Below are 72089 nucleotides of genomic sequence, written 5' to 3' on the forward strand. Positions count from 1 at the left end.
TTCCAAAAGTATGCATGTCTGTATCAATATCTCACAAAAACAAATGGATAACAGCAAGTATTAAGAAAGAAGTGCTCCCAAACACTTAAACACCTCAGTTCCATGGAAAAGATTCTCAAATTTATATCATAGATACAAAAAGATCTATAAGAATGGACTGATTGCTGCAGAAAAGTCATTTAATGATAAAATAATATATAATGTAGAGAATAAAAGCAAAGCAGTCTGGGATGTTATAAAAATAGGAATGCAGAATAACATACTGCTAAGGGAGGGGGATAAAGTAATAAATGATTGACAGCACTTAGCAAACTATGTAAACTAGCATATTTGAAGTATTGCAGAGACAAAAATTCCCCCAAATAAACATAACACCTGTAAATAATGTTGCACTAAACATGGCGATGTTACTTCCAACCACAGAGAATGAAGTCAGTAAAACAATTCAGAAACTAAAAAATAAAAAGTCAGTAGGTTTAGATGAAGTACCAATGTGTGTACTGAAACAATGGATAGGGATTATACAAGGCCCCTTAACAAATATAATGAATGAATCCTTCACATCAGGGGCATTTCCCGAGCAGTTAAAACAGGCAAGAGTTGTACCTTTGCTTAAGAAAGGTAATGCAGAAGACATAGAAAATCACCAGCCCATTTCCCTGCTGTCGGCATTCTCAAAAATAATAGAAGCAATTATGAAAGACAGATTAATGAATTACCTGAATAATTACAATCTTTTCAGTTTGGTTTCCGAAGTGGCAAAAATACGGAGTCAGCCACATTAGAATTCACAAAATAGATCGAAACATTTAGTAAAACACTCATCAGAACCAAAATACATTTATATAGGGGTTCCGCAAGGTAGCATATTAGGACCAATATTGTTCCTGATATACATCAATGACTTTTCCAGTAGCGTTACTCATGGTGAAGAAATCCTCTTCCCTGATTCTTTTTTTAATTTTTTGTAGGGTTTTAGGGCGCTCAACTACTGAGGTCATTAGTGCCGAGTCAAAAATGTAAGTGCACACATAATTCGGTACAACTCAAGGGGGGAAGGGGGGGGGACATAAGAAAGTTCTTACAAAGACAGAGATAAAATAATTAAAAGAGTTAGATGTCTTTGGATAAGTCCGTCAAAGTAATAAAACAAAGAACACGAGCAGCTGCTCGAGCGTCATCAACTAAAATTTTCTGTAGGGTAGAGGGCAGAGACAGGACAACACGAGATTGAGTAAAATGGGGACACAACAATAAAACATGGCGCACTGTCAATGCATTACCACAAGGGCACTGCAGGGCGGGGTCACCAGATAGCAGGTAGCGATGGCTAAACCGGCAATGCCCAATCTGCAACCTGGCCAAAATGACTTCCTCTCGCCGAGATGGTCGGGAGGAGGTTGTCCAAGCTGTTGGGAACGGTTTTATGGCCCAGAGCTTATTTTCTTGAAGTGACTACCAAGTATCCCACCATAATGACACAAACCTCTTACTAACAACCCCACTAATGTCAGATGATTGGACACAAAGGGAGGATGGCCGAGGCAGGAGGACTGCATCCTTGGCCACAGCATCAGCAGCCTCATTCCCAGGCACTCCTACATGGCTTGGAACCCACATAAAGGTAACTGGAGAGCCATCATCAGCAAGAGAATGGAGGGATTGCTGGATCCATTGCACCAAGGGATGGACCGGATATGGAGCTCCATGGCTCTGAAGAGCACTGAGTGAATCAGAGCAGAGTACATATGGAGAATGGCGGTGGCGGCGGACATACTGAATGGCCTGAGAGAGAGCAAAAAGCTTAGCCGTGAAGCTGGAACACTGGTCGAAGAGCCGGTATGTAAAGGTGATGTCCCCGACGACAAAGGCACAGCCGACAGCATCATCAGTTTTGGAGCCATCAGTGTAAATAAAAGTGTTACTGGTGAGTCGCGCACGAAGTTCGACAAACCGCGAGCAATACACTGCATCCGGAGTACCCTCCTTCAGGAGCGAGCTGCGGTCAAAATGAATGTGAACCGGAGCCTGGAGCCAAGGTGGTGTTGGGCTCTCACCCACTCCGAAGGTGGTAGGGAGGGCAAAATCCAATTGTCGAAGCAGGCGATGAAAGCGGACTCCAGGAGGCAGTAGGGCAGACACATGCAACCCACACTGACGGTCGAGAGTATCGACGAAGAAGGACTGATAAGAGGGGTGGTCGGGCATTGACAACAGCTGGCAGGCATACCGACAAAGCAGTATGTCGTGCAGGTAGGTCAATGGTAATTCGGCAGCTTCAGCATAAAGACTCTCAACGGGACTGGTATAGAGAGCTCCGGTTGCAAGACGTAATCCCCAATGAGGGATGGAGTTGAGACGGTGTAAGAGGTATGGCCGAGCAGACGAGTAGATGAGGCTCTCATAATCCAGCTTTGATCGGACTATGGACCGATATAAGCGAAGCAGGACAGTGTGAACCACTCCCCAAGATGAACCACTAAGAACACGTAGGACAGTCAGAGAACGTGTCCAACGGGCAGCCAAATAAGAGACATGTGGAGACCAACAAAGTTCCCTGTCTAGTGTGAGACCTAAAACCTTTGTTGACTCCATGAAGGGGAGAACAACAGGACTGAGTTGTAAGGATGGTGGAAGGAATGCTTTATATCACCAAAAGTTGATGCAAACCATCTTCTCTTCAGAGAACCGGAAGCTATTAGCTGCACTCCATGAATATAGGCTGTCAAGACAACGCTGAAGGCAGCGCTCCAGGAGGCATGTTCTCTGGGCACTGCAGTAGATCGCGAAGTCATCGATGAATAGAGAGCCGGAGATGATAGGTGTAATGCAATCCATAATGGGAATGATCGCTATGGCAAAAAGGGCTACGCTCAAAACGGAGCCCTGAGGCACTCCGTTCTCCTGGAGGAAGACGGAAAATATGGAACCCACACGTAGCCTAAACATTCGATCTGTTAAAAATGAATCAATAAAAAGGGGCAGGTGACCACGTAGGCCCCACCTGTGCATAGTGCGGAGGATACCTCCTCTCCAACAGGTATCGTAAGCCTTCTCCAAATCGAAGAACACAGCTACCGTTTGGCGCTTTCGCAAAAAGTTGTTCATGATGAATGTCGACAAGGTGACAAGGTGGTCAACAGCGGAGCGGCGTTGACGAAAGCTGCATTGAACATTAGTAAGTAGTTGTCGAGATTCAAGAATCCAAACCAACCGAGCGTTAACCATGCGCTCCATCACCTTACAGACACAGCTTGTAAGAGAAATGGGGCAGTAACTAGAAGGAAGGTGTCTATCCTTCCCGGGTTTGGGTATGGGAATGACGGCCTCACGCCAATGCGTGGGGACCTGACCTTTGGTCCAGATGTGGTTATAGGTACGAAGAAGAAAGCATTTGCCTGCCTGAGAAAGGTGTGTCGGCATCTGAACGTGAATGGCACCTAGTCCTGGAGCAGAGGACCGGGACAGTGCAAGTGCACGTTCGAGTTACCGCATGGTAAAGGGGGTACTATAATCTTCCAGATTCAACGAGTGGAAGGAAGGTCGCCGAGCCTCTTCTGCCTCTTTTCTGGGAAGGAAGGCAGGGTGGTAATGGGTGGAGCTTGAAACCTCCACAAAAAAACGGCCGAAGGCGTTGGAGACATCCACAGGGTCTACAAGTACCTCATTACCTGAAGTCAGGCCAGGTATCGAGGAGTGGGCCTTAATGCTCCACAGCCGGCGCTGGCCACTCCAGACGACAGAAGAGGGAGTGAAACTGTTAAAGGAGCTTGTGAAAGAGGCCCAACAAGCTTTTTTGCCGTCTTTGATGACTCGACGACATTGCACTCAGAGTTGTTTGTAATTAATACAATTCGCCAGTGTAGGATGGCGGCAAAAAGTGTGTAAAGCAGGTCGTCGAGCACAGATAGCATCTCTGCAAGCCTCATTCCACCAGGGGACTGAAACGTGATGTGAAGAAGAGGTAGTACGAGGAATGGAACGTTTGGCAGCGTTGATGATAACAGCCGTGAGGTATTCGACCTGACTGGCACAGCTGAGAAAATCTTGGTCTGGAAAGGTCGCCAGGAAGGAGTAAAGTCCCTAGTCAGCTTTTGGTATGTTCGAGCTCGAGGGAAGTAGGGATGGGGTGTGGTGCAGGAGACGAACAACACAGGGGAAATGGTCGCTCGAATAGTTGTCAGAAAGGACATACCACTCGAACCAATGGGCAAGATTGGTAGAACAGATCGAGAGGTCCAAGTGGGAGTAGGTATGAGTAGAGTCCGAGAGGAAAGTCGGAGCGCCAGTATTGAGGCAGACAAGATTGAGATGGTTGAAAACATCCACCAAGAGGGAGCCTCTCTGACAGAATGCAGGAGAACCCCAAAGGGGATGATGGGCATTGAAGTCACCAAACGATAAAAACGGCGGAGGAAGCTGAGCAAACAGGTGCATCATGTCAGCCCGACTAACTGCGGATGCCGATGGAGTGTAGACAGTACAAACAGAAAAAGTAAAGGCACAAAGAGTAATACGGACAGCTATTGCTTGGAGTGGGTTGGTCAATGGGATGGGATGGTAATAGACATCGTCCCAAACGAGCAACATGACCCCACCATGAGCTGGAATACCGTCCACAGGGGTTAGGTCAGATCGCTCAGAGGTATAGTGGGTAAAAGCAATACGGTCAGTTGGGCGTAACTTCATTTCCTGGAGACCAATGACGAGTGGACAGTGCAGGCAGAGGAGCAGTTTTAATTCCTCCCAATTAGATCGAATACCTCTTATGTTCCAATGTAACAGAGCCACCGCGAGTCAGAGAAAGGGGGAACGAAACGGGGGAGAGCCGGTCACCTCGATGGCCGCAGAGGGCCAGGTTTCGAGGGAACATCACTACAACCGTCGGGAGGCAGATCCTGTTCCATCGAGTCGTCGCCAGCTGCACCCACATTATTGGGTTGCACAGGATGGGCAGCATTGTCTGCTGGCAACAGGCCTGCTAAGTGCCTGGCAGCCGAGCGTCCCGGCGAAACTGAAGACGGCTGGGAGCAGCGACTGTCAGATAGAGCATCAGACGAAATGTGCCGGGGTGGAGAGGGGGATAAAGACTTCTTCTTGGAGGCCTTCTTGGAAGACTGATGAGTCACAGGGATGGTGAGCTGTGGGGGCTGGACCTGAAGAAAGTCCTCACGCTCGGGGTCCTTTTTTGAATGCCGCACCTCGGAAGCTGGGGTCCGTAATGTTTCCCCGATGGACGCCTGAGAAGAGGATCGCTGCTCAGGATGACGACGACGACGACGACGACGACGAGGATGAGGATGAGGAGGAGGATGAGGATGAGGATGAGGATGAGGATGAGGAGGAAGAGTGGCCCCTGGGGCAGAGGGGGCAGGGGCCGCGAGGGAGGAGGATTTGGAAGGGAGGGATGTGGGAGGCGGAGTCATAGACCCCGGATGGGGTGAGGAGGTGGAGGGGGGACAGGATAGGGGTGAGGATACTGCAGAAGGAGTGGACACAACTGAAGCAAATGACGTTGTCAACATCACGGGATGGAGGCGGTCATATTTCTTCCTGGCCTCAGAGTAAGACAGACGGTCCAAGGTTTTCAATTCTTGTATCTTCTTCTCCTTCTGATAGGTGGGGCAGTTGAAAGATCTAGGCGAGTGGAGGCCAGGACAATTGACGCACTGAGGTGGTGGGGTGCATGTATGTCCCTCGCGAAGACGATGTCCACAATCGCCACAAAGGGGCTCAGCTTCACACTGGGACAACATGTGCCTGAAGCGCAAACATCGAAAGCATCGCATAGGAGGTGGGACGTAAGGTCGAACATCGCACTGGTAGCACATCACCTTTACCTTCTCCGGGACAACATCTCCCTCGAAGGTGAGAATAAAGGCCCCAGTGTCGACGCAATGATCTTTGGGGCCGAGCTAGACTCGCCAGATGAAATGCATGCCACAGCGCTCCAGGTTGGCCCTGAGCTCCTCATCAGATTGCAGCAGGAGGTCCCGATGGAAAATAATCCCCTGCGTCCTATTGAGCTCCAGATGTGGGACAATGGACACTGGGATGTCCCATAGTTGGTCGCATGCCTGGAGCGCCACTGACTGTGTAGCGGAGGTGGTCTTTATGAGAATGGACCCCGAACGCATTTTACTAAGAGCATCAATTTCTCCAAAGATATCCTTGATATGCTGTACAAAGAACATGGGGTTGGAGGTGGCGAACATCCCCCATTGGTCCGAGAACAGACTAAATAGCGGGGGAAGTATTTAGCCCCAAGCCGGCGGGCCTGTCCTTCCCAGGGAGTGGCCAAGGAAGGAAAGGCAAAAGGACCAGAACCAGAGACAGAACCTTTCCTCTTAGAAGACGCGGCCACAGAGTGCCCCGATTCATGTTGACGTTTCATCTGCGAAACGTCTGCCCCAGTACCATCCACTCCCACCAGGGGCTCTCCCCACAGGCACCACCCAGCCTCAGCAAGGGTTACCTGGCAGGATGACCATTGCCAGGAGTCCTGATGCCCCAGGTAGACGGGCATCTACTCCTTGTCTTACGTGGGGAGGGTGCAGCTCAGGTACCGGCAGTACGATCCCTGTGTTGTCAGGGGGCTACAACCTAGAGGGTACATGACGACCCCACCACAATGGGCTAGCTACTGTGCTGGATTTCGGGTGCCACGGAAAGTCCATCATGATTGAAGGTGCAGATGGGGACACACTACGGGTGTAACCTGTGCAACCCATCAGGTGTTTAGGCCCAAATTGATGAACAGTGGGTGCAGTTACGATGCCGTTATGATGATGAGTGTCAAGGTCTTACTGCACTGAAGACCGGTGATACACCACATAAGGTGTCCTTCCCCAAAAGGCTCGTACTTCTGTAGAATTTTGAAAAATGGAGGTCAAACCCCAATGGGGACCATTACGTTGAAGGCCGAAATGGTTGAGACTCCGTTTGGTCGCCTCTTACAACAGGTAGGAATACCTCGGGCCTATTCTTACCCCGGACCCGCAGGGGGGCTCTTCCCTGATGACAGCAATATTGTAGTCACTGAGAAAGCAAAAGAACTCCTTGCTGAGAAAGCAAATGAAACTCTCAAGGAAGTTTATGATTGGTCAATAAGCAATAAGGTGACATTGAACATGAAGAAAACTAATGTCATGAATTTCAGTTTGGAGAGGAAAAAAGACCATGTTAAATTAAATGTAGATTTTACTATAGGCTGTGTAACAAGTGCAAAATTTTTAGGAATGGTTATTTATTCTCAGTTGTAGTGGTGTGAACACACAAAGGTACTTGCAAGCAAAATGTCATCAGCATGTTATGCCCTTAGAATCCTATCATCACTGTGTAACATGCAGTGTCTTTTAGTTACATATTATTCATATGTACACTCAATTCTTAGCTATGACATTCTTTATTGGGAAACAAATGCATAAAATATGAACACAATTTTCAAACCCCAGAAAAGAACCATAAGAATAATAACCAAAAATAGTAGTCAAGCACATTGTGAAGATCTTTTCAGAACATTGGGGATTTTAACTGCTCCATGTGAATACATTTAGCAGTCAGTTGTACACATCAAAAATAACATTGGTAATTACTGCACAAACAGCTCTGTCCATGACCATCCAACAAGAGATAGACTCAACTTACATTTACCAAGAAAAAATAAACATAAAACTCAAAACAGCACTTTCTACCCAAGAATAAAACTGTACAATAAATTACCAAAAGACATTAAAGAATTTGCAAAAATACAGCTGAAAAGTACCTGTTATGCAATACATTTTATACATTCAAGGATTACTTAGCTAAAACAGGGTATGGGTTTGATAAAAAATGTTATACAAATAAATAATAATAATAATAAAGAACAAAAACGCTGTTACAAAGGAGTACGAGGATGTAAAGAGCAACTGACAATAGATGCAGAGGTGACATATCAAGCTGAAACTAAACAAAGGTCATTACACTACGCATACATTGATTACCAAAAAGCTTTTGATAGTGCACCCCACTCATGGTTACTACAAATATTGGAAATATACAAAGTAGATCCTAAATTGATACAGTTCCCAAACATAGAAATGAAAAATTGGAAAACCACACTTAATATCCAAACAAATTCAAATAATGTCACATCACAGCCAATACAGATTAAGTGTGGAATATACCAAGGAGATTCATTAAGTCCTTTCTGGTTCTGCCTTGCTCTGGACCCACTATCCAACATGCTAAATAATACGAGTTATGGATACAATATTACTGGAACATACCAACACAAAATCACACATTTGCTGTACATGGATGATCTAAAACTACTGGCAGCAACAAATCAACAACTCAACCAACTACCAAAGATAACAGACGTATTCAGCAATGATATAAATATGGCTTTTGGAACAGACAAATGTAAGAAAAAATAGCATAGTCAAGGGAAAACACACTAAACAAGAAGATTACATACTGGATAACCACAGCGACTGCATAGAAGAAATGGAAAAAACAGATGCCTATAAATATCTAGGATACAGACAAAAAATAGGAATAGATAATACAAAGATTAAAGAAGAACTAAAAGAAAAATATAGACAAAGACTAACAAAAATACTGAAAACAGAATTGACAGCAAGAAACAAGACAAAAGCTATAAATACTTATGCTATACCAATATTGACCTACTCATTTGGAATAGTGAAATGTAGTAACACAGACCTAGAAGCACTCAATACACTTACACGATCACAATGCCACAAATATAGAATACATCACATACATCCAGCAACAGAAAGATTGACATTAAGCAGAAAGGAAGGAGGAAGCAAATTTATTGACATAAAAAACTAACATTATGGATAGGTAGATAATTTAAGAAAATTCTTTATAGAATGAGCAGAAACTAGCAAAATACACAAAGCAGTCAGTCATATGAATACATCGGCTACACCACTGCAATTTCATAACCACTTCTACAACCCTTTAGATCACATATCAACAGATAAAAAGAAAGTAAATTGGAAAAAGAAAACACTACATGGCAAGCACCCGTATCATCTAACACAGCCACACATTGATCAAGACGCATCCAACACATGGCTAAGAAAAGGCAATATACACAGTGAGACGGAACGATTCATGATTGCGATACAGAATCAAACAATAAACACCAGGTATTACAGCAAGCATATTATTAAAGATCCCAATACCACAACGGATAAATTCAGACTTCACAAACAACAAATAGAAACAGTAGATCACATCACAAGTGGATGTACAATACTAGCAAATACAGAATACCCTAGAAGACACGACAATGTAGCAAAAATGATACATCAACAACTTGCCATACAACTTAAACTAATAAAACAACACATTCCCACATACAAGTATGCACCACAAAATGTACTGGAGTTCCATTAAATTTTTGGTGTTTGATAATGCTGGTGTTGAGAACTTGTTCAGGATGGACATATTTCAAGCATTTAAATTTTCTATCACTGGCACAGTTCACCTTATATCCAATCAGGTACAGTGTTCTCTATTGGAAAAACTGTGTGAGGAGTTTTTAGGCTTGTTTTTGGAAGGTGTAGCATGTGCTGAGAATTTTTCTGCTCATATTTTGTTAAAATTCACGTATCTGCCTCATTTTTGTCATGCGTGTCCTATTCCTGTTGCCCTGAAAGATCAAGCGAAAGCAGAATTGGATAGAGTTCAATCTCTTGGGTTGGTGCAATGTGTTATAGATAGTGAATGATCATCTCTGCTGACTGTAGTTCAGAAGCTGTCAGGGAAACTTCACCTCTGTGTCGACTTCAGTACTACTGTCAATACACAGTCGATTGTGGATACATATGCTCTCCCATGCAAGGAGGAACCGTTGTCAAAAATATTGGGTGACCAGTACTTTTCAAAAATTGATTTGTCTAAAGCATATCTGCTGGTTACTGTGGACAAAGTGTCTTGGTGAGTTCTGGTTTTGAATACTCCTTTTGGTTTATATCAATATTTGCACCCTCTTATTGGTGTGGCTAGCATTCCTGCTATTTTCCAAGAATTTTCAGAGGAATTGACTAAGCTTGTCCCAGTTTGCATTAATTATCTGGATGATGATGTCATGAGCTGCTCTGCAGCGCTGCCTGGTTTGGCCGAGTGGTTCTAGGCACTTCAGTCTGGAACCGCGCGACCGCTACGGTCGCAGGTTCGAATCCTTCCTTGGGCATGGATGTGTGTGATGTCCTTAGGTTGGTTAGGTTCAAGTAGTTCTAAGTTCTAGGGTACTGATGACCTCAGATATTAAGTTCCATAGTGCTCAGAGCCATTTGAAGCATTTTTTTGTTCTGCAGCAGATCACTTGAAAAATTTGCACATTTAGTTTTACCTCTTATGGTGTAACCTCACGAAATCTGAGTTTCTTTCAACTTTCTGTTTATCTGTGGTTCGAGATCTCCCTGTTTGGTGTTCACCCTTTGCTGGACCTCATCTCCACTGTTACATCTATCATCTATGCCTCACTCCACATCTATCACAGCTGAAATCATGGTGGATTAGAAACAGGTTGATACCTAACACCTGACTTGCCGCATTTTTGTGGAGGTCGTGTCCATTTATCTGGGAGGATGGTTGGTTGGTTGATTGGGGTTGAAGGGACCAAACAGCAAGGTCATCAGTCCCTTGTTTCAAATGTAGTCCATTCCGATAGTGTGACATCTCAGAAAAGTCAGAACGATAAAAGGGAAAAGCTAAAAATTGTAAAAGTGCAGTCACGTCGTCAATGGTAAAAACAGCAATTCAGCAAGAGAGCAAACCCAAAGCTATGCTAGAGGCAGGAAATATCCCACCTCTGAAGCAGTAGAGGCAAGACCACCTGCGACTTAAAAGTGTGCAACTGCTAGAATGTAGAAGTGCGTGTGGGAAAAGGAGACTAACCAATCCTAAACAGTGATAAAAACAGAGTAAAAGGGGAAGAAAAGAGGATGTCGACCAGGGAGGGGAGTCGGGAATCTCCAAACACGGCTTACAGTGGGAGATACCCCAACTCACCGCCCTGCCCCAACACCAGAGAGAGATTAAAAACCTTAAAACTGAGAATAAAAACCACTTTCCCAGAGGAAACCGAGAACCAGTTCGACCATCCAGGAATCGTCAGCAAACATCATAGGTAAAGTGCAGAGGAGTCTGTACTTAGCATGCATAGCCAGAAGAAGGGGGCATTCAACCAAAATGTGGGCTACTGACTGGAAGGCTCCACAACCACAAAATGGGGGTGGCTCATCACGCAAAAGAAAACCATGGGTCAGCCTTGTATGGCCAATGCGGAGATGACACAGTGTGGTCGAGTCCTTTCGGGAGAGGCGAAAGGAAGAATGCCATAGGCCTGGTGTCACCTCAATCGCATGAAGTTTATTAGACAGGGATGTAGCCTCCCAAGAATTGCCCCTTATCGTGCGAAGTGGGATTTGATTTGAAGCCGTAAATCCGCTACAGGAGGGGTTACAGAAAAGTGAGGGTAAGTGATTGCTCCCCCAGCCAAACGATCAGCAAGCTCATTACCTGGGACACCCACATGGCCAGGGACCCAAAGGAAGTCAACGGAACAAGCAGCACGGTGAATATCAGCGAGATGGTCATGGATGGCAGAGACCAAGGGATGGCTCGAAAGTCACGGGTCAATAGCCAGAAGGGCATTCATTGAGTCCATACATAACAAAATGCGGTTGTGTTGGGACTGTTTGTTGGCACTGTTTAAGAAAGGTAAGGGCCTGGGAAATTGCCATCAATTCCGCAGTAAACACCCCACATGTAGGTGGCAGCAGATGATTTTCCATTCCAACAGAGGACGTGAAGGCATATCCGACATGATCAGCAGATTTAGAGCCATCGGTGTAAAAAACAGCAGCATCCCGAAACTCCCATAAAATGGAATCTTTCGGACCTTGGCGGAGATCCATCTGAATTCGGGGCTGAGGAACTAACCAAGCAGGGGTGGAGGTGGGTGGAGGGAGCGTGGAAGACAGGACAAAGAAGGAAGCTGAATATCACAGTGAAGAGACACAAAGCAGAGCCCAACCGGTAAACCTGTCTAAGGGCAGGAATCAGGTGGGTGGCGTCCATGGTTTTGGAACAGGACAGAATAGGAAGTATGGGAGAGGAACGGACAGCGATTGCATAAGACACCAGAAGCTGGGACCGCCAAACAGAAAGGGTGGGTATCCCTGCTTCAACCAGGAGACTATCAACAGGACTACTAGGGAAGGCACCGGTTGCCAAATGGATACCATGATGGTGGACTGGATCCAGCACATGCAGTGTGGAAGGAGCAGCCGAGCCATAAACTTGACAACCATAGTCCAAGCAAGACAGAACTGAAGAACAATAAAGGCAAAGAAGGAGGGAGCGGTCCACACCCCAAGAGGTGTGGGCAAGGAAGCGAAGAACATTGAGTTTACGGAAACATCCTACCTTCAGAAGTCTGATATGGGGCAGCCAAGTGAGCTTGTTGTCGAAAAGAAGACCCAGGAAACGAAACTGTGGGACCACAGGCAATCGTTGTGCATCAAGATAGAGCTCTGGATCAGGTTGGATCGTAGTATGGTGACAGAAGTGGACCACCCACGATTTTAAAGGAGAGAATTGAAACCCGTGTGAGAGGGACCATGCAGACGCACACCGTATAGCTCCCTGGAGCTGCCGCTCTGCAGAGGCCATCAAAAAGGAACTAACCCAGATGCAGAAATCATCCACATACAGAGCAGGGGTGACCAAAGGACCGACAAAGGCCACAAGTCCATCGATAGCAATGAGGAAAAGAAGTACACTCAATACAGAACCTTGTGGGATGCCCATCTCCTGGGTCCATGGAGAACTAAAAACAGTACCAACCCGAACCCTGAATGACCGATGGAACAGGAACTGGCAGATAAAAATTGGGAGTTGGCCCCGAAGACCCCACTGATGAAGTGTAAGTAAGATGTGATGGCGCCAAGCTGTGTCATAGGCCTAGCGATGGTCAAAAACTACTGCAACTAAATAGGGAGCTGGGAATAAGCCTGCCGAACTGCGGATTCCAAGTGAAGTAAATGATCGGAGATCGTCCCTCTTGGAAGCCACACTGGTAAGGGGACAATAGATCCTGAGATTCGAGGACCCAATTGAGCCTACAGGCTAGCATCCGTTCAAGTAACTTGCAAACAACATTTGTCAGACTAATTGGACGACAGCTTTCAACAAATAGGGGGTTCTTACCAGGCTTTAGGCCAGGAACCACGATGCTATCCCTCCACTGAGAAGGGAAGTCACCCTGGAGCCAAATACTGTTAAACACCCGGAGAAGATGATGCCGTTGTGGAGCACTGAGATGTTGAAGCAGTTGGTCATGAATGGAGTCTGGGCCAGGGGCCGTATAATGAGAAGAAGAAAGTGTGGAAAGAAATTCCCATTCAGTAAGAGGTTTGTTTTAAGATTCTGACTGACAAGGGGTAAAACATAAGGCGGAAGATTCAGCCAGCTGTTTCCGGTGAAGGAAAGATGCTGGATAGGAGGCTGATGCTGATGCAAAATGGGTCGCAAGATGTTCTGCAAGAATCAACAGGTCCATACAAAGGTGAAGGCCTGGGAGGGTCGACTGCTGATGGCAACCTTGGAGAGAGTGAAGTGTAGCCCATACCCGTGACATACGGACAGTAGAACCGAGGGAAGAAACAAAGCGCTCCCAACATATCCATTTGCTCCGTTTGATTAAATAACGGGCTTTACTGCGAAGGCGTTTAAAGGTAATATGGTTGGCAATGGATGGGTGTCTCTTAAGGTGTTGCAAAGCTCGACAGCAATCACGGATGGCAACGGCAATGGCCGTACTCCACCATTGGACTTACAGGCGACGAAATGGTCCAGATGAGCGCAATACAGCAACGCTAGCAGACGTCATCAATACAACCCCTACAAAGAGGGAGAAAACATGACCTGTGCAGTATATAGAGGCCAATCGGTGCATTGGAAAGACCAACGAGGTAATCTGTCCATTAGGGAGCAGGAAGTGAGCGAGAGAATCAATGGGAAATGGTCATTATCACAAAGGTCGTCGTGTGGCGACCAGTGTAATGAAGGGAGGAGGGAGGGAGAAGAAAGAGAAAGATCAATGGCAGAAAAGTTACCATGACCAGCAAGAAATGAGTAGGGGAGTCATCATTAAGAAGGCAGAAGTCGAGGTCTGTAATAAACTGGTCTATGAGAAGACCTCGTCTAGATGGAAAAGCACTGCCCCACAAGGAATGATGAGCATTAAAATCCCTGGGAAGGAGGAAGGGAGGAGGAAGCTGCTGAAGAAGGGTAGTTACGGCAGCAGGTGTAAGAGTCCTGTCAGGAGGGAGATAAAGATCGTGAACCGTGACCTCAGAGTCCATGTGGAACCTAACAGCAACTGCTTCCAATGTTGTTTGAAGAGGAAGTCACGTGCAAGCAACATCTGTACGGACCAACGTACAAACGCCACCAGAAGCCCGCAGGTGTCACACCCGATTTCGACAGAAAACACTGAACCCACAGAGGGTCGGTGAATGATTATCAGTAAAATGAGATTCCTGTAGAACTACACAAGCTGCACAGTACGACGAAATAACTGATTTCAACTCTGTAAGGTGACGGTAATAACCATTAGAATTCCACTGGATAACCACAGAACGATGATTCAAATGGGGGTTGAACAGGCTAAAGCCAGTCATACCACCGGGTCACCACCCATCACCGACAAGAAGGGGGCGACATCCATGAACAGCAGGTCAGAATCTGGTTGTGAAGCTGGGGATGGGAATTCTGGTGACACAAGAGGCTCCTTGTCCCAGGACTTATGTTTCTTCTTCTTTTCTGTTTGAGATCGAGGAGGGCTGTGCGGCATAATGGAGCCAGCTGCAATAAGATTGGGAACATAAAGAGATCGGGTGACCTGGGGCCCAACAGACCACGGTTCTCACGGTCGTCGCATGGCAGTAGACCTTTGGCTTGGAAGGTGCCAGGAAGGGGCACCCTGGCAGACGCTGCCCATGACTGGCAGACGCTGAAGAAGTGGCTTGGGTGGGGGAGCAGCGCCTGGAGGAGAAGGTGTGGGAGCCGCAGGGGAGGGGGGAGAAGAGCCGTCCGGGACTGGGGTAAGGAAGGGGGAGGAAGGGGTGAAAATGTAACTAAAGCATAACTAGACGTCATGGACACAGGGGAAGACATGCATACCTCTTACGAGCCTCAGTGTAGGTTAAACAATCAAGGGACTTATACTCCTGTGTCTTCTTTTCCTTTTTATAAACTGGGCAATCTGGTGAACGTGGAGAGTGATTGGCATGACAATTAACACACACGGGAGGGGGAACACAGGAACTCCTCTCATGGAGTAGACGTGCACAGTCACCACAGAGAGGGGCCCGTGAACAGCGGGAAGACTTAAAACACCTCATAGAAGGTCGGATATACGGCATCACATCACATCGATAAAACATAATCTTTACTTTCTCTGGGAGGGAATCCCCCTTCAAAAGCCAGGATAAAGACATCAGGATCAATGCGATTGTACTTCAGACCCTTCTGAACACGCCGAACAAAGTGAACACCCCACCATCCGAGATTGTCCCGATGCTCCTCATCAGTTTGAAGGATGAGGTCCCTGTGAAAAATCACACCTTTAACCATATTTAGAGACCGGGGGGGGGGGGGGGGGTAATTGACACAGGAATCAGGAATTGTGCCAAGATGGTTACAAGCACGAAGGGCCACAGACCGGGCAGCTGAAGCAGTTTTGATCAACAACGAACCCCTTCGCATCTTTCTCAGGGAGTCCACTTCACCAAACTTGTCTTCAATGTGTTCTGCAAAGAATAAAGGTTTGGTATTCGTGAAAGTATCCCCATCAGTCATGGTGCAAACCAGCATTACCGATGGAGGGCGCTGCAAACTTGCAAGTGATTTTCAGCCAGCTGTCCAAATACTTTTGATCACATAGTGTACATGGATGCTAAATCAGCAATGCTCACACCACATTTGCGTTTCTCAATGATTTTATGTTTCATTTCTAAGGCCACTTTCTCTCTCTTATTGTCGTCTCCTAATGGCTTTATCTAAGGGACATTTGTATGAAAGTTATTAACGTTTGCACACAGAAAAACACTATGTGAACACAAATTTAGAAAAATGTATGATCATTATCTGCACTAAGATGGTAGCTGTAGACAATGAAAGGTGTTTATGTTGTTGAATGTTTCTCCTGCTATGCACAAAAGGCTGGTGACATCACACTAGCCATCGTCACTCATTATGTATAACATTGCTCGTTAATCGAGTCATTTTTTACCATTTGTTTTGCTCGTTATGCGAATTGCACGTTATCAGCAGTGCTCGTTAAGTGAGGTTCCACGGTATAGCATTTGTATCCACCTGATTCCGACGAGAAAGAGATGTCCCCTGGCAAGTCCCACATCCCAGTTCATTCTCTCGAAATGCCATTACGTCCTGACCGCACCATTCTATTAGTTAGAAGACTGTCTATTCCTCCACCCATCACTGATTGGGCAGAGAGATATCGCAACGAGAAAAATAGAACACTAACATGCAGAAGGAAATTCTCAACTATGCAGGGTATACATGGAAGGTACAAAGAAATTCGGAAGCACTACACCTACAATTCATCGATATCGAATGACTGTCTATAAATATCCCCCTGTACATGTCCTAATCTTTATCATATTCCTATGATTACTACGCTAGATATACAACAGCGTAATAGTGTCAGATCGTCAGATCCTTTGTTAATGGCAAAGTCTCTCTTCTTCTCCCGCGTCCGGCCATCCTGATTTAGGTTTTCCGTGATTTCCCTAAATCACTCCAGGCAAACGCCGGGATGGTTCCTCTGAAAGGGCGTGGCCGACTTCCTTCCCCATCCTTCCCTAATCCGATAAGACCGATGACCACGCTGCCTGGTCTCCTTCCCCAAACAACCAACCAACCACTCTCTCTTCTTCTTCTTTTTCTTATTCTTCTCTCTCTCTCTCTCTCTCTCTCTCTCTCTCTCTCTCTCACACACACACACACACACACACACACACACACACACAATTTGCTTTTATAATATCCAATGAACTATTAAAACTTCACCAACGCCACCTGGCAGAGAATGGTGGTAAGGTTTTAACATGCCTCTCATTTCCAATATGTCGAAAACAAATACTTTCTGCTTGCTGACATATCTGGCGATCCTATTAAATATGTAGGTATTGGCACACTGAAGCAGGTGGCCAGTGGTTAAAGTTGCTTGCACAGAGCAGTGCAAAGTTTTTTCGTCTGTGCTGGAGGAAGGACCATATCCTACAGACCATCAGTCACAATAGAGGGTTCCTGTGTTGATGTTTCATAAGCAGTTTGATACATTGATTTTTTTTAATGCATCAAAACAGTGTGTGGCTACAGCTTTGTACACCACCATACATTTTGGTTTTCTACCTTGACTTTGAGGTCTGTGTCAGGTGCTAAACTGACATTAACACTTTTCGATCCTTGAGCTCTCACAGAAACTTGGACATCCCATGGCGTAAACTAAGCTGCTCCCAAAACACACAGGATGGTTGAAATAAAAGACAGAGGTGGTGTTTCTTATTGACGAAAATGTGGATGAGACTGCAACATATGGAAACTGGTAAATTTTGCAGTAATGTAGAGCATTTCCAAACAGATATCTAAAGGTGATGATGTCTGCATTTAAACTCATGTTCCACAGTGATGTGGTAGCAGATGTGTCAGTGTTCCATTTTTTAAGAGTCCAAAAGCATTGATTCCTCATACTGGTGGTGCTTATTGCACTCTCATGTGGGGTTACTGTTTTGGTGGCCTAGGTAGTCGTCATCATGATCTCTGAATCTTTGGACACTGCGTCTTTCATTTTTATGGCTTACAATGCATAACCACATGTGGAACATGGGGGTATTCTGTAGGACTTAAACCCATAGAGCATGGATAGTATGCAGAATCAGTTGTCAATTACACTGGTGGAGGAATGGAATGATTTTTGTACACCCAGGCGATCATGTGAGCACCCTTATTCCTTCACATTTCTGTCGCATTTAATTCAGTTTTACGTATGTTCCATTAATTTTTGCAAGTTTGCCAGGTTTCCCATAAGGCAATTTTCCCAACTACTCGAGTTCCAGACCACCACTCTCAACGACCTGTCAATACAACAAAGAGTTTCATTGTGTCAATCTCGTCATGCTATCAGCCAATGGCACTGCAGCATGAGTCTCATTTTCTGTATCACTGCTAAACCATACCCTCCATTACTTTGCGAGTGCTATATGCATGTGGACATATCGCAAACCCTGTTAAACTTCCTACATGACATGAGACAAATACTGTTCTTTAATGTGGGAAATAGTCATTAGCAGAGAGAATGTGCAAAAGCTACTTTCCTTAGCCAAAATACTGCATACATTCTGTAAGATTTTATTGCAATTGCCTATGTCCCTTGCATTCATAGAATAAAGTCTGAGATTGAAAGATCACCTTTAATAACTACCATCCCAACAAAAGAATCATATTCATAGCAGCACTCTGCCCTCTATATCGAAATGAGCTGCCCCTTGATTGAACCTGTCGACTAATGATCCTGAGAAAAAACTCTAGATGCTCTCTCTATGCATCTTGTAACTGTCCCTTGGCCTTTAACCAACCTTCCCTGTGCACATTGTCGCCGACTTAATTTGGAACTGACCTGAAGTATGAGCGCACTATACCCACTACATTCGATACCTTGTTAAAGGACGGGATGAACTGAGTTCCATGTAATCAATATATTTCGATATTGTGTTTTCAGAAAGAGCATAACACGACTTCCAAACTTGCACAACCGACTGATACTAGCGATACAGACCAGCATGCACATTCCACTACTGTAGCTGCTGTTCTGTGACGACTGTTTGATACCAATCTTACATCACTCACCCAATTACACACGATCTCTCTAGATGCATCCATGCTGAGGAGGTTAGCATCCTTTACTCGTGTGTAGCGAATACGAGCCTGATACATTTGAGACTGTTGCGGTGATATAACAGATGATTAAGAAGAAGAAACGTATGGTTTATGCATGATGGAACTTCAGGAGGAAGGAGTTTAAAAAATTGTACATAAATCACTTGTGCTAGCAATTCTGTAGTATTGGAAAAAGATAAATTGTCGCAGAACATGAACATACACTCGTAAGACTACACGATTCAACACTTAAACATGCTATAATGTAAAAGCAGTGTGGTTTCCAATATGTTAGTCACATGGAATGCGATGCTATTAATACTCCAATGGAGTAAATATATGTCCAACACCTGACATATATTCACCCTCTAAGATTTCTATCCTACGAACTATGGTGAGAAGCTTTATGATGATAAAACTACTACCTTCTACACCTAGAGGAAAAAATAGATCCTTTGTGAAACATGCACTATATAGCTTTCTGGAGGTGTACAGCACACACTGTTCATGTCCAAATATGGTTCAAAAATTATTCTACGCTCGCATCAGTCATATAAAATGACTGTCAGCAATGGAAAATTCATGAAACTACCACATCTTATGAGGAAAAAGACAAACGCATAGCAGTGGTGTTTGACATGTCAGACTACACCAATGCTGCACTATCTATGAGAACAGAACACAATCTCTTCCAAACACAATAACTGTGAAGCAAATGTATACGCAGGGATTACAGTACCTCACAAACCCCTGCCTCAATTTATGTTCAAGATGTGGCAGGTGAATGGAGTACTTTGCATACATCTTCATTTGTTTAGAGGAGGATGCTGAAATAGGTTTTCCATCGGTTTGGTAGACATGGTTCATCACACATGCGTTGGAAGTGCTCCGCTGGCTGTGGTATGGAGGGGTTTCCTGTTAATGATCGCAGGTACATAGCTCTCTAAATCACACGTAGAACATACAATTATATGTGAGTTGAATGAAAGTTATATCACACAACTGATACACTATGAGAAAACATCAGAAAAAAATGGTTGAAAGTGCAATACATGACCTGCCACAACTTCTCGCTGTCTCTAGAATGCATCATCAGTCTACCATTAAATCATAACTCATTACAGCCCCTCTCAGCTGATTAATCCACCTACTTTTTATCATCTTTTAGCATAGATCGATGTCAATTTAGATGCTGAGGGTTTTCTTTTCTAGTAGTGCAGTGAACTTGCATATATCTCTATTATATCAGTAGACATACTGCAGAATGTCGTTAAAAAGCATTCTGGAAATGTTCTGAAAGGTATCTGTTAGCTGACACCACATGATTGTCAGTGGTAACTGCCATCTGCTACACATCTCCTGTGCAGCAAGCAAGGTAAATTTAAGTATTAACCGTGTTTTTCTTACTTGTCACTTCTTTTTCCGTGTGTTTTTGCTTTTAGGAAACTTTAATTTTCGAGCACCAGTAATAGTGTTCCATAGATTTTGTGTTTGTTTCGAATACAGTCCAGAGACAGTGAGTGCTCAGTCTCATTGTTTCCAACAAGAAGTGTCTAGTAACCACAGTTTAGTCAGCTATTAGCCGCCTTTACTGAATTAGCAGTCTAGTTCAAAACTGATTACTTAACGCTCTACAGTAAATTGTTGATTCCTTGGGATGGACAGGATGTGTGACTGCTGTGTACGGATGCAGGAGGAGCTGGCCACTGTTTGCGAACAGCTGAACATGCTGATGGCCACAGTCAGCTGTCTTCAGGCTGCTGCCTCGGAGTGTAGGGGCAGTGGGGAGTCTGATGCATCCCATGGTACACCCCAGGTGTTACATGCTTCACCCACAGTCCCTGCTGTCAAGACATCTTCGCGGGTACCGGGCACAGTTGGGCCACCCTCTTCCCAAGGGGAGTGGCGGGTTCAACGATGTTCGCGTCGCATGAGGCGGAGGGTCAATGTGGAGGCTGTCTGTGTGGCATCGCCCGCTCAACCTGTGAGTGGACATGTGGCCGCTCCTTCAGCAAGGTCCGAGCAGGCACATGGGGGGAGGGGTTTATTAGTGATTGGGAGCTCCAATGTTAGGCAGGTGATGGATCCCCTTAGGGAAATAGTGGAAAGGTCAGGGAAGAAGGTAAGTGTTCACTCTGCTTGCCATGGGGTCTCATCCGAGATGTGGAGGAGGCTCTGCCGGTGGCGATATTGAGCACTGGGTGCACCCGACTGCAAATTGTTGCTCATGTTGGCACCAATGACTCCTGCCGTCTGGGTTCAGAGGTCATCCTCAGTTCATACAGACGGTTGGCGGAGTTGGTGAAGGTGGCTGCCTAGATCGCAGGGTGGAAACGGAGCTAACTATTTTGAATGTCATTCCCAGAACCGATCACGGGCCTCTGGTTTGGAGCCGAGTGGGAGGCTTAAACCAGAGGCTCAGACGATTCTCCAGAGATCTGGGGTGCAAATTTCTCGAGCTCTGCTATCGGGTGGAGAATTGTAGTGTCCCCATGAATAGGTCATGCATGCACTACACCCAGGAAATGGCTACAAGTTAGCGGAGTACGTGTGGAGTGTGCATGTGGGTTTTTTTGGGTTAGAGAATTCCCTCCCTTGGCCCAACAAGAAACCTCCTAGGACGTGACAAGGTAGCAGTAGGCAAAACGCAACAGCAAATGACAATATTAGTGTGGTAATAGTAAACTGCAGGAGCGTCTATAGAAAGGTCCCACAACTGCTCTCATTAATAAACAGTCACAATGCCCACATGGTACGAGGAACGGAAAGTTAGCTGAAACCAGATGTAAACAGTAATGAAATTCTAAACTCAGATTGGAATGTATACTGCAGAGACAGGCTGGACAGTGAAGGGGGAGGCGTGTTTATAGCGATAAAAAGTGCAATAGTATTGTAGGAAATTGACGGAGATCTGGAATGTGAAATAATTTGGGTGATGGTCACGGTTAAAGCAGGCTCAAACATGGTAATTGGATGTCTCTATAGGTCCACTGGCTCAGCAGCTGTTGTGGCAGAACACCAGAAGGAAAATCTTGAAAATATCTCTAGTAGATTTCCCGACCATGCTATTGTTTTGGGTGGAGATTTTAATTTACCAGATATAGACTGGGAGACTCAAACGTTTATAATGGGTGGCAGGGGCAAAGAATCCAGTGAAATTTTTTTAATTGCATTATCTGAAAACTACCTTGAGCAGTTAAACAGAGAACCGACTTGTGGCGATAACATATTAGACCTTCTGGTGACAAACAGACCCGAACTATTTGAAACAGTTAACGCAGAACAGGGAATCAGCGATCATGCGATCATAAAGCTGTTACAGCATAGGTGATTTCAGCCGTAAATAGAAATATTAAAAAAGGTAGGTAGATTTTTTTGTTTAGCAAAAGTGACAAAAAGCAGATTACAGAGTACTGGACGGCTCAACACAAAAGTTTTATCTCAAGTACAGATAGTGCTGAGGATTAGTGGACAACGTTCAAAACCATCGTACAATATGCTTTAGATGAGTATGTGCCAAGCAAGATCATAAGAGATGGAAAAGAGCCACGGTGGTACAACAACCGAGTTAGAAAACTGCTACGGAACCAAAGGGAACTTCACAGCAAACATAAACATAGCCAAAGCCTTGCAGACAAACAAAAATTACACGAAGCGAAATGTGTGTGAGGAGGGCTATGTGTGTGGCGTTCAACGAATTCGAAAGTAAAGTTCTATGTACTGACTTGGCAGAAAATCCTAAGAAATTTTGGTCTTATGTCAAAGCGGTAGGTGGATCAAAACAAAATGTCCAGACACTCTGTGACCAAAATGGTACTGAAACAGAGGATGACAGACTAAAGGCTGAAATACTAAATGTCATTCTCCAAAGCTGTTTCACAAAGGAAGACTGCACTGTAGTTCCTTCTCTAGATTGTCGCACAGATGACAAAATGGTAGATATCGAAATAGATGACAGAGGGATAGAAAAGCAATTAAAATTGCTCAAAAGAGGAAAGGCCGATGGACCTGATAGAATACCAGTTCGATTTTACACAGAGTACACGAAGGAACTTGCCCCCCTTCTTGCAGCGGTGTACCGTAGGTCTCTAGAAGAGCGTAGCATTCCAAAAGATTGGAAAGGGGCAGAAGTCATCCCCGTTTTCAAGAAGGAATGTCGAAGAGATGTGCAGAACTATAGACATATATCTCTAACGTCGATCAGTTGTAGAATTCTGGAACACGTATTATGTTTGAGTATAATGGCTTTTCTGGAGACTAGAAATCTACTCTGTAGGAATCAGCATGGGTTTCGAAAAACACGATCATGTGAAACCCAGCTCGCGCTATTTGTCCACTAGACTCAGAGGGCCATAGATACGGGTTCCCAGGCAGATGCCATGTTTCTTGACTTCCGCAAGGCGTTTGATACAGTTCCCTAGGAGCGTTTGATGAACAAAGTAAGAGAATATGGACTATCAGAGCAATTGTGTGCATTAGGAGTGATTTATAATGGAATGACCAAATAAAATTAATTGTTGGTAAATCAGATGCCAGACTGAGATTCATTGGAAGAATCCTAAGGAAATGCAGCCCGAAAACAAAAGTAGTAGGTTGCAGTACACTTGTTCGCCCACTGTTTGAATACTTTTCACTGGTGTGGGATCCATACCAGATAGGGTTGATAGAAGAGATAGAGAAGATCCAACAGAGTGCATCGCACTTCGTTGCAGGATCATTTAGTAATTGTGAAAGCGTTACGGAGATGATAGATAAACTCTCTGCAAGAGAGACGCTCAGTAGCTCAGTACGGGCTTTTGTTGACGTTTTGAGAACATACCTTCACTGAGAAGTCAAGCAGTATATTGCATACGTATATATCACGAAGAGACCATGAGGATAAAATCAGAGAGATTAGAGCCCACACAGAGGCACACCAACAATCTTTCTTTCCACGAACAGTACGAGACTGGAATAGAAGGGAAACCAACAGAGGTACTCAATGTACCCTCTGCCACACAGCGTCAGGTGGCTTGCAGAGTATGGATGTAGATGTAGATGTAGATGGTAGAGAGGACAGAGGAGCATATTGTAAATTACGTTTGTTAGAGTTTAAAACACTTAAACAGTCATACACAGCGTCAAACACACGATCCATTCTGTAGTTGTATATTGCAGTCCACAAGCTGGTAACAAAATGCTCTTCAGCTAAGGAGGACATATAGTTTATTATGGTCACATGTCAGATGTCTACTGTGACCTTACAAAGGCATTCCATTCTGTGAAGCACTCCATGCTGCTTCATAAACTAGACAGATATGGCATCAGGCAAAATGCTCTGCAGTGGCTCAGGCGTTTTCTGACAAACAGGTAGCAAATGCTAATCATAACAACTAACGCCATGGGGGTACATTATCACAATGAGTCCATCAAGGCTCGATCTTAGGGCCAATATTGTTTCTCTTTTACATAAATGATTTACCTCTTAATATCACTGCTGAGCCAGTCATGTTTGCTGATGATACTTCAGTACTCCTTCAAAAACAAAATGTGGGAGAAATTCCAGATGGTTTTATAAACACACTAAACAACCTAGATACATGGTTTCAAGAAAATGGACGTAAACTTAACTTTTCAAAGACCTTCTTTACACAATTTAGAACCAAACAATAAAAAATCAGTGACTTCAGTATTGTACACAAAAATCAAGTTATGGTCGAAGCTCTGTCCATTAAATTCTTGGAAATAATTTTGGACAAAAATCTAAGCTGGCAAGCACATATAGATTATTTAACTCCAAAATTAAACAGCCTTGCCTTTGCAGTGGTATACCAGACATAAGCTGCAGAAAAGCGGTGAACCACAGTTACTTTGAACCTGTAATTAGATATGGTTTAATTTGGGGGGAGGGGGATTCAAGCTACATATCATCAATCCTGCTACTTCAAAAAATAATTATTAGAAAAATCTGTGCTGCCCCTCCAAGAACATCCTGCCACCAATTATTCAAGAACCTAAAAATATTACCTATCCCTGCATTGTACAGATTCTAAATTATCATCTTTTTAAATAGTAAACCTGAGCTGACAGAAGAAAACCATTTTAAACATACGTACAACACTAGACACAAAGAAAATTTCATGCTTCCACATCACTTAAAACTCTACCAACAGACACCTCAGTCCATGGGAATGAAAATTTACAATAAACTCAAGGGTAGAGATGTACTGAGCATGGAGATAGGTTCATTAAAGAGAAAACTATATAATATCCTCTTGGAAAAATGCTACTATTCAATTGAGGAATTTATCAACAATGAAATTGTCATTTGAATAGTGTGACTGTTTAATATTATAGCATTGGGTATAATATTGGATACATATATAAAGATAATGTACTGTTACATCATAAGAAAAACAGTTTTATATAATTACTATGGCCATCATTTTTACAGTGTGACTGTTTAATATTATAGAATTGTGTATAATATTGTACACATATATAAAAGTAATGTACCATCACATCATAAGACAAACAATTTAATAATAGTGCTGTGTCCAGTATCAACCAGTAATGGTAAAAATACTGTTATGTAATTACGTATATCATAAGGCTAAATTTGACGTGTATTCTGTACAGCATGATCGGATAATCTGTAAATGTATGTTATGAGATGAATACAAAGTATCACATAGCCTTTAAAAAAAACCTTGAGCACTCCACGAATACCCCTGCTACATGAGTAGCTCCTTCCTTTGTGTATTACACCCGTGACCTTTCAACAGGGGTCCTACGACTTTCCACTCAATAATGTAGCCCTAGAAATCTGCATCCAAGATCATCACAGAGCCAAAGATAATGGTTGAGGAAACAATGCTGCAATTTGCCATCTCTGGTTGCATCCCACAGGCGAGGCCAGCAGGCTACTCCACTTCCCCGAGCCACTGGCATGAATTGAGGATAGGCTTGTGGCGGCCACACCATTCAAAACCGCAAAGGGCTCAACTATTGCACAGACGACACAAGTAAGCGACGCTCGGCATTCACGAGTGCAGCTATACCGTTATACCAAGTTTTGGCATTGGTGCATCCCACTCCAGATCATACAGGACAAAGCAGACAGACAGTGCGAGCTGATCAATGCGATGCAACACGTGTCTCTGACTTCTCATGCCGCGGACCACATGCATCGAGTGAAAGCGACTCCACCGCAAATGCATGTGCACAGGCCTAAATGGAGTCGCCCGTTTAGTGGTGTACACTCTTCCATTGGCAGTGCCTTTCTCCACTTCACAGACATCACGGCGCCTCCGGTCGTGCCAGGAGCTAAACTTTTGGTGACATGGCTTTTGTCTCAGTCAGTACACACTGTCGCGCCAAGGCTCATCACTGGAGTGTACACCCTCCAGGATTGGTGATCAAACTGTACAGCTAGCTCAACACACCTGTATGGATGGACATTACTGATGAATGGTATTTGTTACTTATTGTAACACTAGTGAAGAATAAATGTGTCACGACCAAAAACTGCCCTAGTTGTTTCTGACACCAAGCCTCTCCCTTGAACACAGTGCATTGGCACGGCAATAAAGCTGGTTCACTGCACATCATGACAGTGATACCACATGTCCCCACTTCACTGGTGACCCCGACATGATCCAAGGCTAAAAACACATGGAGACGAACGTTTGTCGGTATGAGTAATGTGGAACCGCGAGTAGGCTGAACAGTGCTCCTTAGTGATAAACGTTTTTTGTGTATGAACTCTTTTTTTGTATTGTTTTTGTGCGCATATGTTTCGTTCGTGAGCTGTCTAGTGTTATTCTTTTTTGTGTGATTTCCTTTGTCGTGTTATTTTGTGTGCTTTACTCTTTAGTGAGGATTCGACTCTGAGCTAAGATAGCGACATTGGAAGAGTTGCAAAAGGCTGTTGAAGACCCATTCGCATGCAACAAGGGGCTGGAGAGTGAGCTACAAGCATGGACTACACGTGCGGATGCTGCACAGCCACAGACAGCCTAGGACAATTTTGGCGCGCAAATCCCTGCCACAGTGATGCCTCCTATGATCACTGGAATGCCAACAAGCACTGGTCGGATGTTGATCAGGCTGCCTCCCTTTAGGCTGCGCGATCCTGTAATGTGGATCAGCCAAGTGGAGGCAGTCTTTATGAGCAACCACATAACCTGCAACCTGGCAAAATTTGGACACGTAGTGAGCCAGCTCGACCAGAATTATGTGGCCGAAGTGCAAGATGCCCCGCTGACGCAGTCATCCTACAGACGGCTCAAGGAAGAGCTGATCCGACGGATCTCATCATCTGAAGAACAACGAGTGCACCAACTGCTGCGGCAAGAGGAATGCGGAGACTAGAGGCCCTCGCAGTTCCTGCGTCACTTACGGAGTCTCACACAGTCCAACATGGTGCCAGATTCGCTGTTATGCACTATCTGGGTGCGCAGCCGCCCAGCAGAGGTGCAGGCAGTGATACCAGCACAGATGGAGATGCAGCTGGACACTGTCGCTAACTTGGACGACCACGTGCACGATGCGCTGACAACAGCGTGGAAGCTTACGACACCGCCCCCCCCACCTCAGTGGTGGCATGCGCCTCCCACACCCACATTGGATGCTGACCTGCACAAGCTAGTGCAAAACTTGGCCGCACAGGTGGCAACTCTCTCCACGCAAGTCGACTGGTTGGCGCGCTCGCGGCAAGAGGGCAGCACGCATCGCAGCAGCAGCAGACCAGGCTACAGGAGGCGCAGCTGACAGTGCAGCAACAGCCGCTCCAACTGTACCCTGTAGATGTCAGATCACGCACAAATCGGCTTCTGCTGGTACCATGCCCGTTTCGGCAATGAAGCAACCACGTGCCAGGCTCCTTGCTCGAACCCAAATGCCAGCTACGATCGGACCTAGGCACACCCGGCTGCAGTGTGATATCAAAGCGTCTATTTGTTGTGGAACGGGGTGCAGGCGTGAGGTACCTTGTTGACACCGGTTCGGACCTTTCGATATTCCCCTGTTCTATGATACGAGACTGCAGGCGGGTCGAGGCACTCTCCCTCACAGCGGCAAACAATTCAGCAATTAAAAGTTACAGCACACACAGCCGCAATTTAGATCTAGGTCTATGCCACACATTATCATGGACTTTTACTGTGGCCGGTGTCAATGAGCCGATTCTGGGTGAGGACTTTCTTGGCCACTACAGGCTGCTAGCTGATATCACAAATGGCCAGCTCATCGACGTGACAACAAATTTAAAGACAGTGGGACAGCTCCGGCAGGCCGCATTCTACAGTGTTAAACCTGTGAAGTGCCCCAGTCCTTACGGTGACATCCTTGAAACATTCCCCGACCTCACCCGCCCAGCCAACGCACCGAGAGACATTAAACATTCGATGGTGCACCACATAATAACCACGCCCGGACCACCCACATTGTGGCACCCACGTCGACTCGCGCCTGATAGACTTGCAGCAGCAAAGGCAGAGTTCGAGCCATGCTGCAGCAAGGCCTCATTCGACCATCGAGCAGCCCATGGCCATTGGTGTTACATTTGGTACCCAAAAAAGACAATTCGTGGCGTGCATGTGGGGACTACCGCGCCCTTAATTTGTGAACGGTGTCGGACTGATACCCAGCCCCACACCTTCAAGACTTCAGTTATGCTTTGGCGGGCTGCGTGATGTTTAGCAAGATAGAGTGCGCAAAGGCATACACCCAAATTCCGATGGCGCCCGAAGACATTGAAAAAACAGCTATTGTAACACCCTTTGGGCTTTCCGAAAGCCTATTTGTGACTTTTGGTCTTTGGAATACTGCCCAGACTTGGCAGCGGTTCCTGGATGGCGTCTTGTGAGGCTTGCCATTTTGTTTCGCGTACCTCGACGACATCTTGGTGTATTGCAAGACGACCGAGCTCCACTGCCGCCACCTAATGACTGTCTTTCAGTGCCTGAGTGAAGCCGACATCGTTATTAATGCAGCAAAATGCGGATTCGGTGTGACGGAAATCGAGTTCCTCGGCCATTTAATTACCCCCACCGGATCGACGCCACTACTGGAGAAAGTGCAAGCGATACTGATCATGCCGCGACCGCAGACACACAAAAAACTACGTCGTTACCTTGGCAAGTTGAACTTTTATCGCTGACACCTGCCCAATGCTGCCGCCGAGCAAGAGCCATTGACTAAGGCGTTACACGGTCCTACCTCAAAGGGAAAGACCCCTGTGAATTGGACAGCCGAAATGGAGCAGAGCTACACGGACTCAAAACGGAATCTCGCAGAAGCGACACTGATCGCTCACCCAGTAGATGACGCGTACTTAGCTGTAGTCTTGGACTCCAGACAGGCCGCCACTGGTGCGGCGTTAGAGCAGTGCGTCGGCGGGAGCTGACAGCCTCTCGGTTTATTCTCTAAGAAGCTATACAAATCGCAACACGCTTGGAGCGCTTAAGACCGAGAGTTGCTAGGGGTGTATGTCGCGGTGAAATACTTCCAACTGTCCTTAGGAGCACGACAATTTGTCATTTTCTTCGGCAATAAACTGATTATGCACGCGTTCCATAACAACCACACTAAGTGTTCACCGCGTCAACTCAAGCAATTAGGGTTCGTGTCGCAATTTACAACATACATTCGACACATTTAGGGGATAGAAAATATTGTCGCCGATTATTTGTCTCGAGCGTGTGCCGCTATCTCATCCTCTTTGAACTTTGAGGACATCGCCCAAGTACAGGAGAGTGATGAAGAACTGCACCGCTACTGGCACGACACTTCCAGCGGCCTGGAACTGGAGCTGGTGCCTGTCCCCAGCTCTGCACGGAAGATTTGGTGTGACATCTCAACTGGCATGCACCGACCGTTCCTTCTGGAGCAGTGCCTTCGACTGTGCCCACAGACGTTCACACCCCAGCACCAACACCACTGTGATGTTTGTGGCCACGCGTTTCATCTGGCCCGGGCTTTGGAAGGACTACCGTGAATGGGCGCGCACCTGCACGGCATGTCAGTGCGGCAAAGTCGGGAGGCACACCCACGCACCCGTGAGCACCTTCCCTGATGCGACACGCCGAATTGCGCATGTTCATATGGACCTCATTGGCCCGCTTCCTGTCTCTCGAGGCAAGCGGTATCTCTTAAACGTGGTGGACCGCTTCACTCACTGGCTGGAAGCAATGCCTGTCGCGGACATCACCACCGAGACCATCGCCACCACATTCGTGGACAGCTGGGTGGCACGCTTTAGATGTCCCAGTCATGTGATAACTGTCCGCGGCCGCCAGTTTGACTGCGCATTGTTCACGCACATCGCCAGACTGTGTGGCATCCGGCTACACAGGACAACAAGCTACCACCCGGCGTTGAATGGCATGGTCGAATGGTTCCACAGGACTTTGTAAGCCACCCTAACTTGCCACGACACCTAATGGCCAGAGGCACTCCCACTGGTGCTGCTCGGCCTGCCGACCTCGTTTACGGTCAACGTCTGACAATCCTGGGTGATTTCATTAAGAAGTACCACTCCAACACGACACCGTGGCACCCACTCTGGCAGAACGTCTGTGGACTCACACGGCCAGCCTCTGAGCGGACGCACCGATGCAGCAAGGCATCAGGAAGCTATTCGTGCACACTGACCTACAGTGCTGCACGCATGTCATGTTGCGTATCAATGCAGTACAATCATCTCTCTGGCCGCCCTCCCGCAGACTGCACCAAGTGATCGCCGAGGTGACAAAATGCTCGTCATCAAGTGCAACGGGAAGCCATCTACAGTGTCAATTGACCACGTCAAGCCAGCCTACATCTTGCCCACTCCAGCAGCCACGCTTTTCTTCGACAAAGCAGAAGACCTGATCACAGACGACACTTCCTCTGCCAGTAGCCAGACGGAGCCCGCACCCATAGCCACCGGTGATGCACAGCGGCAGCCTGCTGTCATCACGCCACCACGTGTGCCTAACACCACCCCGCCCAGGCAGCTGGCACGGCCACTCGGACCGCGCCCACCACTGGTGCACCGGTCGCTCCCACCACAGCCGCCAGTGGACTACATCCCGCGCGCCAGCCACCGTCTCCGATTCAAACAGCAGTGCTGCATCACCAATGCGCCACACCACCCACAGCAGAAAAAAGCGCCCGAGCTGCCGAACCCGTCAGAATCTGGCGTGCACCTGCCGCCATCTGCTGTAGAGACCTAGCCTCCAGTTTACCACACTTTCAGCTGGTAACCCCAGACAATGCCTCCTGTGTCTGTCGCAGCTCCTGGATGCGCGTTTGTGTCCCTGTGCCTCTGCCACATTGGGCGTTGGGGCCGGATTGACATCCGTGCCAGTTTACCGATTCGTATCACCGTCGAGCTGCAGATATCGCGCTCTGCACCGCCCGGCTTGTCCGTATCAGCTCCCGGACCCGCTTTCGAGTCATGATAGTACCATACTCATGCATGTTCTCCAGACCTCCGTTGTATCAAACGTTGAGGTCAGTTCGAGTGCTCTGCTGCTTCCACGACTGAGTCACTTGGCGAACTTGTGCAATGTGTGAACACTTGAACCTGTCACTCTCAATACCACTCTGAACAATGTAAATAGCGAACTTTTTCTGTAGCTCTTGTGAATACCCGACATTGTTATTAAGAAGTCAGTGCCTTAGAGATGTCACACCAAATTACCTGCATAGTGAGACATAGTGCGTTGAGTGGTTTGGTAATTATTTCATTTAATGCAAAAAAATTATCTTCTTCTTCTGTAGCTGCAAATTTTGTAGTATAAACAACTGTCTTATATATTTTTACTTCAGTCATCAACATACATTTTAATCACTCTAGCAAATAATTGTGACTACTTGTGACAGTTTTACCTTGTACCTTAACTACAATAAAGTCACCTTTCTGCACTGTTTCAATATTTTCAACACTTGTGTACAAGTTAGCATCAGATGAATCAGTGTATTGGACGTGATCATAATCTTCAGAGCTACTGCTCCTTTCTGCCAGTATTTGGCATACTTAATTTAATTTATGCTTATTTGGCAATAGCTTTACTCTTCTGTCTTTTGCTGCTGCCTCTGTCCATTGTTTAACTGTTGTACTGTTAAGGACAGTTTATTTTCCTTTTCTTCTGTGTCTCATTTTTTTACTTGTACCAGCTTTAGTACATGGCCAAACTTATAATGTATGTGTAATTTCTGTTTGCTTATCTTCTGGCTGGTGTCCAAGATTCTGAACATTGTCATCTGCAGATATGCTTGCATGTTCTCGCAGTGAATCATTTGTTATTTGTTGTCAGACTGGGAAAGGTCTGACAAATATGTAAGATGATAAAAAATTGTAGGCATAAAATACGAGAGAACTGATACGTTTGATACTACTAACATGAAAGCCTTTCCAAATGTCAGGAAATGCAACACCAACAAGGGCTGTGTTATATATGGTATTTTTCTTGGGCACTAGAATGTGTTTCTTTGAAATTACTCATGAGATTAGAGCCTTTAGAGGTCAACATAAAGTTGAATTTCCAGGCAATTTCTGATAGCAAGCAAATGAAACTGCATGAAAAATGGTTTTTACTTGAACGTGCAAACCTTACATTTATGTAATTTATTAGATGTTTTGCAACTGTCTGGGGTTAACTGCGCCAATCCACTTAATGACAAATTTTACTGGTACACTTAACCCCACCTTCATTTTATCAACAATCTTCAGCATGAAGGGAAAATGACTCCATGTACAGTTCATATTTCATGGAGTATCATAAAGCAATAAACAATTAATCTAACTCAAAAAAGTAAAACTGTAGGAGATATAGTTAAATGCAAAAATAAATTACTCTTACCCGTGGATTTCAGTTTTTTTAATCTATATCTGCAAATGTAGCTAACAGACAACATCCATATTAGCTCACACAGTACAGCACACCTAAGGGAACATATTTGTGGTATGAAAAAACAATTTTCCCTCTTGAATTGTTTATAAATGTGATGGTTGAATTAGCTTTCAGAATAAGTTAACCCAACTTTTCCTAAGTATATGAAATTCAGAAAGTCATTGCCCCAAAGTAAAATTTAATTAAGTTCAGTTGTCTGTATGAAAGTTCATCTTTTCAGTGCATGTGTGCCATATTATAAGTCTTTCAGGCCAAAATAAAGAATATTGCAGTAATAATAACTGTTACATACACAAAATTTTAGTGAGAACAAAGTGTGTCATAGACTTGCTCTTCAAACATGAGGAAAATAAAGTGATTATTTGAATACATTTTTCTCTGCTATGTGATAGAGAGTAATGTCTTGTCATTAATATGGGTGGTTGCTGTTGAGAATTATGCAGTAGAGTCATTTTTTGTGTATAAAGCCAAACAGAATTAAGTATATGAAGCAGCAATGTATTATGTAATTGAGAAGTATATTATAATGAATTGATGAAATAGAAAGTGAATATGAAGTGGCAAACTGAATTAAGTGCTTTGAAGTATATATGAAACAGTAATGATTAGGGACCCTGCCTTTGTAACAGCTTCTTTTGTAAAAGTACCTCTTCAGTCAACATGTCTGAAACAGACTAAATAAGTGGTATAATGAGCATTGATAAACTGGAAAGTGAAATGATACACAAGAGAATAATATTCTTTTGTTGTGATGGCATGCCTAAGTAATATGACATAACTTGCTGAGAACCTGCTGGACATTACAGCACTGTATTCAGAAACAGAGTGATGCTTTCATGAAAAAAAAAAATGATAATAATACTGAAAATTATTTAATGAAGCTAAGTGAAGTACTAATTTATTTAATGACTTGTTGAATATAAATTGCTACAAAGTTCATTTCTATGATACTGTGCTGTTCACTACCTATTTGATATCATTTTCTAACAGGAATTAAAAATGCAATGAATTTCACTAACTCAATCTTCATTTCAAGAAAGTTAAGTCATAGTCAGAGGAGATCTTTGTTGTAAATTCTCTGTGTGACATTATACTGATAGCTGTGTTATTTTATAATACATAAATGTCCAATTAATGAGTAATCATTCTTATTGGAGATATACAGATAGGAATTATTAGTGCACCAATTTAGAAAACTTGTTTGTCTTTTCATGTTTGTAAATGCCGAACACCACTTTGGATCAATACAATACAATACTATACAATACAATACATCGGATGTGAGTGAAAATTTGAAGGAGAAATCCCAGAAAGAATCTACAGCAAACCATGAGTGTGGTTTTTGTGAAGGTGGTGCCAACGATGAGTAATGAACTGTGTTAACATGGTGAAAAATTTGGGAAATATCAAGAATAAGTTATGACCCATGAAGTTCTCTGACATAAATGTGTTTTGAAATATTGTAGTTACACACTTGTATGTTTCGAAATTTTTTAAAATTTTATGTCATAAGATGGCCAGGGAAGGCTGTTAGGTAACATTTAGTTAGGATACCTGATTTGAAAATTAGTTTAAAGTATTATGATAACATTGTTTCTTTTTTATGTATTTTGATACATGTAAGACTCTTATAGAACACTGAATTATCCAGCAAGCTAATTGTCATAAGTGTCTGTTTAATTCAGTTGGAGGGTGAACAGATATAGGAAGTTGTAAAATACTGCAACTGTTGTGTTTTCTGCTCATATGAATAACTAAAATTCTTTCACTTTTTCATCCTGTATCTAATGCTATCACACACATAATATGTAAGATATACAGGAATGTGTAAATTTGTTATTTATGTGAAATTTTATTTAAATTTGTGGTTCAATTGTCTGTATTTATCTTCCTGATTAAAATGATGTAGTTTTACTAGAATACTCAGAAATTAAAAGTTGTGGTTAATTAAATTTCCTGCAACAACACTTAATGGGAAAACATATTGAGCTAATGGGCAGGATAGGAAGTATTATTACCACTCATTCAAAAACAGACATTCCCAATTTTTCATGACCATATTTTAAATTATCTGAAATTAATTAACATATGGGATAAGTGACATTAAAAGTTTGGACACTCATAATTTCAATAATCTATTTTGCTTTAATGTCAGTGGGATTTTGGCCTGTGATGGTATAATTATTTTTTTGCTATATTTTTTTCTGAATCACATAACAACTCTCACTAATTAATTCAGTCATTAATTAAGATTTTGGATAACTGGGAATCACAGAATATGGATTTCAGGAGAGATGCCCTACTTGTTGATATGGGATTTCAGACTACGAAAACATAATGATGTTCCACATGATTTTATGGTTTATTAACCTGAAACATTTTTCATAAGCTAGATAATAGTAAAGTCCTTGAGTCCACACAAAATAGTAAAATCTAACCTAGCCAAATTAAGTAATTTCATAAATCACATAAAGTTCTTGTGCCTTTCTTTAAATAGCCACCCCTCCCCCAAAATCACTGGGTTGTGTCCAACTAGTGTCGATTAAAGTGAAAGTCTGTGAATGGTCAGCAACCAGGTAACATCTCTATGTCGAGTTGAGTTAGACTCATGGGTGCACTACCAAATGAACAACGTCAATGCATCAGAAAGTTCTGTGACACGCTAGCACTCAGAAACATGCTATATCATTCTGCGTGAAAGTCCCAGACTAAGTATCAAAGGCCTAATATCTCATGTGAAAATTTGTGATTTGACATCATCTGCATGACACATATGTCACATATGTAAACTCAAAGTGTTAATGTTCAATCACTATTATTTACTGGACAGTATAATTCATGTTGGTGAATGTGTAGCAAGTTATATAATGTGCACTGTTAACTACATATTTCTGTCACTGCATGTTATACCACCATGAAATTCAATAAACATTGTGACTCTGATTAGTGGTTGAATTAATTCTCATCTGGATACATTTACGAAGGAGGAGGTGCATGTCTCCTCACCTGTTTAAACTGTAATATGTAAAACTTGAACTGACAATCAACAATGCTATAATGCAAATAAAGTAGGAGAATTCACTTCGAAATATAACTATTGTGTGGTCTACATAATTTTGCACTATGCTTTATAGAATTGGTATTCAGCATATTATTTCAAAACCCTGAAATTTGAGACTTTGAGATACATGGAGCCAAGTGCATCAACAGGTTATGGATATGTCACAAATCATCGTCACAGCAGATATGCTGTCCACAAGTGGCCATGCTAAATGGAAACAATTTTTTGATGTCTAAAGGGTGACAGTGCTCAAAAAGTAGGTATTGTTGGTGATTAGTGAGTTTGACATGGACAGAGATCTACATCTACATTTATACTGCGCAAGCCACCCAACAGTGTGTGGCGAAGGGCACTTTACGTGCCACTGTCATTACCTCCCTTTCCTGTTCCAGTCGCGTATGGTTCGCGGGAAGAACGAATGCCAGAAAGCCTCCGTGCGCGCTCAGATCTCGGCAATTTTACATTTGTGATCTCCTCGGGAGGTATAAGTAGGGGGACGCAATATATTCGATACCTCATTCAAAAACACACCCTCTCAAAACCTGGACAGCAAGCTACATCACAATACAATGTGCCTCTCTTGCAGTGTCTGCCACTTGAGTTTGCTAAACATCTCCGTAACACTATCACGCTTACCAAATAACACTGTGACAAAACATGCCGCTCTTCTTTGGATCTTCTCTATCTTATCTGTCAACCCGACCTGGTATGGATCCCACACTGATGAGCAATACTCAAGTATAGGTCGAACAAGTGTTTTGTAATCCACCTTCTTTGTTGATGGACTACATTTTCTAAGGACTCTCCCAATGAATCTCAACTTGGCACCCGCCTTATCAACAATTAATTTTATATGATCATTCCACTTCAAATTGTTCCGTACGCCTACTCCCAGTTATTTTACAAAAGTAACTGCTACCAGCGTTTGTCCTGCTATCACATAATCATACAATAAAGGATCCTTCTTTCTATGTATTCGCAATACATTACATTTGTCTATGCTAAGGGTCAGTTGCCACTCCCTGCACCAAGTGCCTATCCACTGCAGATCTTCCTGCATTTCACTGCATTTTTCTAATGCTGCAACTTCTCTGTATACTACAGCATCACCCGCAAAAAGTCACAAGGAACTTCCGACACTATCTACTATGTCATTTATATATATTGTGAAAAGTAATGGTCCCATAACACTCCTCTGTGGCACGCCAGAGGTTACTTTAATGTCTGTAGATGTCTCTCCATTGAGAACAACATCCTGTGTTCTGTTTGCTAACAACTCTTCAATCCAGCCACACAGCTGGATATGGATGCAGCCATCAATGAGATGGAGGACAATGCCAAGAAGATGACACATAGGGCTGAGAAGGACCAGATGAAGAAGATGGGAGAGAAGGTGTTAAGGTTGTGGATGAATAAAGATAGGATATCTTGACCCTAGGTCCAGATCATGAAAATATCGATAACAAATCAGAACCAGACAAGGTGTTTGGAGTTTTGGGGTTCTAGGAAGGATTCCTCTAGAAGGTCTGTAAACAGATTGGCATAGAAGGGTGCCAGGCGGGTGCCCATGGCTGTGCTGTGGATTTACTTAAATACACTGACTAAAAAATATTGCAGTACCAAGAGGGAGTTGTGCAAAACAAATGAAAGTTGGTATGTGTGTTTCTGATGTCTATTAATATTTCATGCTAGTCGCATAAGAGTGCTGGTAGTAGTGCCACTATGAGGATGCAAATGAGGCTTGCTTTAAATACATGCTGTAATGACTATAGTGTTGGTTGAATTTGGGACTAAACATAGCGACTTGATATTAGTCATGAACCACTTTAAGGCAACAAAAATGCCATTATCAGCACCTCACTGAGTTTGAGCGAAGTCATGTAATAGAGCTATGAGAAACTGTATGTTCCTTCTGTGATATTGCAGTAAGACTTGGCAGAAATGTAACCACTATAGATGATCATTGGCAGGGGTGGTCACGAGAGAGTACAGTCACAAGAAGATGGGGGGTCTGGACAGTAACATGACACTACTGAGAGGGAAGACCATCATGTCTGGCGTGAGGCTCTGGCGAATTGTGCTGCATCTGCAGTAGCAATTAGCACACAGTGACACAATGAATTTTTACCAATTGGTTGCTTCAAGGGCAGCTCTGAAACAGATGCCCTGTAGTGTGACTTCCACTGACCCCAAACCACTGACATTTGTGACTTCAGTGGTGTCAAGTGGCTCATTGGAGGCCAGGGTCGACGACTGTTGTGTTTTTAAATGAAAGCTGGTTCTACCTCAGTGCCAGTGATGGCTGTGTGTTGGTTATAAGGAGGCCAGTTGAGGGCCTGCAACCAACCAGTTCATGTGCTAGACACACAGGACCTACATCTGGAGTTATGGTCTGGAATATGATTTTGTATGACCCCAGGAGCAATCACGGGATTAGTCCACGCATCCTGACTGTAAATTTGTATGTCAATCTAGTGACTCAACCTGTTGTGCTGTCATTCTGGAAAAGCATTACAGGGAGTATTTTTGAACAGGATCAAGCTCGCCCACATACTGCTGTTGTAATCCCACAAGCTCTACAGACTGATGAAATGTTGCATTTGCCTACTCAATCATGAGATCCATATTCAATCGAGCACTATGGGACACCATCAGATGACATCTCCAGTGTCATCCACAAAGAGCATTAACCGTCCTTCTATTGACTGATCAGTTGCAAGAGGCTCCATCCCACAAAGAGACATTGAGCAGTTGTACAACACAATGCATGCATGTCTGCATGCTCGCATTCAGAATTCTGGCAGGTAAACTGATTATTAATGTACCAGCATTTCACATTTGCATTAGTTTATCTTGTGCTTACATTGACCTGTGATCCTGCAATGTCAATCATTTAAATATGTTACCTAGACCAATGTATTCCTGAAATTTCAATACTCTACATTAATTATTTTTTGGCGTTGTGATTTTTTTTCCTGGCAATGTATCTTCCTCTCAAAGGAGGATGTAATCAGTAAGGTTTAGAAGGAGTGAGGTAGTGGGTTGATGTCAGAAGGACATTGAGAGAGGTAGTGTTGGATGGCAGGCCATTGGCCTGAAGAATGTTGGTGTGTAGGGAGGTGTCATCAACTGTGACAAATAAGGATCCAGGTGGCTATGGAGTGGGGATGGCTGAGAATTGCTAAGTGGGGTGGCTTGTATGTTTGATATGAGAGGCTAAGCTACAGGCAACTGGTTGGAGGTGCTGGTCAACAAGAGTGGCGATCTTCCACTGGGAGCCTAGTAACCACCTACAATTGAACATCCAGCATTGTTGGGTTTATAGATTTTAGAAAGCTTGTAAAATATGTGTGTGCAGAGGGGGGGGGGGGGGGGGGTTGTTGGAGGGAGGAGGGAGACGGATTCAGGGAACAGACTCTGGGATAGGCATATGGATTTGAGTAGGAATTGAAGGTTATGTTGTGCTTCTGGGAGGGGATCACTATGGTACAGATTGTGGGTGGAGGAGTTAGAAAATAGGTGGAACCTTACTTCTGGCAGTCACAGTGCTGCCACAATTTCTGCAGAGCATTTTATTCTGACATGATCACCTACAAGCAGCCCAGAGGAATGAATGGTCATTACCTGATTATTAATGTACTAGCGTTTCCTAACCATTGTCATCTGGATCCTTCCCCTCCAACACCAGATTTCCTGAAATACAGATAGGAGTTATCATTGCAACACATACTTCAATCATGTAATCCTGCAGACCCAGTTATCGCTAACCCACTGGCACAAAGACAACTAAGGTGCCCATGTCATAACTTTAGAATATCAAGAAGTAAAAGAACTTAAAAGAAATTATACATTAAGTCCAATCAACTGATGGAAAGCGAGCTAAGAACAAGGACTTCCTAATGTAGAAAGGCCCACAAAATATGCTGTGGAGACAGTGGAAGTCCTGAACCAAAGATTAAATGTCATTTGCCACATTGCTATGAAGGCTAAGAAGTAAAACGCAGTCGACAACCCCTGCATCCTTCACTATAACACCCTACAAATCAGACGGCAAACATATATGACAACATAAGTAGTTAAAACAAGGACATTCAGTCATGAAATGGTGAACCATCAAAGGTTGACGACAATGAGCTCAAAGTGGTGGGGAATCACCACTTAACAAATGGCGATTGCTAAAACGACAATACCCAATACGCAACCTAGCTAAAATGATCTCCTCACAGCAAAGGGGCCGAGATGACGTTGGCCAAGCTGCTAGGGGAGGTTTAATTCCCTGGAGCTTGTTGCCATGAAGAGTGCACCAGTGATGATGCCAAAGTGACACCACCTGCCAACAGACGGCAACATAGAGATCATCCAAAGGGATGGAAGAGCTAGCAGACTGAGGTAGGAGGATTCCAACCTTGTGAGCAGCATCAGCAGCCTGATTTCCCATCAGAGCAATGTGAACAGGAGACTGCATGACCATCACAGTGTCTCCCTCAACAGACAGCAAATGGTAGCTTTCTTGGACCCATTGCACTAAGGGATGGACTGTGTACAGCACACAGAGGTTCTGAAGGGCACTGAGAGAATCAAAATATGACTCAATTAAAAAGCCTCTCCAGCTACATGTATTAGGTAGCCTGATAGAGGGCGAAGAGCTCTGCTGTAAATATTGGGTGGTGTTCTGGAAGCCAGTACCGGAAATGATCCATGTCAATGACGAAGGCACACTAGACACCACAGTCCGTTTTAGAACCATTACTGTGCACAAAGGTGCTGTCACTACGTTGTGTGCGGAGGTCGAGAAACTTACTGCAATAGATCAAATTGGGAGTAGTTTATTTAGGGAGTAAATAAAGTCCAAGATAAACACAGGCCACCGCGCAATGCCAAGGTAGTGAAAGGTTCACACCCACTGGAAAACTGGCAAGGAGTGTGAAGTTAAGCTGCTGGAATGGGAGCTGAAAGCAAACTCTGGGAGGTAACAGAGAAGAGGGACACACCCCATACTGGCAGTCAAGGAAGTCATCGAAAAAGGAGGTGTAGGATGGGTGGCTAGACATAGCAGATAAATGGCAAGCATATCTGTTGAGGAGAACATCACACTGGTATAACAGCAGTTGCCCGGCAGCTTCTGCATAGAGACTCTCAACTGGGCTAGTGTAAAAGGCACCAGTGGCCAAACGGATCCCAAGACGGTGGATTGTATTAAGATGGCATAAAATTGATGGATGTGCAGATGAATAAATAAAACACCAAGAGTCTAGTTTCGAACAGACAAGGGATTTGTACAAATGGAGGAGGGTGGTATGATCTGCTCCCCCGGAAGTACCACTTAGAACACGTAAGACATTAGGAGGCTGGGTACAGCGTTCAGCCAGATGAGACACATAGGAGGACCAAGAAAGTTTTCTATCAAGCATGAGTTCAAGGAATTTCATAATTTCAGCAAGTGGAAAAGCAACAAGCCCAAGATGTAAAGATGGTGGAAGAAACAGATTGCACTACCAGAAATTCATACAAACTGTTTTGTCAGTGGAAAAGCGAAAGCTATTGCCAATACTCCACGAGTAAAGATGCTCAAGACATGGCTGAAGATGCTGCTCAAGGATACAAGTATGTGGAGAACTGCAGTACATCGCAAAGTCATCGACGAAAAGTGAGCCTGTGATGTCTGGTGGGAGACAGGCCATTATAGGGTTAATGGCTACAGCAAAGAGTACGATGCACAGGACAGAGCCTTGAGGCACCACATTCTACTGGATGAAGATGTCTGACTAGGTTGTATCCACACATATCTTGAATACTTGGTCTTTTAAAAATTTCTGAAGGAAACAGGGCTGGCGGCATCAAAAGCCCCATGTGTATAGAGCACAGAGGATACCAGCCCTTCAGCAGGTGCCATAGGCTTTCTCCAAATCAAAAAAGAAAGTCACCATTGGGTATTTTGGCTGAAAATGGTTAATGACATGAGTTGATAAAGTGATGAGCTGGTCAACAGCAAAATGATGAGCTCGAAATCCACATTGTGCAAGGGTTAGTAGATTGCGAGGTTAGAGCCACCATACCAACCAGCCATTAATCATACATTCTATCATCTTGCAAACACAGCTGATGAGAGAAATGGAGTGGTAGCTAAAAGGAATGTGTTTGTCCTTATTGGGCTTAGATACGGGTATGATAATGACTTCACGTCAGCATCTGGGAAATGTGCCATCTGCCCAAATGTGATTGTGTGTATGAAGGAGGAAGTGCTTGCCCTCAAGAGAAAGGTGCTGCAACATCTGAATGTGAACATTATCTGGCCCTGGGGTGGAAGATCAGAATGAAGTGAGAACATGATCTATTTCCCTCATGGTAAAGACAGAATTGTAGCATTCACTCTTCTGAGAGGAGGAGGGTATCATCTAAGCCTCCTCCACTCGTTTCCGAGGGAGGAAGGTGGGGTGATATTGGGTGGAGCTCAAAATCTCCACAGAATAGCAGCCCAAGGTGTTGGAGATAGCTACCAGGTCCACAATGACATCACCTGCTACAGTCATACTGGAAATCAGGTAATAGACCTTAGTCCCAAACAGACGATGGAGGTTGCCCCCCACATGACGGAAGAGGAAGTGGAACTGTTAAAAGAACTAGTAAATGAAATCCAGCTAGCTGTTTTGATATAGCGAAGAATGCAATGACACTGCACTTGCAACTGTTTACAGCAAATAGAGCTTGCCATCAAAGGATGATGGTTATAAATGCAGAGAACAGGCCTTCGCATGTGACTCACATCACAGTATGCCTCAGTTCTCCTGGGGACCAGTACACAGCATGATAGAGATGAAGTGCGAGGTATGGAATGTTCTATGATGGTAAGGATAATGTTTGTGAGGAACTATGACTGGTCATCACAACTGGGGAAATGTTTTTTGAAGGTCTCCAGGGAGGACTGAAGGCTCCAGACAGCCTCAGAAAGCTTCCAATTGGCTTTACACATAGGTGGGATAGGAGTCAGCAAACAGATAGCGCATGGGAGAGTGTCACTCTAGTACATATCAGAGAGAATGGGCCATTCAGGATGACAGGAAAAGTGGGCACTGGAGAACAAGAGGTCCAAATGGGAATAGGTGTGTGTGGAGTCTGAGAGGAATGTCGGTGCTCCATCATTAAGATAGAGAGGTTGAGTTGATTGAGGTCAGCCAAGAGAGCACCTCTCTCACAGGTTCTGGAAGAGCCCCAAATGGGATGGTGTGCATTAAAGTCACTGAGCAGAGGTGAGGCAGTTGATCAATAAGCTGGAGGAAGTCTGCCATGGCGACACCAAATGATGGAGGGACGTATACACTGCAGAGAGCAAAGGTTAAGCAAGGAAGGATAATGTCAACTGCAACAGCTGGCAGCCAAGTGTTCAGTAAGATGGTCTGGCTATGAATGTCATCCCAGATGGGCAATAAGACTCCCCCATGAGATGGAATGCTGTCTTCTGCAGGAAGGTCAAAGCAGACCAGAAGGAAATATGAGAGGTCATAGCGATCTCAAGGATGCAGTTTTGTTTCTCGGAGGCAGAGAAAGAGTGGATGCTATGATTCAAAGAGCAGCCATAATTCCTCCTATTTGGATCTAATGCTGTGGACCTTCCGCTGGAGGCTGCATGGTCGCTGTTGGAATTGATACAGCATGGAGGAGGAGGTGGCAATTGTCCTTGCGAGCAACCCTACCACAAATAACTCATTTGGTTTTGTTTCAACAGGACATGTGAATTTGGTTGTAATGTTGCCACTGGTGGCAACACATCCAGTTTGGAATGTACAGTTGGATCGTAATCACTTCATAATCTACTTTGATCTTCGGTGGAAGCACTGCTTGATCACACGTGAGAAAAAGAGTGTGTGTAGGCACTAAAGTTGCATCAACCTTCTTCATTACCTGATGGACTGCAGTGATGTCCTGATCAGAGAGGTAAGTTTGGATTTCTCCCTCGGTCAGACCTCCAAGCAGTCTAGTGTAAATAACACCATACAAAGAATTCAGTATTCAGTGGGCCTCAACATGATTGGGCCTGAAAATCACAATTATACTCCAAATACAAAGTTCCATTACATAAATGGTAGCAATATTTCACAGGACCTGCAATTGCAGCAAAACCTTTTTGAATATTAAACACATTAACAGTAGCAAAGGACTGACCTTCTTCAGTATTTGATACCATGAGGGACTGAGGTGCCTCTGGGAGATTCTTTGAATCTTTAGACTCACTCTGTTTACATTTAGTAGATGTAGACAGAAATGATGATTGGCTCATTGTGAGAAAATCCCCCATGATTGACAGTGCCTTCGATGGTGCTTTCCTTCCAACTGGGGTCCTACCAAGGGGGCCTCACCTGCCTTACGTGATTGTTCACACCTCACGTCACAGCTCCCAAACTCCTGATAGAGTGACATATTGGCAATTGGGGAAGGTAACAGCTCAGGCAAGCATCCCTCCCTGTGCCTGGCCTGTAGCAGGGGTTACGTGCAAACACTACCTGTTGACCCGGGGCTAGGAATAACACATTACCAGTCAGCTGTTACACGTCAAACATATAGGCCAGCCTTCAGGAGCAAACAGGAAGGAAGAAGAAACAAAGAGGAACCTCAAATGTTGAAGCAGAGGAAGGGCAGGAGATGGCGAATGAAGAAAGAAAGAAAAACAGTTGAGGGACTGTTCTGATGTCAGGATACTAAAGCTTCAGAACGAATTCCCAAAACTACCCGGACATATTTCCCAAGGGAGGGCAAAAAGAACAGCTGGAAGATAGACATTCAGCACAGGTGCTGCAAGGGCTTGGGCTGTACCTGACCTCTCAAGATGTTGACAGACCGTTAGGAAAGTTTGAAGAAAATAATATAGCCTATTCACCTTCACACATGTGCTCCATGAAGCTGACTGGAAGGGTGTACATTGTGATAGTGATTTTGACTGTAAGGTACCAGAATTTGAGTATTCTGTACAACCATGGAGATGTAGAATTTCCAACCAGACTTAGAGCTAAGCAAACTATATGGAAAATGTCTAGTAATAAATTGCTGGTGTCAGGAACACAAACCTCTTGAACAAACAAAAGACTACTCTATACTTACAGTAAAACTACATACAACAAGTTATTCAATAACTATTTCAAAGTGAACAAGTTTGTTGTGAAGCCAAGAGAATGTACCACTGGCAGTTTATACTCAATTCAAGTAATAAATCGAAAGCTATATGGAAAGTCATCAGTGAGACGGGTGGTGAAAAGGAAAGACGTCAATCAATAACATGCATTAAGAATGAAGATGGTGTTTCCTCTGATCAAAAAATGTATGTGAAATATTCAACAATCACTTTATAAACATTGATGACAAACTTTCTTCTTTTATCAATCCTTCTGTACTCAGTCACTGTACAAGCTTTGTGCTGCTCCCAAGATAACTTTTTCCTTGCCCGCTCACACCTACTGAAATTTGCAGTATTATAACACAAAGCCTAATGAATAATCCTGTGGTTAGGATAATATTGCTTATTATCTTCAAAAACCAGTCTGACATCTTGTCCATTTATTACCAGCTCTGTGTTGTTAACCAGCCATAGCTGGACAGACTGCATCAAGATTACAGTAGTATTACAACAATAAAATGAATGAAAGACTGCAGTTTAAACTATGATGCTATAAAATATATAATGAAGAGAACAACTTGATTATAATCTAATGTACAATGACAATACAACTATGAAATCAGTTCTAGAACATAGTGCACAGTTCAGACAAAATTTTAGTCCTAAATTGCTCCATTGGTAATGACAGGATACCCTTAGGTAGTGCATTCAACAGTTCGAGAGCCGCCCTGTGGACACCCTTTGTCTTTTTGTTAATCAACATCCAGGGCTTTCTATACTGTCTATTGTCAGTGCTGTGGTGATGAAATTTATTTCTCTTTCTGTAGCGTGCATGATTTACCTCCATATGAGCAAGGCAGTTGAATAAAGATTGGCTAAAACAAAGTATATTCTTGCAGCCTGCAGAGTGCCTCCACAGCAGCAGCCCATGTCTCATGCAGCTTTGGAAAATTACATGGTACACTGTTGGTTGCTACTTGTCTGATATTACACCTTGTAATTTCCCCAGGAGATACAGGACCCAGGAAAGTTTGGAATATACCATTTTGTGGGCTGCTGCCATGTTAACATAGAATCAATGAAAAAGCCCATGGCTGCTGTGTCACACAGGGCTCCAGTTTCATTCAATAAGGCTCCATGTCATTCTGTGTTTTGTATTCACTAATTTTCATCTTGTTCATAATAAACTAGGCCTTGGCTTTGCTTAATAGGACTTCTGCTGGTTGAAAAGCCTGAGCAACACTCTCCCTTTTTGAGAACAAATGTTATTATCTGCAAACTGCAAGGTGTGCCCATTGATGCTTATGTCACTAACAAAAATCAGGAACAACAGAGACCCCATTACAGGTTCTTATGGTGCACTCCATTTCAACTTCTTTTCAATTGAGTCTACTCCTTGCACTGATACAATCTGCTGTCTGTTATTTAGGTAGGAATTCGCTCAACAGCTCCCCCAGCACCACATGATTTTACATTGCTGAGGAGGGCCTTACATGAGGTACAATTGAATACCTTACTAAGCTCACAAGGTACCAGTGCTCTAGACTCTTTTGTCTTCAAAACCCTGACTTATATTTGTAACTAAGTCAAGTACTGCTACTGTCATTGACCTACCCTTCTAAAGGCGATATTGTGATCACAAAAGAAGTTACTTCCTCCAAATATCTTATCCATATTAGAAGATTACTAAATACTTCAGTGAATAATGCATTTATTGTTTACTAAGCCACTGAAAAGGGAAAGGTGGACGATCATAAAAATTTCACGCTGACTTTTGTAATAGACCTATTGGAAACTCACAGGGAGAGACTGTGGTGTATGTGTTTTGTTTCAATAGTTGTTTTAAAATATAGCACACTGGAAGTTCATTTCAAGTTATCATCTGTGTTTAATTATCGTGTAAATGCAACCGCCATTGTAAAACCGAGGGCACCCATGTCTGAAATCACAACGAACATAAAAGTCGGAAATCGCCCCAGCTCAACTCAGTGTACAATTATAATAGGTGGAGCTAATGATGTCTACAGGAATGAACTTTACAAATCCACTAACAATTTGAAAGAAATTTTGAGCTTTGCTAGAACACCTGTAATTGTCGTTGGTATTCCCCGTAGACACGATCTTATGACTACTTCTATTGTAAATAAAGAAATTATTAAGGCTAACAGACAGTTCAAGAAGATATGCAAAGCATTTCAGAACTCACATTTCATTAGTGTAGATTCACTGGAGAGAGAACATTATACCCAACATGGTCTGCATTTAAACAACAGGGCGAAGATTGTATTAGGACAAAAAATCCGAGACTTCCTTTGTTCACTAGCCAGATGCAAGAAAAGTGAGCACATTATTCTTCCACCTCCAGTAACCCAGTCTACAGCATCGTGTGTAGGACAACAATCACCATTTTCAACAGAAGCAGATCAGCCTACACTGCTGGCAGCTTCAACAACAGTACCTACTAAGGAAAGTGAGCCCACTGTTCTTCTGCCTCCAGTAGCCCAGTCTACAGCATCTTCTCCAGTACCACTATCACCATCTTCAGTAGAAGCAGATCAACTTACATCACTAACAGGTTCAACAACAGTACCAACTACCCAAGCAGAAGCAATGAAAACCACCCGCCCCTTAAGCAAAAGAAGAGTGTCACCACCAGGCCATCTCAAAGATTTTTTATTGGAGGCAGGCACCAATCAGTCAATGCGGTGAGCACTGCAACAGATGCCAAGCATAAAAAATTAGTAGTTTTGTATCAAAATGTACAGGGTATAATTAGTAAGATTCCAGAATTAGAAGTACTATTGCTTGATGAACTAAAGGATGTTTCAGTTTTATGTGTATGTGAACGTTGGTTAAAAGAAAATCAAGCTTTTGCTGCCAGAATAACAGGATATGAAATGGTTAGTAGCTTCAGTAGAGAAACTTTTAAAGGGGGAGGAACATGCATTTATGTCAGACAAGGAATTGAATATAAAGAAATCAAGTTTAGTAAGATAAAAAACATTGAAAAAGTATTTGAATATTGCGTTTGCAAACTAACAGACCTTAAAATAATTATTGTGTGTGTATACCGTTCCCCATCAGGTAATTTTATGGAATTTTTGGACAGTGTTGAAAGTCTTTTTAGTGAGTTAAGACATTCTACAGAAAGCATTATTGTACTTGGAGATTTCAATGTCAACTTCAAAATCAACTGTTTAAATGTTACAAAATTGACCAATGTCTTTTGTTCGCATAATTTAGCACCAACTATCTTTGAATACACTAGACATGGAAAGAACTCTGAAACAATAATAGACCAAATATTTCTTGACTTACATAAACTAGACAATGTTGTAGAAGTGATTGACACTGGATTCTCTGATCATAAAGCACTAAAACGTAGTATAAATAATGTACTCTGTAAAAACTCTAGGCCAAGTGAGAAACACATCCACAGGAGATGTATTAATGAGGACAACATTAGGATTTTTAATTCCTTGTTAAAAAATACATGTTGGGATCTAGATAAACATGATAGTATAGACATTAAGTTTGAGTCATTTCTAGCTGATTACAAACATAGCTTTGAAATTGCTTTTCCCCTTAAGAAAATGAAAGTAAAAGGCAAAATTAACACATGGATAACACAGGGCATAAGAAAATCTGGAGAGCAACTCAGAATGTTAAGTAAATCAGCAAGGCAAAATCCTGCTTTGAAACAACGTGTTAAGTGTCATAGGAAATTATACAAGAAAGTAATCACTGCAGCAAAAAAGTTAAATAATGATTCATATATCAGTAGAAATAATGGCAACAAAAAAATGAAATCAGTTTGGAAAGTGATCAATAGTAACTTAGGAAGAAGCAAAGTAAGAAACAACATTGTTATTAAAACTGAGGACAAAACTATAAATGATCCATTACAAATTGCCAATATATTCAACTGTCATTTTACAAGTGTAGTTCAAAACCTCATGCAAACCCAAAGTAGTACAGACATCAGTCATAACATCACATTGAATTCCGAAACTATGTTTTTGTATCCTGTAACAGTACATGAGGTAGAGAATGCCATCAGCAAACTAAAAAATAAATTATCCTGTGGCACCGATGGCATTCCAGACAAAATCATTAAACACAGCAGATATATTTCTCCTCTTCTTGTAGATATAATTAATGCATCTTTCAGTACTGGCACTTTCCCTAGAAAGCTGAAACAATCAATTATAAAACCATTATACAAAAATGGGGATCATTATGATGTAAAAAACTACAGGCCTTTATCAATGTTATCTTGTTTTTCAAAAATTATAGAAAGAGTAATGTATGGAAGACTCTCTACTTTCCTAAAAAAAAGTGGAATATTGGTCGATGAACAAAATGGCTTTCGAAAGAATAGATCAACTGAAACAGCTATATACAACTTTGTAAAACTTGTCCTAAATTCCATTGATAATAATGAAGTAAATTGTGGGGTCTTTTTACATTTATCAAAGGCTTTTGACGTTATTGATCATAAACTACTGCTCGAAAAACTTAGTTGCTATGGACTCCGTTGTACTGCTCATGCATGGTTTAAGTCATATTTATCTGGCAGATCCCAGAAAGTAGAAATAGTTCATGATGGAAAGTCATACTTTTCTCGTTATAAGGAAGTTAGTTATGGGGTGCCCCAAGGATCGGTGTTGGGACCCTGTTGTTCTTGATCTTTATAAATGACTTGCCAAACTATTTAACACAAGCTGATTGTGTACTTTTTGCTGATGATACAAGTCTCTTTATTAAAGCTCAGAATGAGACTGACCTTAACAGCAAAATTGAAACAACAGCAGTTGAAGCAAGTAAATGGTTCAGGGACAACAGTTTATTTGTGAATGAGGGGAAAACATTATGGATGAATTACAGACATGTTTCAAATAATATGAAGCCCAATATAACTGTGAAGCTAGGCCAACAGAATATACTACAAACGCCAAATACAAAATTCTTAGGAATTTGGTTAGATGAGCATCTAAAATGGGACAAGCATATAGATGTGCTCAATAAAAAGTTAAGTAAATGTTGCTATGTATTTAGAATGCTCAAAAATTGCTGCAGTGATCAAACTGTATTGTGTACATATTATGCATTTATGCATAGTCTTTTGCGATATGGTGTCATATTTTGGGGCAATTCAAGTCAGGCAAAACGCTCCTTTATTATTCAAAAATGAGCAATAAGAATCATAAAAGGAGCTGCACCTAGAGATCCTTGTAGGGAAATTTTCAAGGAATATAAAATCATGACTCTTCCATCCATTTACATCTATGAAAGTATATGCTTTCTGAAGTCTCACCCCCAGTTTTCTTCTTTAAACAGTGAGTTCCATGACTATACAACAAGACAGAGTAATGAATTTCACAGAGAAGTGCATAAGAAAGCCCAATACAACAAGAGTGCAATATACCACCCAAAAATTCTCTATAGTGCTCTTCCCTGGAAAATAAAAAGGATTCAGCAGCTGAGCAGTTTTAAAAGTGAACTCAAAAGAATGTTAATCAGTAATAGTTTTTACAGTGTTAGTGAATATATGAATTCTTCAGAAAGATAGCGTGCCTTCACCTACCTCATAAGTTACTCATATATAAACTTGTGTCGTGGGGTAGACTCTTTTATGTACACACAAAAATTAATTAATCTGTCAATATAGAGTGTTATAATCATTGTTTCTTGTTGCTGTCCATTATACACAGAATATATGTAACCTATTTGTGTCCTATATTGTTACAAATTTATATCATGTAAGCTATAATTGTTTTGCCCATATATTTAATTCAGATTATTCACTGATAGTTTTTACATAATATGTTGTTATTCATATTTTTTCTGTATGTAACATATGACAAATCCCATATCATTGTACATGATAAAACGGGTGCTCAATAAACTGAAACTGAAACTAATGCATAATAAAGGACTATTGTTAACAATTCTCAAAATTTTAATTAATTGTTAACAAATCATTCCTATGCTAGAGTAATTTAGATGAAATTCCATGTTTCAGTACCAGCTGGCCACATAAACTAGTGCCGGTAGGTTAGCTGCAAGTGCAACAACTATTGGCCTGAAGAGCTTCCTTAGAAGTTATTGCTTATTGGTTCTCCAAAAGTTTGTCTTTTTAGAAAGGGTAATGATAAATGGAGCTTTATATTCATTTTGATTAATTCTATAGTGCATTTTTAAAAAAAACACACAACAGGCTATTCCTTGAGCTCACAAACTTTGGCAACCATACATTACATTTGAGAAATTATGGTAGTATCGAATTAGGGGAAAATGCAGTTATCGGTTCAGATCATATCTTTTGAACAGAGTCCAAAAAGTTGTAATCACCAAACAAGTAGTGAAAGTGTTGGTTAAAGCAGTAAGTAGTAAGACAAGGAATTCCTCAATTTTCACACTTTGAGCAATTCTGTTTATCATACTTTGCAATGATCTGTCCCTAAACATTCAGAATGGTCTATTGGTAATGTCTTCTGGTGATTCTAATATACTGTTCTCATCAACTCAAAGCTCTGACTGCTGATACAAACATAAAAATGCAACTACAAAATTCCTCAGAGTATGTTGACAGACAGTACTCGACAGTAGGAATGCTTAAAGAGAAGTCATTAAACAGACTGAGTAAAGTCATCAACACAGAAACAGTCAAATGTGCCTGCTTTGCAGTTGTACATTTCGTAATGCCACACTGCATTACATTTTGGGACATATCTCTCAAAAATATATTTATTACACAAAAGATGAAATAATGAAATAAGTGCCTTTCTCTTCCATCACTTGACACCTTTGAAAGAACTCAATGTCTTGCCACTGTCATGTATCTATATGAAGCAGTGAGCTTAATTTTTAACAGAATTTATGTTCTTCACTTCAAATATTCTGATAAATTGTTGAAAGAGTGGCTAATGAGGTATTATTTTGTTTTGTTTTTAAATATTTGCAAATGTTCAGTTTTCTGCTTGCAGCCCACTTTTATAGACTTTTGTATGCAAAAATAAAACTCCACTATGAACCCTAGAAAGGGATACATAGCTGACATGGGAATTATTACTTCATCTAGTTATGTGATTGTGAATTGCTGAGTTCATCCTAAATTCGCTCTTGCTGTTAACCAAAAATACCACCAGGGAGTGTATACATGTAACAATCCCTAGGTCCATAAAGAGGCTTCTATAAGATGTTCAGTTGCAAAGTCTACCAAATGTACGCATTTATTAATTTTATTATGTACATTTCAGTATAGGGCTACAGTATGAATTACTGTACAATGTGGGACCATGTAGGGCCACCATCTACTACATATCAAATACATACAGGGAAAAACAGTGTATTAGTGAACAAACAAGGACACGAAGCAACAAAGAATATGAGTAATTAGAGACACACTGCACTTGTCACACATTTATTAGTTGATTATGCCACTCTCACACAGCATTTCCTCCCGCCCCCCCTCCCCCCTCCTAAAAGATGAGAGGGAGTTCAAATTTGAACTCACAGCCAGCTTGTGTGTGGATGGCTGGGCATGATGGACATGTAACTGACTGTCAGTGACACAGCCAGAACCGTAGAATGATGGTTGGTAGGAGTGCCATTGGTAGCAGACAGAGGGGGAGGGGTGTGAGGTGTTCCTTCCCCTGGTAATCTTGTTTCATGGTATGGAGATGTAATTTCAAGTTGCAGCAGTAGGACTCCCAGTAATGTTGATGGTCATTTGAGGTGTTAGCACTTAAATTATACACATTGGAAATTGTGTACTTTGATGAATGAGCCTTTCCTGCAAGAATAGCATGACTGTTGACAGAGTGTATCAGTCATTCATTTAGTAAATTGGTGGTCAGTGCAGCCTGTGTGAGGAAATCAGCACCTGAAATAGGTTGAGCAACGTTGGTTAATTTGTAAGTCCACCTGCAGTTCTCAAAGAGGCAATTGTCAGCCTCAAACGTAGTGTGACCATATGCACATATGACGGACTTGTTAACTGCCATTAAATTGGCCTTAGTGTGGCAGTGTGCTGATCTCTGATCCCATTTGATTAATAACACTAGCCCTGAATAGTGGTTGGTAATGAACAGCCTTTGTGATGTAGTGCCTTGTAGTCATTCGGTAGTCAGCAGCTTTGGAGGCATGCCGATAGAAGCGTTAGGCTGAGCAGTCCTATACTGTCTTTTTGACACAGGGTACTAACTGTTCTAAAACAGTAGGTGCTGTTAATGGGTGTCAAACTGTTGCACCTGAGCCAAATCATCTCTTGGCATTGAGGTGCAAACATAATTTCTTGCAATTCATTGCCAGTTGACAAAAATGTCTGTGGAACAGTAAACATTTGTCTGAGTGGTCTCATGGCTATGAAACCACTGTGGGCATGTGCAAGGGGCTCGTTTGTGCTCAGCTGTCATGATCAATAGTTGCAAAATTTACGACTGCTTAGTTAGCCGCTTGACAGTGGCATGGGGAGTTCACAGGTCCTCGAGAACACTCTGTGACTTTCAGGCAGATGTGGCATGGTAGCGAGGCAGCAGCATGTTGGGCTGGTCACTCTTCCTTCAGAGTGAATGGAAATTATCATGGTGGCCACTGTGGCATATGTTTTGGGCAAGGTGTGTGCTTTATTGGTAACTAATATAATGGTTGCCCTTCCTGAGCAATTAAAATTAACCTCATTTTGGTAGCAATTGTTGCTGACAAATGTGTAACAGTAAAGCATCCAAACTGATAATCATTCCATGCAGATGTCTCCAGAATTCAGACAGAATCATGTCATCATGCCTCTCATGGTACAGGACTTGTGTGAGCCTTTGACCCATTGATTTTGTGCAATGTGAAAAAGCACCATCATGAGGGCATTGTAGGCTTGGTGCAGGGAGCATCATAATATAATGTCCAACACTACTGCAGTAACACGTTGATCAAGATTACTGGTCACCAAAGTGAACTATTTAAAAGAGTCACTAATTTGCTGTTACTTGAAAATGCTCTCCATTTACTGCAACTAAGTTTTCAATTGACTGGTTGCAAACAGTGGGGCCTGAATTTGCAAATACAGTGTGGGAGGACTGCGAAAACAGATGAGTGGATATTTCTGTTGATCTCACATGTGGTACCAGTGAACGTGAAATGACTGGAAATATGTTCACTCTGAATTTGATGTCTTACGACAGTGCTGTAATTATGTGTGAAGCAATGTTATGTGATTATATCACTGTGTCCAATGTCATGACCAGTGTGTTTGAAACCGTGATGTTCCAAAGTGGATCGGTGTGTGGCACGGAGTCTAGTGGTTGAAAAACAGGAGGCGGGCAATGTAGAATCTGTATCTCATTTTTAATGACCTGGACGGTACCACTGATGGAATGTAGAAGGTTATGTGTGGTATGCCTGATGGTACTTATCTATGCTAACTGCAGCAGATAACCTATCCACGAGAGCAGAATTGCTTCTTTGGGTTCACAAATTATGGAAGAACACTATCTCCTACAAATAAAATACATTCACGGACTAACAGTGTAATACACTGAGGTGTCAAAAGTTATGGGTTGCCTCCTGATATCATGTTGGACGTGCTTTTACCCAGAGTAGTGTAGCAACATGATGTGGCGTGGACGCAATACATTGTTGGAAGACCCCTGCAGAAATATCGTCCCATACTGTCTCTATAAGTGCGAATGTTCCTGGTACACAAGTTTCTGCATGAACTGGTATCTCAATTATGTCCCATAAAAGTATGAAAGGATTCACGTTGGGTGATCCTGGTGCCTAAATCATACACTTGAATTGTTCAGAAAGTTATTTAAACTGAGTGCGAACAATTGTGGTCCGATGACCAGGTACACTGTCATCTATAAAAATTCCACCATTGTTTCAAACATGAATAGCTGCAAATGGTCTCCAAGTAGCTGAACATAAACATTTCCATTCAATGATTGGTCCAGTTGGACCAGAGGAGCAAGTCCATTCTATGTAAATACAGCCCACACAGCGCTGTGCTTGAAATTTGCTACTGTCAAAACACTCTTGACACTGCGGATCTCAGAATACTGAATTCCCTAATGATTTTTGAAGTGGAAAGTCCTGCACATCTAGCAGCAACTACCATTCCGTGTTCAAAGTCTGTTAATTCCCCTCATATGGCTATAATGTGGTTTGAAACATTTCACATGAATCACTCAAATACAAATGACTGGTCTGCTAATGCATTGTCCTTTAATACACTGTATACATGATATTACAACCATGTGCACATTGCTATTCTATGACTGTTTTTCACCTCAGTGAAATGACTGGTCTGCTAATGCATTGTCCTTTAATACACTGTATACATGATATTACAACCATGTGCACATTGCTATTCTATGACTGTTTTTCACCTCAGTGTAAACCACACTTTATTGTGCACAGATACAAAAGACACATGTGTACACATTAGCAAACGAACCAGAACAGGAAGCATCAAAGAACATGAGAAATTAGAGAGACACTGCACTTGTCACATATCAATTAGTTGATTACATCACTCCCACAACCGCATTTTGTCAATTCCCAATGTAAAAGTAGTTATCAAAATAATTCACAGAACCATTGACTGCATGTGAATGATTTGGTGTAGATAAAAATAAATAAATACCTTATCCCCATTCAGTATTTCAATTTTGTGGGCAAATAATGTAGAATAAGTGATCAAGTCTGCTCTGATATATGACACTTGCGGCAAAATTACTACATGGACTAGAGAATGTTTACAAGACTTGGCAATGTCAACACAGCACTAGGACTACTACATACAAAGTTCTGTGACTATAATGAAATGGGATTAGATTACATTAGATTTAGTTTTTGTGCCAGAGACCCAAAAATGAGGTGATTCTCACGGGTGTGAAACAAGTCACAAAGTGTAACATAAAAAAAACATAAAACATCTGAATATAATAATCACTACCCTGATCAATTATCAGCAGACTGTCAAAATAGGTAAATGCATTTCAGTAAACTAGAACACCTAATATTTACAGAATTAATACTCTATCAGGATGAAACACAGCTATGCACATTTAATAAATTTATCATTCATAAAATACCTAATCTTGTCAGTTGTGACCTATTGGTGCAAACTAAAATTTTTCCTTAAGATGGTCTAACAGTCGCTGTTAAGATATTTATTTGTAGAGTAGAAGGAGTTGCCTACCAGAAAGTCTTTCAAACTCTGTTTAAACTGTGCTTTATCTGAAACCAAGTTTTTAATGGTTGCTGGTGATTTATTGAAAATGTGTGTTCCTGGATACTGGACCCCTTTCTGATCCAAGCTGATTTTAGGTTTTTATGTAGATTGTTCTTATTCCTAGTACTGATACTATGTATTGAGCAATTGGTTGGAAATGGAGATATATTACTTGCTACAAATTACATTAAGAATAAATATACTGAGAAGCAATGGTTAGGATACAAAGTTCCTTGAACAGGTTTCTACATGATTTTCTTAAATTTACACAACAAATGAGTCTTGTTATATGCTTTTGCTTGCTAAAAACTTTTGCTCGGCTTCGTCAGTTACTCCATAATACGATCCCATATGACATTACAAAAAGAAAATAAAAAAAAAAATATATGCAAGTTCTTATTATATTTACTACATCTGACATCATTCTGACTGCAAATCCCATCCCAACTGAATTTATTATCGAGTTATAATCCCAGAAATTTAACACTGTCAACCTCTTTGATCTGCATGTCTTCATGTGCTATACACATGCTACAAGGAAATCTCTTACAGGTTCTGGTGTGTCTTTGCAAAGTTTAACGACAGTGAATTAGTTTTCAGTCATTTATTAACGTAAGTGAAAACTTGATTAGCAGCCATTTCTAAATCTGTACTTGACTTCCTACTTATTTCAATGTCTGTACCATCTGCAACAAAACAAAGTTAGCATCTGGCAATGTAATGGGCAAGGAGTCATTAATGCACACAAGAAAAAGCAACAGACCCAAGATGGAAACTTCAGCAACACTACACGTAATCAATTCCCAGTCAGATGAAAACTGACTGCTTAATGCTCAGGTATTTCACAATGACACCCTTTGTTTCCTGTTAGTTAAATAAGACTCAAACCATTTCACAGCGCTACTGTTGAGAGAGAGAGAGAGAGAGAGAGAGAGAGAGAGAGAGAGAATTTCTATTATAATTTTAATTCTCTACTAGTAAAGTTAATAACAATGTTACTTTTGGGGTAATCAGTGAATGTTTCGGCAAATGGAAGGCAAGGTTGGTCATTACATTAGCACATCAACAGTAAGCTCAATTATAAATTAAACTTTTCATCAGATGAGGGCAGTCGCAGTCAAAGGGATCACTGTAATTTTTGCCAGATTTACTACTAGTCGTACTTTGAATTCTTTCTCTATTATGTCAGAAAATGTAGCTGAGACACAACTAAACATTACAAAGGGGTTATAAATCATATTCTAAATACGTACTCGTACTGGACTATGTGGTAATCTATTTGACTGTGAACTTTACACAAAAATATTGTCATTCCATTACTAGAAATTTAAAGCCCCATAATGAAATATAATTCACAATTTCTACTGACTATTTTGATGAGATGAAATTTTCTTTCTAGATTAGATTAAGTTTTTGTTACATAGACCCAAAAGTGACATGACTCTCATGGGTGTGGAACATGTCAGAAAGTATAACAAAATATAGAACATATGAATGCAACACTCACTTCCCCAATCATTTGTCAGGAGATTGTCACAATATGTGAACATATTACTATAAATTGGAACTGCTAATATTTACAGAATTCATACACTATCAGAATGAAACCTAGTTATAAATATTTGATAAATATATCATCATACCTAATCTTAACTGTTGTGACTAAGTGCTGTCAAAACGGAAATTTTTACATAAGCTGGTCTAACTATCCCTGTTAGGATATTCGTCTACAGAGTAGATGAGTTTCCTACCAAAACGCCTTTCAAACTCTGTTTAAGCTGTAATTTATCTGAAACAAAGTTTTTAATGGTTGCTGGCAGTTAACTGAATCTATGTATTCCTGAATATTGGGCGCCTTTTTCGACCAAGGTACGTGATTTTAGGTTTTTATGTAGATTGTTCTTATCACTAGTATTGATACTATATATTAAGCTATTGGTTGTAGACACATTATTTTCAACGAATTTAATAAAGGAATAAATATACTGAAGCAGCGGTTAGAATATCCGATTCCTTGTGTCCACTACTACAATAACTTTGTCTCAACTTCGAAACTAAACACGCTATTCTTACGTACTGACAAGTCCTTTGGCGTTGTTACTCTGACAGATAATAGCAGGAATTGGCATAAGCGCGGAGGGTGTGCAAGTTATCCATTCGTAAACTGTTATATTTTGCTGTTATAAGAATAGCTATAACCACGAAAAGTTTTATTCAATAGAAACGGTTATGCCCAGAAGTATTTGCATTTCGGTTGAAGAGATTGGGGAAGCTCCAACATTCCTGCTTGTTACGCTCGTTGAAATTGTGTTGCTTAATCAATATTATTATTATCGTAGTCGTCATTACGACTATGGTACTAAGCTCTATAGGATCTCTCCAACTATTTTATGTCGATTCTTTTACGGCTTCTGCGCTTCGCCAACCCTCCTCCTTTCTCCGGGCTTGGGACCGGCAGCAGCAACTGCAGAGCTACTTAATTCACTGCAACAGTAACTGCAGGCGGAGTTAAAGTGGTTTCCCACACCAACATGTCAACTTCTACGTTCACACTACAAACAAATTTACGACAAGTGCTTTTGCTTTATAGTCTTCTGGACTTCAATTTTCTCTATCAATTGCAGCGCCGAAGTTCGCTATTTATATGCTACAAGATTGACGCGCACAACTATCGATAGTTAACGAGAGTCGGACCATTGCAAAGAAATTTATTACACTTGTATTTCCATGGACCTAGCTTTCGGTGAATTAGTCAATTTACTTTGTTTTGCAATATTTGTAAATATGTAATAAATCGATGCAAGTACAGTGTTTGGCGGTGAATCGCACAAGTAGTTTTTACATTCAGCATTAAATTCTGAACAACCTGTAAAAAACTTTTATTTCTATCTCTAAATTTGAGGAAGTTATGGCAGGTTGATTATTTATGACATAAAAGAGGTGTTTTGAGATATGGGCTTTTAAAGTTTCACTTTATTATCATTGCTTAACTTTACACATTTAAGAAACAAATTCTGCATATATATTACACTTAAAATGTCCTTTGTCAAGTGGTTTGGAGTTTTTTAAATTAACACTTCACAATAAGTGGATTACTCCCTGAGACCTATATCACATCAGAGTGTAAATACATTTGAAACCAAATAAATTTGCCCCTTGTTGAGAAAAATATAGCAAGCCCTGTGCTTATCTCTTTGGCATAATATTTGTATTTTTACACTATGTTATGGCATCTTTTGGATCAAATTTTGATCCTGGAGCAATTAATGGCACTAGAACCACAAGAAATTGGAAGTCACAAATCCTACAAAATAGATTACTGAGATCTCATATTTTGTAGTTGCCAAACAGCTTGATTTTCTGTTTATAAAACAAGGTCTGAATGAGGTTAAAGGCACTTTAACAAGAGCATTTTCGCCTCTTCTTTTTTCACTGGAATATTTGTTTGGTCAGGTTCTTCTTCAGGATCTTTAATTTCGCTGACTTGAGTTTCTAGTTCACGTTCTGAGCCTACTTCGAGACACATAATGTCTTTGTAGTTCTCTTTGCAATAGGTCCTGATGTTTTTAAAAAGGTACTGTTTTTGTTGTCTTGTCATCCCTGGAGGAATTACTGCAGCAGGAAACCCAGTGGGTCCATTGTCATTGGGGAAGATGTGGTGCACAAATTCATTTCCATCAATGTCCAATTTGCAATGTACTCTACCTTTGTAGCTAACGTTGAACTCAAAGTGGTTGTATTTAGTTATGTGAGGTACTTTGTTAGCATTACTATCCTTAAATAAATTTAGCCAGTCATATGTATTCACAGCAACTTCACCTATTACATTTCCAACAGCAACAGCTGAGTTAACATGTGTTGTAGATGTAGATTTCTCTATGCAGTTGGCGAATTATTGTATGTAAGAGATATGTCGTTGTTGTGGTCTTCAGTCCTGAGACTGGTTTGATGCAGCTCTCCATGCTAATCTATCCTGTGCAAGCTCCTTCATCTCCCAGTACCTACTGCAACCTACATCCTTCTGAATCTGTTTAGTGTATTCATCTCTTGGTCTCCCTCTACGATTTTTGCCCTCCATGCTGTCCTCCAATGCTAAATTTGTGATCCCTTGATGCTCAGGACATGTCCTACCAACCAATCCCTTCTTCTGGTCAAGTTGTGCCACAAACGTTTCTTCTCCCCAATTCTATTCAACACCACCTCATTAGTTACGTGATCTACCCACCTAACCTTCAACATTCTTCTGTAGCACCACATTTCGAAAGCTTCTATTCTCTTCTTGTCCAAACTATTTATTGTCCATGTTTCACTTCCGTACATGGCTACACTCCATACAAATTCTTTCAGAAACGACTTCCTGACACTTAAATCTATACTCGATGTTAACAAATTTCTCTTTTTCAGAAACGCTTTCCTTGCCATTGCCAGTCTACATTTTATATCCTCTCTACTTCGACCATCATCAGTTATTTTGCTCCCCAAACAGCAAATCTCCTTTACTACTTTAAGTGTCTCATTTCCTAATCTAATTCCCGCAGCATCACCCGACTTAATTTGACTACATTCCTCTATCCTCGTTTTGCTTTTGTTGATGTTCATCTTATATCCTCCTTTCAAGACACTGTCCATTCCATTCAACTGCTCTTCCAAGTCCTTTGCTGTCTCTGACAGAATTAAAATGTCATTGGCGAACCTCAAAGTTTTTATTTCTTTTCCCTGGATTTTAATACCTACTCCAAATTTTTCTTTTGTTTCCGTTACTGCTTGCTCAATATACAGATTGAATAACATCGGAGAGTGGCTACAACCCTGTCTCACTCCCTTCCCAACCACTGCTTCCCTTTAATGCCCCTAGACTCTAATAACTGCCATCTGGCTTCTGTACAAATTGTAAATAGCCTTTTGCTCCCTGTATTTTACCCCTGCCACCTTCAGAATTTGAAAGAGAGTATTCCAGTCAACATTGTCAAAAGCTTTCTCTCAGTCTACAAATGCTAGAAACGTAGGGTTGCCTTTTCTTAATCTTTCTTCTAAGATAAGTCGTAAGGTCAGTATTGCCTCACGTGTTCCAACGTTTCTACGGAATCCAAACTGATCTTCCCCGAGGTCGGCTTCTACCAGTTTTTCCATTCATCTGTAAATAATTCGCGTTAGTATTTTGCAGCTGTGGCTTATTACACTGATAGTTCGATAATTTTCACATCTGTCAACACCTGATTTCTTTGGGATTGGAATTATTATATTCGTCTTGAAGTCTGAGAGTATTTTGCCTGTCTCATACATCTTGCTCGCCAGATGGTAGAGTTTTGTCAGAACTGGCTCTCCCAAGGCTGTCAGTAGTTCCAATGGAATGTTGTCTACTCCCGGGGCCTTGTTTAGACTCAGGTCTTTCAGTGCTCTGTGAAACAGTATCGTATCTCCCAATTCATCTTCATCTACTTCCTCTTCCATTTCCCTAATATTGTCCTCAAGTACATCGCCCTTGTATAGACACTCTATATACTCCTTCCACTTTTCCGCTTTCCCCTCTTTGCTTAGAACTGGGTTTCCATCTGAGCTCTTGATATTCATACAAGTGGCTCTCTTTTCTCCTAAGGTCTCTTTAATTTTCCTGTAGGCTGTGTCTATCTTACCCCTAGTGAGGTAAGCCTCTACATCCTTACATTTGTCCTCTAGCCATGCCTGCTTAGGCATTTTGCACTTCCTGTCGATCTCATTTCTGAGACGTTTGTATTCCTTTTTGCCTGCTTCATTTACTGCATTTTTATATTTTCTCCTTTCATGAATGAAATTCAATATTTCTTCTGTTACCCAAGGATTTCTACTAGCCCTCGTGTTTTTACCTACTTGATCCTCTGCTGCCTTCACTACTTCATCTCTCAAAGCTACCCATTCTTCTTCTACTGTATTTCTTTCCCCCATTCCTGTCAATTGTTCCCTTATGCTGTCCCTGAAACTCTGTACAACGTCTGGTTTAGTCAGTTTATTCAGGTCCCATCTCCTTAAATTCCCACCTTTTTGCAATTTCTTCAGTTTTAATCTACAGTTCATGACCAATAGATTGTGGTCAGAGTCCACATCTGCCCCTGGAAATGTGCTACAATTTAAAACCTGGTTCCTAAATCTCTGTCTTACCATTATATAATCTATCTGATACCTTTTAGTATCTCCAGGGTTCTTCCATGTATATAACCTTCTTTTATGATTCTTGAACCAAGTGTTTGCTATGATTAAGTTATGATCTGTGCAAAATTCTACCAGACGGCTTCCTCTTTCATTTCTTAGCCCCAAGCCATATTCACCTACAATGTTTCCTTCTCTCCCGTTTCCTACTGTCGAATTCCAGTCACCCATGACTATTAAATTTTCGTCTCCCTTCACTACCTTGATAATTTCTTTTATCTCATCATACATTTCTTTTATCTCATCATACATTTCTTCAATTTCTTCGTCATCTGCAAAGCTAGTTGGCATATAAACTTGTACTACTGTAGTAGGCATTGGCTTCGTGTCTATCTTGGCCACTATAACGCGTTCACTATGCTGTTTGTAGTAGCTTACACGCACTCCTATTTTTTTATTCATTATTAAACCTACTCCTGCATTACCCCTAATTGATTTTGATTTATAACCCTGTATTCACCTGACCAGAAGTCTTGCTCCTCCTGCCACCGAACTACACTAATTCCCACTATATCTAACTTTAACCTGTCCATTTCCCTTTTCAAATTTTCTAACCTACCTGCCCGATTAAGTGATCTGAAATTCCACGCTCCTATCCGTAGAGTGCCAGTTTTCTTTCTCCTGATAACGACATCCTCTTGAGTAGTCCCCGCCTGGAGATCCGAATGGGGGACTATTTTACCTCCGGAATATTTTACCCAAGAGGACGCCATCATCATTTAACCATACAGTAAAGCTGCATGCCCTCGGGAAAAATTACAGCTGTAGTTTCCCCTTGCTTTCAGCCGTTCGCAGTACCAGCACAGCAAGGCCGTTTTGGTTAGTGTTACAAGGCCAGATCAGTCAGTCATCCAGACTGTTGCCCCTGCAACTACTGAAAAGGCTGCTGCCCCTCTTCATGAACCACACGTTTGTCTGGCCTCTCAACAGATACCCCTCCGTTGTGGTTGCACCTACGGTACGGCTATCTGTATCATTGAGGCACGCAAGCCTCCCCACCAATGGCAAGGTCCGTGGTTGATGGGGGGGAGGATGGAAGAGATATAGGTGACCCTAAATCTTTTCTTTAAAAGTCCAAGTGCCCAGTCACATGCAAATTTCGTATGACCTACTTTCATGAATGACAAAGCAATACTCTTATTTTTGTTATTACTGAGTCTCCAAGGAAGATATCCTAATAAGATATCGTTCTTGTTCTGACCTACACAATTGTCAGCATGAATGAACATTGTCTTCTCCATGACTGTAGTTTTTCAAGTAGTTGTGGAAAAGACTGACAACAACATTGGATCCCATTGTTGTTCCTACACTTTCTGGGAGTAGATAGTTTACTTGTTTGTTCACAGTCTCACACATAACCCCAAATATTCCTATTCTGAATGGAACCAAGAACTAATTAGGTCCAGGCTGCAATGGGTACTGGGTATGTGAACCTGCTGGTCTATGTCAAAACTGTAGTGTACACAACTTCTATCACCATCTTCAAAATTTTCCTTAGTCTTTTTGATAGTTCCCTTATAAAACACTCTTTCTTTTGCAACAAGTTGTAGATGGGACCTCATTTTTTCAATTGTTTCCATTTTAGTTTCTTCAGGCACTGACGCCATTGCAGTTCCTGATGTGAAATGCTGTTGGCAAAATGCACAAAGATCTGATTTGGGCTTCATGACAACTATTTTTGGGCATATCTCTTTCCAAATATTACAAACACTCTACTTGATACTGGTTTTAAGGGCATATCGTTTGTAAAGGAAGCCATATAAGTTTCAAAAAATTTTGGCTTTATTATCACTTGAAGGTAGAAGCTTGAAATTTGCATTATACTAAGTGCTACCTCTGACTGGTAAAATTATGGCATGTTGTTCTGCATAATTGTGTAAAAACCTTACAACAAACTCTGAATCAGAAAAAGAAGTCACATTCTGAGGAAGTTTTCTTGCATTACCATGAGCTTTGACAATCAATCCTGTATCATTATACATGTTTGTTAGAGTGCTTTAGTCTTTTAATTTTAATGTTGTTGGAAAACATGTAAGTGTTTTTACAAACATGCCTACCTTTTACTAAGTATTTACTTTGTGATTGTTTCCTCTCAGTTTGTACTTTATGTTTACGAGCTGTCAAAGAAGAATCTGAAGTTACACACCGCAATTGGCCTAAAATTACTTGATCTAATGTGTTGACATTGTTCTCATAATGATCAATCTCAGCACATTCATGATGCATTTCCAAATATTCATCAACTGAACAGTAATTGCAACATTCTTCTTTGCACCCACAACCTGCTTTTGAAAACTCTGAAACGATAGCATAGTCTCTGTCGGCATCAAAAGAGTCAATTAAATTTATGCAGTCATCAGTTACTACCAGGTCAAAGTCTTCAGCACAACTTGATCACTATTAACATTTCGTTCTATTTGAGTAATAACATTATCAGTAACATTATCGTTGTTACCTAAGGCTTCATTAAACTTCGGAATGTCTTCTAATAAAGAAATATCAGATAGGTTAACTGACTCATCACCTTGAGGTTCCAGTTCATCACTTGATTCGTCTCTACTTGGCATTATTTCAGAAAAATAATCTTCAAATACTTCATAAAGTTTATCATATAAATCACCACCAACACCAATATTGTTTAGTACTTTCACAATTCTATCTTCACATATTGCATTCTTTAAACTGAGCAAGCTGTAAACACGAATTTGTAACGTCAGCTGTTCTTTGAGGTCTACCAACTATGCATTGGCAACATCTGTAGGCATTCGCAAAAATAGGACCATGTGTGTTGTTTGGTATTATTGAAATCACAAAACAGTTTTCTTTTATACGAAATTACTGTGAGCTCCTTAAAATGCTTCTAAAATTTAATAGATGCTATTTTGTGAAGTACTGCATGTATAGCTGCGATATTTAGAAAAGGGACCTCTTGTCGAACCAATGTTATTTCCCGATAACGACAAGAGGTCCCTTTTCTGAAGACTGACATCGATTGTTTTTAATGATATAATTGACTTTTGTTGCATTCAAACAAGTTTCAAATCATTATGAGTGTGTACAGAATGAAGTAAACTATTATAATGTAAAAAAAAATTAAAATTGATATTTTACACATTATTGAATGTTTTTGCTTGTACTGGAAATTTTACTCTTCCGACAAGAGGTCCCTTTTTGCTTTCCGCCTCACATTTACTATCTGAGGTTACTGTCACATTATTTGCTCAAGGTCATGTGCTGATGCTACACCCATCTGCTTAGACCTGTGACGTACCTGTGATGTGGTGTTAATGTCATGGTGAGGTTTGATGTTTCTGAGTATGTCTGTGTTTGTAGATGGGGTGTTGTAGTATTTGGGGGCGCTCTCTTGTGCTAGATGTATGTTAGTGAGTTGTTTGACATGAATTCAATGTTTCAGGTTGCTATTGAAAGAATTTCTGCGGAGATAGTTTGAATTTTCACATTGTGGCTGATGGATTCATTTTTAGGTTTGGAAATATTAGTGGCATGTGTTTCTTATGGTCAGAGATTTAATATTAATTTTTTTTCTTGAATTGTGAATAAGATACAGATATTTATGGGTAGGTCATTACTTGTTGCAGTGGGAGATATTTTTGCTTTTATTATATGTTTTATGATGGCGATGAACGAGTCGTCGCCAGTGTTGGCTGGTTGCCAGTGCTAAATAGAAACATATAAATCACAGCAGGTTTGTCAGTAATGTCAATAAGGTGCTGGCTGCATGGTCTGGATCTGCTATGATTAGAAGTCATTGGAAAATATTACATATATTTAACTGGTTGTTCAGGATTCTTCTTGGCTTCATACATATAATTGTAAACCGATAGCTATTGAGGCCTCACTTAGGCCATACGTTACGAAGTGCCTTGTTAGAGGTTGCTTCCTATCAGCTGAAGGCTATGCTACTTTACTACTTGACATTCCGAGCAAGAGTGGACGAGAGCTTGCTAGAAACTTGATACAAGTCGCAGAGCAGCGGTAGCGGCGCTAGTCATGACTCATGGGTACAATGATACTAATACGGACTGCAATTGATAACTTCAACCCCTGACAATTGAGGTATCATACGTTGATACCACATTCCTCCCTGGCAAATCTGCGAACGGCTGTTGAATATGGCTTATGACCGCCATGTGGAGGACGCCATGCTGATGTAGTTGAGGAGGTGGGGAGCCTGACTGCAGGCGAGGCATGCCCACCTACACCCTGCCATTCCGACCAATGGGAGACAGGAAACGCCTGGAAACCTAGTCCAGGGTGCACGTCAACATGAGGCATCTGCGCTTCTACAACTATGGGAGCAACCGAAGGGTCGACCTCAATCGGGTTGGGGCACCCGACCGGCAACAAAGAAGGAAATCAGGAAGTGCAGACTGTTCTGCGGCATTGGATGGCATTGTAACTGGAATTTCACTGTGCCCTATCACAGTTGAAGGCGCCTGGTCCGTTTGGTCATCTGGTCACCGCAGTGTTGCTGGCACTGTAGGTGACTCCACTGTGAGACATGGTATCGGCGCTGGCGCATAATCGCGTGGCAAAGGCGAAGCTACGGGCGCTGGCACCTAGGGGTGAGGAGAGCAAGGAAGAGGGCCCTGCAGGGGCAGCCCCGACGGCGCCGACACTGGAAACATAGGGCAAGTGGCAGAGACCCCACGGCTAAAGAGATCCATCTGCTTCTGATGCCTGCATGCCTCACCAGGTGAACCTGATACGACAAACATAGCACGGCCAAGATGGCGAAGGATGCACCCTTTCAACCATCGGCAATTGCCGTGGGAATGACGAAAATAGACAATATCATCTGGCAAGAATTTGTGGGTCTGCCATGGCTAAGAAACATGGTGCAGGGGATGCAACAAAAGCAGAGTTCTGTGAGGATGACCTTGCAGTGATTCACCTGCGAAGCACCGTCGCATGGCTGCGATTGGTACGAAGACGAAAACAACAAAAGAGCATCCTCACGAGAATGAGAGTCAATCAGTTTAGACATTTGCGACTTAAATGTCCGAACGAATCTTTCAGCGGCTCTGTTCGATTGAGGGGAGAATGGTGCTGAAGTTAAATGCTGAATACCATTAGCTTCACAAAAGTTTTTGAACCCTGCAGACACAATTTGAGGTCCATTGTCGGTGACGACAACTTATAGCAATCCTTCTATGCTAAATATAGAAGACAAGTATTCGATGGTAGCAGACGATGTTGATGACATGTGAACAACAGATGGAAAACTGCTAAAAGAAAAAACAAGAATTAACCATCGTGCGTCCCAAACAGGACCAGCGAAATCTAAATGTAAGCTATTCTGTGGCAAAGTTGCCTTAAGCCAAGAGAAAATTTTCTGCGGTGGTGCGGATTGTTTTCTGCACACACGGAACAAGAAGAACAAATCTTGGGTATGTCAGCAACAATACCAAACCAGGTACAGTGACGGCAAGCAAACTGTTTTGTCTGTACAATACCCTAATGACCGTGGTGAAGAAGTCGTAGCACAGTGACTGCAAAGAATGGGGAACAATAACATGAGACTGATCGTTCTCCGTGCAGAGCAAGATGACGCCACATTGGACAAAAAGTCGTCTGCACAAAAAAAAGACGAACCAATGGTTCTTCGACCCAAATTTTAGACAAAGGCCATTGCTTAGTGACATAACGCAAAACAACACTTAATACTAGGTTGTTAGCTGTTGCTGTGGTTATATGACAAAAGTCAGCGGGAAAACTTTCTACTGCATCATCATTTTGCACACCAGTGAACATACAAGCCTGTTCGGAAGAGTCAAACAGCAAGTCTTCAGCTATTGGCAATCTGGATAACGTGTCGGCGTGGGTTTTTGTGACTCCAAAAATCAAAGCAAAAGCTTCCTTCTCGATCTGTGAGTAGTTACGCTGTGCAGAGGAGAGTAGCTTTGAAGCAAATGCGATCAGGCAATTGCGCAAACCAATTTTGTGAGCAAGAACAGCTCCGATCCTAAAATCGGAAGCATCAACCATGAGGCCAGGAGGTTATGTACTAGATAACAACGCAGATTTAAGCTGCTGAAGGGCACATTCACATTCAAGCGACCAGTTGAACGAAACGTTCTTTCAACATAGTCGATGTAATGATGTTGGGAGAGATGATGCGTGAGGCAAAAACTCATGATAATAATTGAGCTTTCCAAGGATGGATTGTAATTATTTAACTGTCTTGCATGCTGGTAGCTCTGATATTGCTCTTACATGATCCGGACTTGGATGGATGCCTTGAGAGTTTATTACATGTCCTAAGTAGGATAACTGTTCAGAAAAAAATGTACACCTGTCCTTATTGAGTTTAAGTCCATTCTCATGTAACACTTCAAATAACTGTCTCAAATTATGCAAATGTTCATGCTGTGTAGAACCAGAAGCTACGATGTCATCTAGGTAATTAGACACTGAAGAAATCGATGCACAAAGAGTCTGTAAGTACTGCTGAAATAGTGCAGGTGCAGAGGCTCATCCAAACAGAAGCCTCTTAAATTTGTAGAGACCTAAATGCGTTTTCGATGAGAATCTTGTGGGATTGGTCATCCCCAGGAATTTGAAGATGTGCATCTTGCAAATCTAACTTGGAAAAATATTTACCTTGACACAATTTGTCAAACAAGTCTTCTGGATGTGGCAAAGGAAATGTTGAAACAACAAGTTGAGGATTGATGGCAGCAATTTGCCTGATGGTTTTGTTAAGATAACCAACAGTGAAGCCCATAGTGATGCTGTCACTGATTAAATCACTCTGTAGGGAAGCAGCCTACTCACGCTGTAGTAAATTCACATCAGTTTCCATTGTGTGCCAGCCAGTCTGCTGTAACTAGCTCTGACGTCATAAATGTTGCACAATACCTTAAAAATCAAGCAAATGACCTAAAACTTTTCTAGCATGTCAGGAATAATACTAAATTAATGTGTGTTAAATATCAGTTCGATAACTTAAGTCATTTTCGAAATTTGGACATTTTTCTAAAAAAATCATTGGCGCAACAGAAAAGAGCTAGAGACTTCAAAATTTATATTTAGATTCATCTTTCATAATGATTTAATAAAAATAGTACTTTGGATTTCACAAATTAAGATTTTCGTGGAAATTCATGATTTTGTGGTTTTCGTCTCAAAACTGAAGGAAGCAAGATAGATTAAGTAGGCTAATAAATAAGGCTAGGATGTTTAGATTTAAATAGGTTGGAGGTCCGCTATGACTATGAAGATGTGTAAAGTTTCTTTTGAATACCTATAAAATTATAGCGATAGCGGATCTCAAAAGGGCCAGTTCAGAGCTCATCTACTGCCTGCAGTGTAATTTAATTAATTCTCTCGCCCAAAATATTTAACTTAGCCACGTCAAAATTTTATTATCAATACTTACCTGTGTGCTGAATGCACGTTTAAATTAAGAGCTTCTTCGGCCATCAGCAAAAGAAGCTATAAATTATTATGTAACTTGAAGTGGTGCGTTACTAGCCCAGCGGCTAGTCGGGAGAGCCGAAAAGATCAGGCGTTCCGTTAGCCGTCCACACCGCGGCTTTATATATAAGAACGCTGCGTGAGGAAAGAAGGCCCCAGTTCTCTCCAGACGCTGAATGACACGCCATCTGTGTCGGGAGCCGCGTCGCATCAGTGTCACTGCTACAAACAGCCTCGGGTGCCGTATTAAGTTACTAGAAATACGCAGAACCATGAAAACATTTCATGTGAAGTGTTAATTCTGGGATGATTTTCATTATCTAGCTTCAGTTTGCGTATTGTCGTATTTTCACGTGCCGTCGTGGGACAGACATTCTACCAAATATTTAGCGTGGCGTTTGATGAAGTATTTTCATCAAATTATGGCGAGCATTCCTTTTAACATTTAATTCGGACATTTATAGTTGCATCAGCACATTAGACTCTGAACTGCTCTGTTAGTTAGGTTGTAGGGATACTTGTGTTTTTTATCAGTGAATTTCAGAATATACTCAACTATTTTGGAAAACCGTTTTTGATTAGAAATCCCAGACAATCTCCTAATTCCTCAGAGCTATAAGCTGCAGCTATAATAACATTCTCAGATAAAGTGGGCACTAGGATCTCTAATTACTGGTTCCATGTTTTATTAAATCACTTTCTGGGTGCCAAAAAGTAAATAGAGAGCCAGTGTTGAGAACGGCGAAAGACAGCATTAACAACATTCTAAAAGCCAGAAACTGATTCAACATGCAAGTGTTTATACAGCAATTATCAAGCAATCAGATTTAATTGTTTTTACAAACTTACCCGCCGCCCCACATATGGTGCATCGGCCGGGAAATCAACTAAGTGAAAGTGATTTTTAACTATTCAGATTCGCGAGTGGAATGCGACACGCAGCTGAGTAATAGAACAGTGAAAGTGTTACGTGTGCATGTGGACGACGCAATTGGATTAACAACGCATCTGGACTGACGGAGCTGGCACTGAGTCTAGCGGTGCTGCCGGAATCGCGAGAAGCCAGTCTCGCCGCACCGCAGTCGTCCGCTGGAGCAGCCGGCGCAGCGCCTGCAATTGCGGGCCACGCAAACACACAACAGCCGTCGGAGAGCCGTCTGCAGTTCAACGTGCCACGTCGCATCAGGAATCCTGGTATGCCGCGCCGGCAACGCCATACGTCGTGCAGAAGAAACTAAGTTAAGTGAAAAGCTGTTAAAAATTTTACTAACCTGCACTAAAAGACTGTTGGCGATGGAACCGCCAAAAGAAGCTGAGGTTAAACTTAAATCAGAACCTATGTCTGTTGAGGGAACTGTAAATCCAGACAACGGCTCAAGTGTAAATATGCATGGAAGTAGTAATGTTAAGGTGAAACATGAAGTATTGTCTCCTGACAGTAGTGTAAAATGGGGCAATGATTCAATAATAGAGACCCCTGTAGTAAAGCAGAAAGTAGAAATTGTAAATTTATTGGATGATAGTTTCTCTGGTGAATTAAAAATGAAACAGTCATCAGAGATGGTAGAGTTTAAGAAGGAGAAGTTAGATATGACTAATCAATCAGAAGTTTCATTTAATTTTGATGATTCTGGTATTGGAGCTAGTTTTTTGTCACCTGAGTGTGATAAAAAGCCAGCTAGTGAGCAACCCAAAGATGCTGGGGCTGTTGATTTAAATGTTATATTACAAGCAATAGCTGCCAGTAATGCAAAAATGACAGCTGATTTAAAATCTGATATAATTGAGGCAATGAACAATAAATTAGAGTCCAATAATGCTGAATTAAAGTCTGAAATAACTGAGGTCAAAAGAAGTAATGCTGAATTAAAGTATGAGATTATGGCCAGCCAAACTAATTTTAATAAACTATTGGAGGTAATGGACGATACTTTCAAGGCTGGTTGCAATAAGTTGAAAGAGGATCTAGACAGTTTGAATTATAAAATTGATTACAATCATGAGGATATTAAGAAAAAGGTTGCTCAACAGTTTTCTGAAATGTATAAAACAGTTTAATCCGAAGTTGCTGAGGTTCGCAAAGACTTCCAAATGGAAGATGCGAAGCTGGAGCACAAGTTAACAGAAAAGATCGAGGCGGAATCTGAACTGTGCTCAGATAGATTTAAAGATGTTAATATAAAAGTAAAC

This window comes from Schistocerca serialis, chromosome 3 (assembly GCF_023864345.2).
Source record: "Schistocerca serialis cubense isolate TAMUIC-IGC-003099 chromosome 3, iqSchSeri2.2, whole genome shotgun sequence".
In the NCBI taxonomy this organism is placed as follows: Eukaryota; Metazoa; Arthropoda; class Insecta; order Orthoptera; family Acrididae; genus Schistocerca; species Schistocerca serialis.